The sequence below is a fragment of the Cotesia glomerata genome, linkage group LG3, assembly GCF_020080835.1.
Source record: "Cotesia glomerata isolate CgM1 linkage group LG3, MPM_Cglom_v2.3, whole genome shotgun sequence".
In the NCBI taxonomy this organism is placed as follows: Eukaryota; Metazoa; Arthropoda; class Insecta; order Hymenoptera; family Braconidae; genus Cotesia; species Cotesia glomerata.
Window position 1 is genome coordinate 21,370,174 of NC_058160.1, and position 72,089 is coordinate 21,442,262.

The following is a 72,089-nucleotide window of genomic DNA, read 5'->3' on the forward strand; positions in this document are numbered from 1 at the left end:
TTTGAGGCCAGACTTACTATGGGAACTCCCCTAGACCCATTTTAAAGCCGAACTAGATGCTTACTTTGATCACTTATTCATTTGAATTCCTATTCATTTAAGTAATCACAGTGAAAAAAATATATACTCACATATGTATGTTTTCGGTGAGGGAATAATTAAATATTTTTCCCAAAGGGAAATTATGCGTTGAATAAATAGTATATTACGTCCCTAAGCCAGAAAGTTGAATTTCCTGGCGAAGCCTCGGCTATCATATCACATACGCCAGGGCATCCAACTTTTTGGCTGTGGGTCGTATACTATTTTTCCTGATCCTCCGCCGAAATTACGTTCAATAATGAGGTTAATGCATAAAAAAAAGTATTACTATTATCATTTGTCTCAATTGTATTATAAAAACTAGGTTATAGTCATTAATTATAATACAGTACCTGCGTATTTTGCAAAATCGAGGACTTTGCAAACGTCGGGGAGGGAGGGGGGGCACCCGACTTTTGTGAAACCGAGGTTTTGCTGGTCGGGGCGTGCATCAAAAACTGATGAAAATTGTACTTTACGAAGGACGGTAATATAATTTAAAGTAAAAAATTTTTTTAATTCACAGTTCAAACAAAACTTTATTATTGTATTTATAATACTCATAATATAAATTGTTCCTAACTTTGGCACAATATTGCAAATTCTTTATCAATAATATTATAATGAAACTTTTTTAATAACATAATTTTTAAATTATATAATTTATATAATATAAATAATAACATAATATAACAATATATTTTAATTAGCTTATTGTTTCACATTGAAATTAATCTCATCTCACTTTAAGGAATATTTTCCTTATCACAATCACATTTGACGACGTTTAAAATGCAATTATTGAAAGTGCAATTATCGAACGTTAAATCTTGTTTTTTTTTTTTTTATGTCAAGTCTAGTTTGTTAGGGTTTGAAGTATTTAAACAGTCATTCTTTTTTTTCTTAGCTGGTAGAGGCTGAACACGTGGTTGGTTTGGAAAAGTTAATTTTACCCTTGGTTTGTCCATGAATGGTGTTTTATCATTGTTATTTTCTAAATTCTTCTGAGTCTTAATTGGTACAGAAGTTGGTTTTTTACTTGCTGTGGTGAAACCACTGTTTACAACGATTTCAGCTAAAAAAGACAATATGAATTAGAGATGGGATGTAAATGTGTTTCGGTAAATAAGTGAGTATTATTGCTTTACTTACTTGAAATCGGTTCAACGGCATTAACATCGAAGTCGTCTTCAAAGTCTAACCAATTTAAATCATTAATTTCTGTTTTGATGTCATTGATTTCTTGTTGAGGGTTGATAGTTACTGTTTGAGGGTTGATAGCTACTGGTTGAGGATTAATAATTACTCCTTCACTGGTTAATAGTTGTGGTTGAGTATCTATTGCAATCTCGTTGTGAATTAGTCCATTAAAAATCATCTGCATGTTATGTAATGAATTTTCTACATAACCCTGGGCAATTATATCTGAACGCCATCTCCCTAGCTGCTTAATCATCTGCATGTTAGCGCCAAACTTAGAGAGAAGCGTCGTAGATGATCTTCTAAAGCAACACTTTGAACTCTTTAAAGAATATTTTAGATCTCATCGCTATGATATAATTGCTGTCTTTGAAACATGGCTTAATCATCTGGTATCGGATACTCTAGTTTCATTACCATTGCTTTATTGAATAGTGAAATAGAAAAAATTGTTAAATGGTGTGATTTAAATTGCTTGAAGTTAAATGCTTCAAAAACCAAAGCAATCATCTTTGGCAGTAGACTAAAAGTTAGCAATGATTATTGTATAAATGCAGAGAATATTTTAGTTGATAATTGCGTTATTCCTTATGTTAATACTGTCAAATATCTAGGGGTCATTTTAGATAATAATCTCTCTTGGGAACACCAAGTATTAAAGACTTGTAATCAAGCTATGAAAACGTTAGCTCAACTTAAAATTAACAATGAAATATTTAATGAACAATTGCGAGTAAAATTAATGACTACACTTATATTCCCGATTTTTGATTATTGTTGTGCTGCGTTTACCAACATGTCGAAAAAGCTACTGCTTAGGTTGCAAAGAAAAATGAATTCTTGCGTAAGATTTGTTTTCAAATCATCCAGATATGAACATGTAACCCCGTATTATAATAAATTAGGGTAGCTAAAATTAAGTAAGAGAAGAGATTATTTCATAGCATGTTTGTTTTTTAAAGAAATAAGGCTAAATTATCGGCAGTTGTTTGGCCCAGGACTTCAATATCTTAATGTATCAATGCGTAGAGGTGACATTAGACAAGATTACTTGCGTTTGCCAAGAGCAAATAGTAATATGTATGAACAATCTTTTATAATCAATGGTATACGTATCTGGAACTCGTTGCCACCTGGGCTGACAACTGTAGATAATCTTCCTGAATTTCAAAATGCATCTTTTTCATTTTTTCTGGCTAATGACAATTAAAATCATTATTATATTTTTTTAAGTAATTATAATTTCTGTTTCAAAGTGTCTCAAAGTGTTTATAAATTTACTAACTAACTACTGTAAATTTATTAAGTAACTTTATTGTATTTAGGTAACTTTGAAACCTTGCTGTTGTTATATTATCAAACTTACAGTATGATTGTAATTGTATTTTTATACTGTATACTTATATATATATATATATATATATATATATATATATATATATATATATATATATATATATATATATATATAAATAAAAAATGTAATGCTTATTGATGGCCTTGAGGGAGCTTCGGCTCTAAGGACAAATAAATATATATCTATCTATCTATCTAAAGCAATGATCGGTGTATCTTTTAATATTAGGCAAATTTATATAAGTAGCAATTTTTTTAGGCATTGTTCCTATAGTATGACGTCCAATAGGTGATTGAGTGCATTTACCCTATGAATAGTGAATAAAAAATTCGTCGGAAAATTTACCAGATCGTCTTAATGCAATGTACTTTTTAACTATAGGGTAAAAGAGATTCCCAATAAGGAATTGTCCGAGATAATCATTCTTGTTATCATTGATTGTTACTAAGTATCTTCCATTTAAATCTTCTACGTCTTCAACTTTCATCTCCGTTATTTCTATACTTCGCAAACAGCCACATATTCTAAATATTATCACAACCTGTAAAAATTGTAATTAAATATGATACATACAATTAAATAGTGAAAATTAAGACCTTTAATTTAAAAGCGAGTATGTAAATATTTTTTTATTACCTTTGTTGCTAGATGTTGATCGCCAGGAGCTTCATTCCTATATTTTTTAATTTGTTCCCATGTTAAAATAAAAGATTTTTAGGCTTATGTCTTTTAGCATTTATTTTGATAATACTTTTTAATTTTAAGAAATTGTTTATCTGAATGTCATCATTTGAATTTAATGTACTTTTTAACATGCTCCACACACTCCATAGAATTAACGGACTTAACTTTTTTTTTTAAGCCTTTAAAATAAACAATTAAGTTCTTCTCTTCTGATGCCGAGAGACAATTTTTATTTTTTTCTTTCCAGTTTTTATTGATATTCACACATATCATCATTGATATTCACACAATTTTGCGCTAACAATTTCACTGTATCGAACTTTCCGATTTTAATTGCAGAATCAAGTAAATTATCATTTAATTTTTTTCTCTGTAGATCTAGAAAGCATAATAATTTTTTTTTTTTTTCAGTTACGAGTCGACAATTTGTTTATGATTATTTAAATACTGCACTTTTAAAATTTTAATTTAGTAAATATTTCAATTATTGTGAAAAAAATATCTTAAAAATATTTTTATAGCACTGCGTGTCCTAAATTCGTATTTAAGACTCGCTCAACTGTTGACTTAAATAAACAATTATGAAACGAGTAGAGAGGAACTTTTTAGGCTACGGGCTCATATTTACGATCAAATCATACATTTCTGCTCTAAAAATTTGACTTTCACCGCAAAAAAAAACAAAAAAATATATTTAAAAACATTCAAAGCCCCGAAAAAATACAAAATAATAAATAATTAATGATTAAAATTACATCTTTTTGTCGGTTATGATTCAGTCTGAAGTATGCTAAAACCTCTATTAATGATTCTCAAATGTTTTTTATTAACGATTTCGCTCAGTCGTAAACATTATTCTGGTGTGAAATATTTTCTGAACATTATTTAATTTAACAACAATCTTATTCCGTAATAAATATGGACAGTGATTACAGTAATTTAGACGATGATTATAATGATTTTATTCCTGACGAGATAAAAGAAAAGGCGAAGAATATAGCTTTACAATCAATGCCAATAAAATCTAGACGAATGTATGTGGCAACTTATAATGCTTTTAAAGCATGGTGTAAAGAAAATGTTAAATCAAATTCTTTTGCTGAAGATGTAATTGTAGTCTACTTTGATAATCTTTCTCAAAAATATGCCTCTCCCAGTTTATAAGCTTTTCATTCGATGTTGAAAACTACTATCAAAGCATTTGATGATGTTGATATTGGTAATTACAAAAAAGTAACGTTTTTTTTTGAAGAAACAAATGTGTAAATACGTTGCTAAAAAATCTGAAGTTTTTACAAAAGAAAATATCGAAAAATTTCTAAATGAAGCCCCTGATAATAAATATCTTGCTACAAAGGTAATTAAATATTTATTGATATGTTTAGTATGAAAATGTCTGTATAGTCTAAACATTTGTTTATTTTATTCTTACTGTTGCAGGTTTGTTTAATATTTAGAATTTTTGGTGCTTTAAGAAGAAGTGAATTCATGAACATGAAACTGGAAGATGTCAAAAAAATTGATGAGAACACTTTATTTATTAAAGTTCCGATAACAAAAAATAATCAGCCAAGATCATTTACCATTAATGGTATATATTACGACTACGCAAAAGAATATATGGATGCTAGGCTCCAAACCTGTAAAACAGATAGATTTTTTTTTAATTACCAAAATGGTCGCTGTACTTGTCAGCCCATAGGAATTAACAAGTTTGGTTCAATGCCTAGAACCATTGCTGAATTTTTAAAATTAGAAAATGCAAAGAAATACACAGGACATAGTTTCCGTCGAACATCTGCCACATTTTTAGCTGATGCTGGAGGTGATATGACAGTGATGAAGAGACATGGTGGTTGGAAGTCATCAACAGTAGTTGAAGGTTATATTGCCGATTCCGTTAACAACAAAAAACGTACTCATTCTATGATCACCGATGGAATTGTTTTGAATAAAAAAACAAATACTGTTGGATCCACTCCTCCATCTACTAAACCATCTCTTGTAATTAAAAACATTACCGTTTTGAATAAATCAACCGATTCAGATGTTTCGACGAAAAAAAATTTTACAAAAATTTCAAATGTTTCACCAGTATTAAATGAAAAATTAATTAAACCAGCAGTCTCAATGTCCAAACCCAAAGATAATGTTTCATCAAACTTTGACCAACCTTGTTCATCAGCATCAAATGAAGTTAAAGTTGATACATTACGCCATCAAAAAAAATTTTAATCTACTTTGCAAGAAAATACTGTTGCAAGAAAGAAAAATTCAACTTCTCAATTCGACGATTCTGAAACTCCTCATTCATTTATCTGTTCTACAGTATTTTATGATCAAGACTTAGGTTTGTGCGTGAAAAAATTTGAAGAGTCTCAATGTATGGTATTCCAAAACTGCAATTTCACCATTGAAGTTCAATCAGAAGAAAGATAAATATTCGTTAAGATTTTAATAATAAATAGAAAGTGGAAATTAACATTTTTAAGAAAATTAAAAAATTATAAAGTGACAGCTAAATTTAATGTTATTTAATTTTATGTATTGATTGTTTCAATATGTGAATTTATTTTTTGTTAATTAATATTAATCACTTTGGATTTATTATTTGATATATATTTGTTTCTTTTTTTTTAACTTTTCATTTGTTTTTTGGGAATGGGGGGGGGCTCCGCCCCCCAACCCCCCACCGGGGCTTCGCCCCTGGACCCCGACTTTGGGCCCACATATATCGCCGCATTTGTAATAAAAAATAGTATGTGCAACTCGTGCGACGTTGTCGATTACTACAATTAGATTATACTATTAGACTATTTTTAAGCAATTATTTATTTTAGCATTCTAAACTTTATTTATTTGGAATGCTTGCGGTCCTGCTATGCATGATATACTAATTTTGCTTTTCCTTAATTAATTTTTATATTTAAATTTGAATAAAACTGAAGACGAATTTAGGACACTGGTGCTACAAAATAGTGTAAGATACTCGTGGCTTAAATGAGCGATCATTCACGGCGTGTTAGTGCACTGACTTCGCTCGTGCGCTAACTTTACGCCGTGTCATGATCGTTCATTTAAGCCACTCGTATCTTAATGTACTATATTAAAGCAAAACGCTGAGGTATTCTCTATTGAGGCCTCAAAATAAAAAATCGTTGATTTTTACTAATCAATCTAGTTGAACTAATTAATCTTTTTAAATGAATTATCTCATAAAAACCATGACAAAATGCATACCGTATGTAATATATTTTTGGAAACAAAATTTATTGTAGAGTTGACGTACGGATGCATTTCTGTCATTTGTAATGAAACTGTCATAACGGGTGAAATTGTTTAACCCCTAAAAGTTTTACTTCTATTTACGTGAAAATTTAAACAAATTTAAAAAAAAAAAATAAATGGTCAAGGAAATTAATTTTGTAAGATGATTTCATCAATAATCGTATTAGATTTTTTTTCTCAATATTTTTATTCTGTGATATGTAGAGTAAGCATATGTAATTTAATATATAATTGTCATTTGATTTAACATGACTAAAGATTCGTAAATAATATCCAAATAAAAATTTGTAATAAAAAGTTTTATATATGAGCGTTAATTCAAATATTCGATTATGATATGAGCCTCTAGGGCATGCACATTTGGATCTACAAGCATTTTATAAATATTGTACTTTTTTTTTGCCCTTACAAGTGACTATCTAAAATTGTTATTGTAGATTAAAAATGAAAGTTATTTAAAAGTTTTATATTAGCATGATACTACTAGTCAATGTTCGAAACAATCGGCTGTAACGTTAATTCTCAAAATTCAATGTTTATTATTATATATTTTATAAAAAAAAAAGTACTATAGTTTGTTAGTTGAAACAAAAAAAAACAAATTTCCAAATAATTTACTTTTATTCATTTTATCTGAGCTAGTTAATTTTTAGCTGCATTCTACAGTTAAATCTAAATAAATTATAAAGTAAAAAAATTTCAAGCAATTAGTTAATAAGCAAAAACTTAAAACAAAAAATATCTTTTGCTTTTCCATAAAAGTAAATAAGTACAAAAAAATTCATAATTAATATACATACAATAAAATTCGTTATTTAAAAAGTTTCGTCAAACTTTTGCAAAATTATCAAACTGATAAAATGTATGTCTTATGTTTAAGTTTGAAACGAAGATCCAAAGTTTAAGAAGGCCATTGTTAGCCCGAGGCAATTAACGAAATTCCAAGTCGATAACTAAAAAAAATCAACACGACATTAATTACATTCAGTTAAAAAAAAAAAAAAAAAAAAAAAAAAAGAAATTTTAATAATAGCTTTGTGTATTATTTAATTGTATTTTTAATGCAGTTGGAAATTATAATTGGATAAAATTATTGCGGTGACAGAACAATGAAATATTCATAATATATATTACGGCGTAATCTTGCACGGAATTATATACTAGATACTATATAATATACAATGTATTATATAACAAGCATAAATTTAATAGGGTCTTTAGTGGTATACAACACAAAAACAATAATATGAATACATATATATGCATATAAATTCCAAGGGTTGTGGTGTTACAGAGTTGAGTTTAAGCCAATGTCTTTATGCTGATAAAAGAGAAACAATGGAGCACAGAATCCTGGCATGAAATTTTCTTTAGTTTTCCTATAAGTTTCTTTCTTTCTTGTATTATAGTTGCTCCGTTTTATTCCTTTCTCTCTTCATTTAGCATTTTTATTGTAATTAGATTCACTTTTATTTTGACTTATGTGGACGTATTCTAAACAACTAAGAAAATAAATCTGGATCATTTAAAAGTTGCCATTAAAAATAATATAGACACTCATTTGGACACATAAATAAGGCACGAAGCTAGAACCAAAATTGAAACTCTGCAAAACAAACAAAAATTTTTATTTGCCCACAAATCTTTCATCCAATTACAATAGATGCTTCAGAAATTTTTTCCTTAAAATCGATTTCTTAATGTATTTTTAATTCAAAAAAGCCCCATTCGGCCACGCCCGACTTGGATAGGAAGATTTCTAGGATGAATATTGAAAAACAAATATGTTACCTAAAGAATAATAATTGTAATATGTGAAAGTTATTTGACGATAAAAGCCAAAAGTTAATTTATTTTTAATTTATCGAACTACGAAATAAATTGAAAAAAGAATCAAAAGTCGACGAATTACAGCTTAAATTAAAGATGATTGAGTGAATTTTAACATAATTATTTTCAACAATTGACGAAATTGAAAATTAAAAAAAAATGAAAACACTCACAATTCGTTATTTAACCGGTCGATTCTGCTCATCTTCGAACTTGATCTTGGTATTGATCATAGAATAAGTCAACAAAATTTCATCAAGATCGGTTAAGAACTTTGGACGCAATCCTGCTGACATATCATATACAAAACTGCGTTATATCATATATATATATATATATATATATATATATATATATATATATATATATATATATATATATATATATATATATATATATATATTAGGGTGTGCCAAACAAAGATTATATTATTTTTTCTTGTTCTCCGCTCAAAATATCATAGAATATGTCCAAACAAAAATCCTGTTGGAAGCGGAATAAGACATAATTTCAATTCTAAGAGCTCCTCCATCGAACCTAAAATTTTTCTATGTAAATAACCCAGGAAAGTAATTTTTTTACAGTTTTTATCTCTGCAATCTATGAAGAAATTTTTATCTCTTAAAATCAATGAATATCCCTTATCAAGCATTAAATTTTGAATAAAAAATCTTAACAAGTTAAATTATGATTTTTAAAACTTGAATTTTTACGGATCCTTGAAATTTAAAATTTTTTTAATTTTCTTTTTTTTGCATTTTTTAACCAATTTATTGAAGTTAGGATTGTTTAAACAAGTAGACAGATGAAAAATTGTTTTGTGCAATACTTGTTAAAAATTTTATGCACTTCAATTTTCAATCAATAAAATTTTCTATTTTTTGAATATATTTTAAGCTATTTTGGAAAAACTGAAAAAACTTCAATGTTTAGCGATATTTTTTATATTTTCCGGCTATTTATTTCCTATCGAAGGACATGTTTTTCCGTTTACTTCAAATACTAGCTCACTCCAAATTTCATGTTTGCTTAAAAGTTACGTATTCTAAAAAAATCGAGACGATTCTAAACAATATGAAATTTGCTAAATACAAATCACTTGAAATTATTGTTATGGTCAAAAATCTTCTTTAATTTTTATTGCTCTAAATATATTAGTATAAATTAAGAAGTTTGAAACACTAAATTTTTGCTTAATTTAAAAATTTAATTATTTAGGCCATTAGATCTCGCGGATAAGAAAATAATCGCCTAAACTTCTAAAAATTGGGATTCGCTGCTCGGGGATATTCCGCTCCCGTGAACCAATGAACGTCTTTGTCTTTGAATGATTTTATTAATTTAGATAGAAGTTCTCACGCGTGCCAGTTAACTTGTCTTAGTTACTTACAAATTTTAACTGCAACGATGACCCTTCGTCCTTGATTGACCCTTTGGCTGGTTGAATATAGATAGTCGTAGTAAATAGATAGGTGAATAGTGGTAGGTGAGACTATAACAAATTTTTGGCAGTCTGATTAATAATTTTTTTTACGATTTAGCATTGATAATTTAATAAATACATGCGGTAGAATGAATTTATATTTCCAACAATAATTGTATATGACAAATAAGAATAGTATTATAATAGAAATAAAATAAAAATAGAACTTATATTACAAATAAAAATTATTTGTAAAATAAAAATATGGTCGTCACAAAATTATATTATTTTCTTGATTATATTAATAAATATTGGACATAAAATCACTACCGTATATGCACAAGAAAAGATAAATAAATGAAAACAAATTTTATTTTGTGTTAAATGTATTAAATGTATTCTTTTGAATGTATTCCAATAACTTATTACTTAATATCACAATATATTCAACTAATAAATTAAATTAACAGTCACTGCGAATGAACCTTGAAAAACCATAAATACAAAACTGTTCTAACGAAATTCAATTTGACAAAAAAAAAACCTATTTCCTTAAATAAATAAATAAACTGGAAACTTAATTGTCCTCATATATTTTTAATAATATGGATGAGTAACAAAATAATTCTGTTTATCATTTTAGAAGGTTATAAAATATGTCAGCGCACTCCACTACTGCGCAACGTAGAGCGCTCCCAACTATACCATTTGGCTCTGAGAACAATCCCGTAGAGCTCTGAGAGCTCAACAACATTGAGTTATCAGAACTAAATAACATTTTGTTACTGTAACTCTACAACAAACAGTAAACTGTGTATAGTTGTGGTAACTCTACAGTTAGGTTACCAGAACGAAATTTTTTTTTCCGTGCGTGTTTAATAACGATAATTAGAAAACTCTAGATTTAGATCCATAATCGAACGATGAGAACTATTTTATATACGTATGTTAATACAAATTTATTAGTTATCACTGCAACTAATATTCGCAGTTACAAAACTTTTATAATCCATGAAATGTTAAACTATGACAAATAAATATGACAGATGTAAGGTTATAATCGACGTTCGGTTCATAAAACAAGAGAGCGTATGAATATATTATAAATTAATTTATTTTTTCAAATAAATACGACTTATAATTTTTAATGAGATACTTTTGAGTCCAAAAAATTATAAGTCACCATCTTAGTCGACTTTTGGCCTTCGAACATTTAGAGTGAAAATTGTAGAACAAAATTCATATTGAATTTGAAAACAATACATAAAGTCCATCTATAAATTAACCAGACTAAAAACCGATCAAACTTTTAAAACTTTTTAGTCTCATTAGATTAGAAACAGCATAAAATATTCATAGCTGCTCAATTATTTTACTAAAAAGTTATTTAGACTTAAAACAGATCAAAAATAATTTTAATAGTAGATCAAATACAGATGAAAATGTTTTTAAAAGTTCAAATACAGATCAATAAGTTCAAATGCAGATCATTTAGCTTAAAATCAGTATAAATTTTTCGACCCAGAAGTTAGAGCAAGGAGACCGTCGTTCTCGCCGTTTAGCGCTGTGATAAAAATATCGAATCCGCTAAAAAACGAATTGAAACAGTCAACAAAAAAATTAAACAAATCAAAATAAAAAAATTTGGCTACGTGCAACAATAACCACATTCATACAGATTATAACGTAACTAACTTTTTTTTCGGATAACCTGTTTTCGAGATAATAGTGATACCACACCATAAAGGAGGATTTTTTTTGGCGCTGAACAAAAATGTTAATAATTTTGTAACGATTTGATATTTCTTAATGAAAATTTAAGATATTAATCTTTAATTTACATTTAATAGAACAAAAAAAAACCTGATTCCCAAATTTCTTTACTTTCCCGGTCAAAAAAATTTCCAAAAATCACCTATTTTTCGGTCGTCACAGTGGCTATCCCCCTTAAGCACAGACTATTTTTTTAACAAAAAAAAGCTCTGTTGTATCTATTAAAAAATGGCAAGTGAATTAATCAATATAAACCATCTATTTGTTTTTACAAGCATATAAACGTAACCGCAGCAAAGAAAAAAATAAACAGAGAATAGTTTGTTATTTTTATTGCCGGTACGATTGACCAGTTTGAATAGCTAGTTTTTTTTTTCACCGCTGCTGATATTTTTGAAAAGTGCTTATTTGCGGTTTCAACGATCAGCATCAGCACATCAATTTATGGGTGTTACTCCAGGGTAAAAGTCTGCACAGAGCTTTCACCCAGAAGCTCTTGGCCGGAAATTCACTCGATCAGGCTGCCACCTGCTGAATCCTGGTTTTCTCCTGCGACACGTCAATATTTAGCAACCCCTCTAAACGCCTCTGTTCTGCTTGTGTCAATGCTTTCTCTTATATTGCGTAGGCTGAATATGTATACGCAAGCGCAGAATTTTCCTGTCACATGTTTATAATATAGTTTGATATATATGTTGCGATGAATATGATCATTTAGTTGTTATTCATAATTTCCGGTTATTGTGGATAATCCTCAATTATTGTCTTCGAAGAAAATGATTTTTTGCACTCAATTATAGATAAATTGGTTGACAATAGCACCTGATAGCGATTATTGACTTTTAAAGAAGTGTACACAAAAAAAAAAATTAACGAATCAAGAAAATAATTTTGAGGAACTTTTTCGTCTTGATTTAAGTACAAAAATTTTTAAACTAAAAAATTTTTCTTGGTTCAAGTAAATTTTACTTCATTCAATAATTTTTCGTCTTCATTTAAGACAATGAAACTCTTGAAAATTATTTTCTTGGTTCAATAATTTTACTTTTGATTCAAGTTCATTTTTTTTTCCAGTGTAAGATTTCCTGTAATTTAAAAAAAAAAACAATACGATAAGTTTCCGACTTTGTCGATTTTTTTCTGTTATACAACTTATTATGGATTAACTTCTTATTTCATGATTTTTGATTAATGCCAAAAATTATCAGTTAATTTAAGTACTTCTTTTATCAAATTTTCTAATTCTAAATTTCAATAATTAGAATCGTTGGTAAGGATAAGTGATACGTGGATATTTATATCAGTAATTTTTGGCATTTATTTATAAATGAAAAAACGGAAGTATTTATTTTTTTATAAAATTTTTTTTTATTGTGATTTATTTCGGCTATACAATAACTATTTGGTTTAAAAGCTTTTTCTGTTTTATTATTGAAGAGTACTTCATATTTCTCGTTGAAAAACTTTTTAACGGACATTCAAAATGTATTCAATATACCTCAATTCAAAGTTAAAAAAAAAATATGTATTGCGATTCTATTATTATTTAGTGTGAAAAATAAGCTCAAAATCACGCCTATAAATTAAAATATTCTCTTAAGCCCTATGTTACTTAAAGTGAACAAAGAACTCACATTTACGATGTCAAATATAAATTCATTAGGTCCCCAAACTTTTTTATAGAATCTTTTGCGCCCAAGAATAAGTAAGCTTTATTGTTACTGTTTATTTAACCATAAGATCTCGGATACTATGACACTTAATCATCATTCTATTGTATGTAACTTTTTAAAGAACAAAGGAGAAAAATATATTTTGTTGATTTATATCACGCTAATTCCTCCACTCCGCACTTTAGTTAAATGGCACAGATAAATATGCAAAAGTACAGTCATTTTTAAAGACCATGTAACAGGGTAATTTACCCTGTATCGGTAAAACCGATCACGCATGATAATTATTCGACACAGCACTGGCGCGTCTCCGTCTTCGGGACCCATTAGCGTTAAGTGGGGGTAAGTATGAGGTTTCTTGGCTGATCGCGTAGCTGCAGTGAGTTAGAAGTAGTGCAGTGCTCAGTTCAACAACATCAGCAGCCAAAAAGTCCAAGAAGGAAGCCAGTTTTGAACAAAGAGTTTCCTCAGCACAAATTTAACCAGGTATTGAGACTTTCACATTTTTGATGAGCCAAGGGGGTCGTATACCCGGCTCATCAATTTTACTACTTCTCATTATTAATTAAATTTTGATAATTTAATTGTTTATAATAATTTGCTCAATAATAATTAATTATTTTAATTGATTTGATTCGTTAGCATTGTGAGTACTCCTCTTGGGGGATTTTATACCCGAGGAATGTTCTAGACCTCTTGGGTTTAGGAGTCGTGAGAAATTAAATTATTGATTCGGCCAGTTAATAATCATTAACATCCTAGATTGGCTTAAATAAATTCATTTTTTATTAATAAAATATTAATTAATTTCTGAACACCGAGAATAATTCCAATCGGCAGCTCACGATCGGGCAAGCGCCGCTCGTATACCCGAGGTCAAGGCTTGCTACGAACTAACGAACATCGGCGTCCATTTTGAGCGCGCAAATTCCTGGCAATTATTTCACGCGATAATTTATTAGTAAGAACAATTGAATTATTATTATTTAATATTAATTGTTACAAGAAAGTATTATTTATTTAATATAATTTATTGAGAATTGACTACTGAACTTCGACGCAATTAAGATTGGATACCCGTGGATAATTTTTCGTGAATTTATTTTACATTGAGATAATTTGTTTTATTAATTATTTATAAATCGAAAAATTCCACGTGGTAATTTATACATTGAACTATTGAAGACTAAAATTATTATTTTATTGGAATTATTTATAAAAATATTTAACGGCGTGGATTAACTCCCAGAAAATTAGTCAGAATTTTATTAAGAAATATTCTTAAGAATTTATTCAAGATTTAAGAAATAAAATTACGAGTTGAAATTGAAATAAAATTTGGCGTCGATATTGTTCCTAAAAATTTATTTAATGTTGAGTATTAAACTCGTGGATAATTTGGAATAAATTCAAGCATCGGTTTTTAGTGTAGATTTTTTGAGAATTAAATTATTAGTTGTGAAAACGGTTTACGATTTATTTGCGAGCTAATAACGGAAAATTTTAATAAAAATTAATGTTGTAATTTTTGGAGTTTAATTTTATAAGTCAAAAATAAAAGTTAAGTAGAGCCAGTGTGTGTGTGTGTGTGTGTGAGCGGGTTATGTGTGTAAAGATCGTGCGGAATATGTGTGTGTGAGTGCGTACATTCTCTACTTGTTGATGTTTTGCCGAGTAGAGTAGTTCAGACAGTCTAAGAGCGTGAGGGTCCGGTGGACAGCGCGACTTAGTTAGAAACTGCGGTATAGACGCTCCATAAGAGGGTACCGTCAGGATTAAGAATTTTGATAGAGCGTGAGGGTCCGGTGGAGAGCGCGACTTAGTTAGAAACTGCGGTATAGACGCTCCATAAGAGGGTACCGTCAGGGTTAAGAATTTTGATAGAGCGTGAGGGTCCGGTGGACAGCGCGACTTAGTTAGAAACTGCGGTATAGACGCTCCATAAGAGGGTACCGTCAGGACTAAGAATTTTGATAGAGCGTGAGGGTCCGTTGGACAGCGCGATTTAGTTAGAAACTGCAGTATAGACGCTCCATATGAGGGTACTGTGGGATTAAGAATTTTTGTTAGTTATAAGGAATTTACACATCACCCTCGTATACGATAGCCTCTGTACGAGGTGCTTTGCTGGCTACCTAGGTTAAGTTTAGGCGTCGGTTTTAGCCCGGAATCCTCGGTAGTAATAAGTCGTAGTGTTAAGTTAGTCTTAAGTGAGTCAGTGTACGTGTGAGTGAAAAAGTTGTTATTTTATTTTGTTGTTAATAAATTTTTGGTACCGTTGTTAATTAAAAATTTATTTATTTCAGATCACCTTCCTCCATTCTCTCTCCCTGTAGATAAGCTCAGCTCTGGTTCCGGTTCCGGGAACCGCGATTAAAAATCCCGGTGGCGCCCTTTTATTAATTAATTTAGATTCATTAGTTAGTTTTATTATTTCATCTAATTAATTTAAGGCGCTAATTGAGCGGAATAAACACCCGTTACAACCTGGTGATTCTCTGTAAGGATGTTTTTTGCTGTCCCAGGCATTTTTTTATTAGAAAAATTGTTATTTTGTTACTAAAAAAAATTTATTACGAAAGTAAAAAAACATTTCTATTTGGAGCATTGAAAACTAAAATGGAATAAATTTTGGTTTTTTTGCTATAAATTCGTAAACCACCGAAATGTCAGTCCCCTGGGCTGTCCCAGTCCCAAAATTAAAACTTTAAGATTAAATTTTTTCGTCAATAATATATAATTTGATCCATAATGTTTATAATAGTATATTACACTATTACACGAAAAGAACAATAACTCACTGTACATCCTCGTATAGTATACTCCGTGGTATTTATAGTGAAAAAAAATTTCAAACTATAGTCAATGTCCTTCAAAGTATACTAAATTATTTTTGGATTGTACTCAGTGAAGTTTCCTATTTAACCGATTAATTTTTCTGGTTATATCGCGCAAGACTTCACGGGATATAATGTGAAAAATAATTTCGTGTAAATTGAATTATACTCGAATGAAATTTGGATTATGCCCACGGTGACTCCGCCATTTTTTTTTCTAGTTCCTGCGCGTAAAGTGCTATTTATCATTTGTGAGTTATAGTCAATAAGCATATTGTACATCAATTAAAATATAATCAGTGAATTATATGAGTGAGTGACTATTTATATATTTTGATATATAAAAATATTCTTTTGCTGTTATAAATATTAAAATTACGAGGTATGTAAAAATAGTGTACAAGACGTATGTTTTTCCGTTTATACTTGTGTCAATAAGATCTAACCTGTTCATAGTCACGCTTGAGTTTTATATTGCTAATATTTTATTTTTTAATTTTTATCTTGCACAATACCGATTATTAAGTTAAATTTTTATTAAATTTTTTTGCATAAAATTAATTTAATGAATTGGTTCATTAAATGAAAAGGTACGGTCTTACGGTATGCATGCATGTACCAATTTTTTGTGGTTCCTGGTTTTGATTTGCGTTATAATTTTATACTTTGTAGGAATGAATGATTCTAACGCGGCTTCATCAACTGCAGTATCTAAAGAGCAAAGTTTTAATACTAATTTGAATGCTTTAACACAGATTTCCTGTTCACAAGAAAATGTTAATCCACAACTACCTAACCGTATTTTACCAGTGAAAAACACATTTCAAAGTTTGTGTACCAAGTGTTTCTCGACATTAGATTCTAATTCTATCAATTATGTGCCAGATCGCCAGGATTTGAAGACATTTTTGAATCAAAGCTACAAAGGTCAATTGATTCTTAATTATTACAAGCTTCATAATAATCTCACTGATACTTTGAGCAATTATTTGGCGGAAATCACTTTTGGCCGGGAGATTAATATTATTCTTAAACAAGGAAAAGTCACCTTAGATAATCCTTTGAAAAAATTAGAGTAAGCAAACTTTTTTTAATATGGAATTATAACATGAACATCATATGATTCAGTTGATTGCTTCGTATGGTTTTGTGTATAATACCAAAAATTTAGCACTGTTAAACTATAATTCTTTCATTTTTCTGCTTGCAGAGTTCCACCGGCTATACTTAAAAATCTCGCCACAGAAATAAGTGAATTATTTGATGACAAATCAGGCATTTACTACAGTCCTGGGTTTACAGATGGCACAAATAGAATTAACCCAACTGGTAAATTACAAAGCCAGTTAAACTATGCTCGAAGACAATTAATAGACTCAGGTTTATTAGTTATCACTAGTCGCCGTAGCTCAGTTGTAGTTGATAGTACTGGTAAGTTTTTGAGTTATTAACAATTTTTCCATTTTATGAATAGTATAATGACATACACGGAGAAAAAAATTTTGCTATAGGAACTCTATAATAGTTAGTTAGTTGTAAAAAGTTCCAGTAGGTTAACGTTTTCTTATGGTAACAATACCGTTTGGCTCCTGCAACTACATCGTTGAGCTCTGAGAGCTAAACGTTATTTACCTCTCACAACTCTACAGGATCGTTCTGAGACTATAACAAATTTTTGACAATCTGTTTAATAATTTTTTTTACGATTTAGCATTGATAATTTAATAAATAAATGCGGCAGAATGAATTTATATTGCCAACAATAATTGTATATGACACATAAGAATAGTATTATAATAGAAATAAAATAATAATAGAACTGATATTACAAATAAAAATTATTTGAAAATAAAAATATGGTCGTCACAAAATTATCTTATTTTCTTAATTATATCAATAAATATTGGATATAAAATCACTACCGTATATGCACAAGAAAAGATAAATAAACGAAAACAAATTTTATTTTGTGTTAAATGGGGTCTTTTAAATGTATTCCGATAACTTATTACTTAATATCACAATATATTTAACTAATAAATTAAATTAACAGTCACTGCAAATGAACCTTGAAAAACCATAAATACAAAACTGTTCTAACGAAATTCAATTTGACAAAAAAAAAAACCTATTTCCTTAAATAAATAAATAAACTGGAAACTTAATTGTCCTCATATATTTTTAATAATATGGATGAGTAACAAAATAATTCTGTTTGTCATTTTAGAAGGTTATAAAATATGTCAGCGCACTCCACTACTACGCAACGTAGAGCGCTCCCAACTATACCGTTTGGCTCTGAGAACAATCCCGTAGAGCTCTGAGAGCTCAACAACATTGATTTATCAGAACTAAATAACATTTTGTTACTGTAACTCTACAACGAACAGTAAACTGTGTATAGTTGTGGTAACTCTACAGTTAGGTTACCAGAACGAAATTTTTTTTTCCGTGTAGTAAAATTATGTAGATTCAACTTCAACCATAAGTCTATTAAATTTACTGAAACAGAACTCTGACGATTTGGAAAAAATTGAGAAAGCTTGGATTGATACGTTCTCAGCTCGAAAACAGTTGATAGCAGACAATTGTTTATCAGGTGAAAAAGGAGTTGATTTTGTAAGTATTAGTTTCAATAAACACATTAATATTTTATTTTTAATAAAACTTTACAAAAAAGTATTTAATTTTAACTAAAATTTTTTTTTCTTCAGATAACGTCGGATTTTGAGAAAAAATGTGAAAGTGCTCAATCATTCAAGACATCTTGGCCAAATCTTCGAGCAACATTTGAAGATTTTATTTTATCAAAAAGGATAGATGATGTTGATGCTGCAACTCAGGTTGTTAAATTAGCCGAGTTAGTCGATGGTTCGTAACAATATTATACTTAAAATTTTTTTAATCTACGCAATAGCTATATTCTTAATATGTTTTAGATGATGAAGATGCTGTCATTTTTTCATTATTACCTTTGGCCATTAAATCGTCAATTGCCAGTACTGTTAAACGGAGGAAAGTAGAAAATCATCCAGTACTTGATGAAAAAACAACAGAATTTAAAAATTCTTATATTCTCACTGTTGAAGTAGGACTTTATTTGAAAATTACTAATTTAATTTTTAAGATTCATGTGATAATTAATTAACATTTTTATATTTTTGCAGAAATCTGATGAGCTGGAAGCTAAGATTAAAGCTCGGCGGCAGACATTTATTACTAATAAAGAAGCATTTTACCCCTTTATGGTTATTGTCGGACCTGTCTTCAAACCTGTCGACTTTTATGTCATAATTGATGGTACAAAACTGAAGGTTAATATCGCACTTGAAGCTATAGACGTAACTTTTAAAATATTTCTTCTAACATTTTGCCCATTTCCAAAATTTGTGAGCCCGACATACATACTCTTAAAAAAAGTTATTTATCAAATTACTTCACCATCGAAATCATCAATTCAGTTACAAAAAGCTCTATTATTTTTTGAAAAAAAATTACAAACTAAGTTTGATTAATATATTAAAATAACATATATAAACAATATTTATTTTATACTGATAAATCTATACGATGGATCCTCAAATATTTGCTCAGAGCTTGAAAAGAGAAGCTGCTTTATATATTGCCAAATTGTTTGATTTATCCGATTTACCTCGAAGCAGAGTTAATGACATTACCAATAGTTTCACACAATTTTTAAATAATAGTCCTATCACGATTCTTTTTATGCACCTATTAAACAGATTAGAATTTTTAAATGAATCACCTAATAATTTATTAGCGATGAAAACAATGCTCGCATTAATTTTAAATCCTTTCGAAGAATTACGTACAGAGCATCAATGTTTACAACATTTTAAAGACACTGATACATATATACCGCCAATTAAAGTTGTTGTTGGAACCAAAAAACGTTACAAAAATATTAAAGATGAAATTATTTCAACAAATGAAAATATCACCGTTCAAGTTATTCCACTACAACAAGTTTTACAAAAATTTTTTGAATTGCCGAATATTTTTGAACTTACTTTAACATATATTAGAAATCTAGAAAATGAAAAAATTCTTTATAGTAATGTAATACAAGGTTTAAAGTGGAGAGAAAAAAAAATTTCGGTGAAAAAATTGTTTTTCCTATATTATTTTATCAGGATGATTATGAGACTAATAATCCTCTGGGCAGCCGAAAAGGGTTAGGCAAACTAGGTACAGTCTATATTATTATTCCTTGCTTGCCGCCATCTCTACGATCTAAAGTTGAAAATATTTTCTTATTATCATTATATAAGTGTGAAGATTTACAATATGTTACTTTGAAAACAATGTTATCTAGGGCTATTATAGAATTGAAAAGCTTGGAATCTACTGGTATAACAATAAGAACATCGTCGGGGCAACATAAAATTTATTTTTCATTGGCTGGAGTGATGGGAGATAATCTTGCTGTCCACTCGATGCTAGGATTTGTAGGTAGTTTCTCATCACATTATCCTTGTCGATTTTGTTTGATTAATAGAGCTGATATAAACAGTACATTTGATGAGTCTGATTGTATACTCCGTACAGATGAAAATTACAAAATGATTTGTTGAAAAATAACCCTGCTGAAACTGGCATTACCAGACCGTCAGTCTTGAACGATATCAAATCGTCTAGTACAATAGACCTTTTAACAGTGGATGTTATGCACGACATCTTGGAAGGGATTTTAGAGTACGATTTAGGTTTGATTTTGAACTATTTCATCAAAGAAGCAAAATTTTTTTCTTTAGATAATTTTAACGACAGGATAGAAAGTTTATATTATGGACCAGATGAAATAAGAAAAAAGCCCCGAGACATAAAAAAAATCAGATAACTGAAAAATACTTGAAAGTTTCTGCTGCTGAAGCATTATGTGTTATTCGCAATCTTGGTGTTCTGATAGGTCATTTCATTCCGGTTGATGATCTACATTGGAAAGTATGTATTTATCTGAAAGTCATAATAGATATTGTCACATCGCCAATAATCCATGATGACTTATGTGATTACTTACAACGACAAATAAGTGAATATTTGAGGTTGTTAACTTCCTTGTTTCCGAATTGTCTGAAGCCCAAGCACCACTTTCTGCTTCATTATTCACGTGTTATGAAGCTTATGGGTCCACTTTGGAATTTGAACACCATGAAAGCCGAAAGTAAAAATAAAGAAGCTAAAGTAGATGCACGTACCGCCATAAGCAGAAGAAATGTTTGTAAGACTATAGCGATCAAACATCAACTTCATTTGAGTTACAGATTTACATTAAATCATCAAAATGTATGTAAATATGACTATGAAGTAAATTATGTGACACTGCTTAAAGACTTACCTCAACATTCATGTTACTGTCAGTATTTATCTAAAAGTACTATAGAACATATATATGAAATTAAATTATTAAAATTCAAAGCACGGTTAATTAAAATAGATACAATCTTAATGATTCCAACCAGCTCTGGACCAAATTTCTTTGCAGTTTTTATTATAATTCACGATTTTAACGATCAATTATTCATCGTTACTAAAAATTTTACTGATTACTGTTATTACGATGAACATTATCAAGCCTATGAAATTCACCCGTCTGCTTTAAATGATACTCCAAATTGGAGAATTATAGGATCAGATGATTTAGAATCATGCTGTATTACACATATTACTAAAGCCAGAAATAACAAAAAATATATTGTAAAACGATGGGTATAATAATTTATGTTGCTCTGATTTGGAAAATATTTTTATTGCTGTTGTTATGCAAGCTTTATTATTACTATTATTTTTGTTATAATTATTATTAAGATTAAGATTAGAATTAGAATTGATGTTATTACAGTAATGATTGTTCTTTTAATAATTGTTTAAATTTTGAAATATAATTTTAGAAAAAAATATTAATTTGTTTTAAATAATTTGTTTTATAACCTTTCTCATACCTGATATTTTCTTTAAGTTGGATAACTAATTGTAGACTTTACTTTAAGATTAAAATTTTGCAACTTGTTGCTAAAAAAATCGAATTAAAGAAATATTTAAACTATTTCTTCATGTCTTGAATAATGTCATTCACTGCGGTGTTAATTTAGAAATTTGAATTGCAATTTTATTATTGAAATTCTTAGCCTAACATTTTTAAGTTCAAAGAGTCTAAGAAAAGAAAAAAAAATTTTTAACCCCAAATTATCGGAAAAATTGTGCTTTAATGCTCCTTAAATGTTTTTAATGTATGTAATAATTATTTAAAACAATATTTGACCAACCTAATATTTAAAATATATCATAGATATGATAATGCTAAGTGCGCAGGCGCTAGAAAAAAAAATGGCGGAGTCACCGTGGGCATAATCCAAGTTTCATTCGAGTATAATTCGTATATTATACGTAATATATTCGTATATTATACGTAAAATATTTCATGTACTGTATCGAAAAAAAATTGATGCCTGCCCCCGACAATTGCGGCACGAGCGAAGCGAGTGCTGCTGGTCGGTGGGGGGGGGGGGGCAGGCATCAAATAAAAAAAAATTAATGTAAAATCAAATAAAAAATAATTAAAAAACATTTTTTTTTTCAATTTTTAGATTAAATAAAACTGAAATTTCTTGAATTCAACAAAGTCTTAAGTTAATATTATTTTAATCAATGTAAACATTCATTGAGAACTTAAAAAGTTGAATGCATTGAAATAGTTTGCTTGATTTTTCTCAATTTGATAAAAAAAATCAGTTTCCTGGCAGTCAGTCCCCTGTCATGTTATATGGCAAAAGATACACAAATATCGATAAAGCAAAAATTAATTCGGCTGTTTATTTATTATAATTAAGCTGATAGTTTTGTAGCCCTTGTTAATTTTTTTTTCTAATAAAATCAAAAACAATTTGGTCGGACAATTTTGTACAGATTTAAGACGTCCTTACAGAGAATCACCCATATGTGTATGTATATACAGCGACAGTATGGCTCTATCAACGAGCTTTATGGCGTTTTAAATTCAATCGTATTTTAAGCCGTTAATTATGAATTTAAAATGATTTATGAAGAAAATTTTTTACTTACATTTTTAATACAAGAAAACTTTGCTCTTAATGAGTTGAAAATTCTCTGATTGCTCATGATTTTTAAATTAACTTTTTTTTTTTTTTTTTTTGTAAGGGATCATTCTAGTTCCGGAGCTCGAGAAAAAGCAAATATTCATTATTTTTTTTTTACATAGAAACTACTACAGATAATAATATAAAATTTATTCAACTCATATATATTCTCTTGAATAACACAAAAAATATCTAAATTACTTTCGAAAAATGTAAAAAAAAACTTTTTCAAAAGTTACAAACTAGAATGATCCCTCAAATACACTTTTATTGGATAGAAGGAACGAAAAATTAACTAAAGATTATGTAACCATTTCACACAAGATTTCTCTGTTGTTGAACATAAAAAGCGAGTTTAATTTTACAAGTTTCCTTTGACATTGACAAATAAAGTTTTTTCCTCAAATACATTTTTTATTTTAACTCCCGTCTTATTGTATTCAATCTTTTCGAATTTATACAGTACAAAGTTAATATTCTTAGTGTTATTCATATTCGTATTAGTGTACTTTATTTTGAGGTACTGTGAATAGGGTTTATTTCCATTATTAATAGACAATATTAATTTAATACTCTGTAAAATATTCAGCGGGCTTTAAACACAAAAGCATCAATGATAAAAATGACTTTTTACTGCGTTCTAGATTTAATTATTACTTCCACAATACAACCAACTATTATAATTATTTCGATATTGAGAATAATAAAACTGACCATGATATACACTAAGAAATAATCGGTTTACAGAACCCATTAAGATTCCGTAGCAGTTACTTAAATTTAAATTTGAACTGGTAATTCGTGATTTTATAAATTATAAAAATTGTTCATGACAAACAAATTGTGAAAGTAAAAAATGTAAAATGAAAAAGTGATTCTAGTAGAACAGATGTACAATTTATTTAAGCCAAATTCGGGATCACAATATTGTGAAAACAGTAAAAAATAATTTCTAAACTAATAAAAATTCTAATAATTTAAAATGTATTTAATATGTTTTACATAAAATAAATATTAATTGATACGCTAAAAGTACAGCTGTACAAAGAGCTTTTTTTTTTAACTTTCCACTAAGAAAATCAAAGATTTTCGAAAAATCGGGAAGTTATCGTTGTCGAAAAAAATCGAAAAAAGTATTTTTTTGTAGTAACTCCGAAATTTTTAATCAGATCAATTCTTTTGTTTATAATTATTTATAGAACTTAAAAAACTACATCGATTGCCGCTAACCACGTGCAAATCGGTTGATTCATTCAAAAGTTCTAGAAGTTTGAAAATTAAAAAAACCGTGTTTTATCGAACTTCGATAAGATTTTTGAGCTCGAAGAGCTCAAAAGCATAGGAAAGCCATCTCTTTGAGCTCGGAGGGCTCAAAATAACACATATACTGTATTTTTGAGCTCGAAGAGCTCAAAAAAGTCATAAGTGCAATTTTAAGCGCCTTGGTATGGAATTAGCGGGAAGTTGCAGGGATAGTCTTCAGGGTCAACCGTTTTCCTAATTTTTAACTTCCCGCTACGAAAATCGAAGATTTTCAAAAATCGGGAAGTTATTGTTTTCACCCCGTTTTGCAAAAACCGAGTTTTCATCAGATCTCGACGTTTGAAGGTCACAGAAAGCTTCCCTGACTATCCCCGCGAAGTTGTCACGGTGTCTGTATGTGTGTGTGTGTGTGTGTGTGTGTGTGTGTGTGTGTGTGTGTGTGTGTGTGTGTGTGTGTGTGTGTGTGTGTATGAAAGTATGTGAACCCCTTATAACTTTTGAACGGCTTGACCGACTTCATCGCGGTTGGTGCCATTCGAAAGGGCTTGACCAAACTTAGATTTTGAAAACTATTTGGACCGATTCAGATCAATAGATTTTGAGAAATCTTCAAAAAACTGAAAAAAAAATTTTTTTCAAATGTGGTTTTTTTGGAATAACTTTTAGACGGCTTGATGGTTCAATTCCAAAAACTAATCAGCTCTTAACCTCAAAAAACCACGTCGATCGCCACCAGTCCGATCAAAATCGGTTGATTCGTTCGAGAGATATCGTGAACGAAAGAAAACCGAAAAAAGTGTTATTTCGGAATAACTCCAAAATTCCTAGCACGATCAATTCAAAATTTGAGATTCTTTGTGAGGCTTGAAAAACTACGTTGAATGTTGCCAACCGCGTGAAAATCGGTTTATTCATTCAAAAGTTATTGCGGTTTAAAAATTCAAAAAATAGTGTCATCAAATCCCTATCAGACTTTTGAGCTCGAAGAGCTCAAAAGCATAGGAAAGCAATCTCTTTGAGCTTGGAGAGCTCAAAATAACCCATAAATTGTATATTTTGAGCTCGAAGAGCTCAAAAACGTCATTGGTGCAATTTTAAGCGCCTAAGTATGGAATTAGCGGGAAGTTGCAGGGATGGCCTTCAGGGTCAACCGTTTTCTAATTTTTTTAATAGTTTTAATTCACGTAATAACATTCCAAGACGGTATTTATTGAAAAATCAATGATAATTATTAAAATAAAATTTCCTCCGTGTAGAAATTAATTTCTCTTTATCAAATGGGAATTTTGAAAAAATTGCTCTATTAAGAGGGAGATTTATAAATTATTCTTTAGAAAAGACTTTTTAAAGACATCTATCAATGATTTATAATTTATGATTCACGTCCAAATGCAATTACAATATACCATCCTGGAATCATAGTTGACAGTACACTGTAAAAAATTTTTTGGACTCGGTGTGGTGCAAATGATTCGGTGTTAAAATTTTTAACACGGACGGTGTGAAAATCACACTAAGGGTAATGTTAAATTTGAATGGTGTGAATCCTAAATTTCACACCACCAAGCGTGTAAATGTATTTCCTGAAAATTTCTCATTAATTAATTTGATTGTTTAGTTTCAGACTTGTACGATATTAAATTATAAATATAAACATGTAGAAATAAATATTTAAAAGTATGTTTTTTTTTTATATTATGTTATTTTACGCAGTAAAATCATTCCAACGTAAATCTTAATATCATTGGAAAGTCTGCAACAAGAATGTTAATATTCAAGTTGTTAAAAATTTATCTAATTATACGGTGGATTCTATATTAGAGTCTATTGATAAAAATGCGAATGTTTATAGTGCTAAATATATGTTTATATATTTTTAAAGATATAAGCTCATCCGATGTTACACTCATCAAGAATCTTCATTTAAGTACCCACATCATTTTTTCATATATTTATATATATTACATATATGTATATATGAAAAATATATCAAAATGCATGTGAGTATTCAAATGAACGCTCTTGATGAGTGTAACATCGGGATAAGCTTATATCTTTAAAAATATCAATGATTAAGAAATGACCTTGTATCTTGTGAACTATTGACATTTTTAAAGATATAAGCTCATCCGGATGTTACACCCATCAAGACCTTTTATTTGAGTACCCACATGCATTTTGATATATTTTTCATATATACATATATACAGGGTGTCCCAAAAGTCACGGACGCCATTGTAGCATCTGATGAAAAAAATAATTCTGAGTTTTTTCAATTAACCGCATATATAATAAATTATTAATTAAAAATAACGTCTCTTTATTTGTTAGAGAGAGAGCGCCAGTGTCCAGTAAAATATGTGCCAAACAAAGACACAACTAACTGTATGACTAACTAGTTTCTATAGCTAACGTAGTCACACATATTTACTTACACATTCACACGTGCAAGCATCTTCGTTGGAACGCACTTGACTTGACACTAGTGCTCTCTCTCTAACGCATAAAAGGACGTTATTTTAATTAATAATTAATTATCTATGCGTCTGATTAAAAAATGGCTAAGGACTTTTCGTCTCAGAATTATTTTGTTTATCAGATGCTACAATGGCGTCCGTTACTTCTGGGACACTCTGTATAATATATATAAATATATGAAAAATTGATGTGGGTACTCAAATGAAAGGCCTTGATGAGTGTAACATCGGGATGAGCTTATATCTTTAAAAATGTCAATCGTTCACAAGATACAAGGTCATTTCGTAATTATTGATATTTTTAAAGATATAAGCTCATCCCGATTTTATACTCATTAAGACCTTTCATTTGAGTACCCACATGCATTTTGCTATATTTTTCATATATACCTATATATAATATATATAAATATATGAAAAAATGATGTGGGTACTTAAATGAAGATTCTTGATGAGTGTAACATCGGAATGAGCTTATATCTTTAGAAACGTCAATAGTTAAAAAAGTACAGTGCAATTCAACAAAAGTCATCATTTAAGAAACCAAAATTTTATTTATTTATAGTTCACAAGTCACGGCAGTCACATAGAGACTGCAAAGCTGCTAGTAATAGTTATTAAATTTTCAAAGTTATAAATAATAACACGGAATAGTGTAAAACAGTAAATTACACCGTGTTAAATTTACACAAGTGAAAATTTCACACGGAGGAAATTTTACACCGACATTTCACACTTACACGGCGGTGTAAAAGTCCCTGGGTCCAACTTTACACCGAAATTTTTTACAGTGTAGATTGGCTGTAGTATCGACAAAACAGGATGTCTTTTAATATTTTATAGAGTTTCACTGTTACAGTGTTCAATAATGGAAATTATAATAAAGTGAAATTGAAAAATAATCCCGAATCCATGAATGTTTCCTCTCATTTTAATTAACTAATGGAAAGTTGTAGTAAAAATTCATTTTTTTTTAATTAAAAAAATAAGAGAAAGGATAAATAGTTTCATGTCGTACATTGAATAGTGAATTTCAAATAAAGCTCTGCAAAATATATCTGACGGTCCGAAAATCAACAATAATAAATAATAAAGTTAGTATAATGGATATTGAACTACTAACACTGTGTTATATAACAATGTTTAACAAGGTTTATCAGTATATAAATATACACGCTAATATTCGAGGTAATATTTATCATAGTTGAATATTAAACTCATATTTAGTTGATTTTGTATAAAAACTTTATAACTGTTTAATACATCATTGATAAATTTACCAATTTATAAATACTCAGAATTTAATATTAAATTATTTGTTAATGTTTTAATTTGAATTATAAACTTTGTTACTTCAATTTATTTTTATTATTTTTTTTGTTTTCTGTGAAATTTTATATATCTATTAAAAAATTTTTCGATACTGATCTTAATCATCTCGTTTGATTTTAATTTTTTGTAAGAGCTCACGCATAAGCATAGGATTTATTTAATATTTGTAATAAAGCTCATGGGTTTTTCCTCAAAGCAGAGTTACCAAAAAATATATCAAAAAAAATTTTCTTCTTTAAAAACAAACAAATTTTTTACCTCAATTTATTCTGAAATATATTCCAGACTAATGATCCTCTGAAAGAAAATACATAAAAATATAGAATTTAGTCATCAGCCGAAACTTGCAAGAAACGGGACACGTTTCATCAATAGTTAAAATTAAGTTACACGCGTATACGTGCTATTTAAATTTTGAGTATAAAAAAAAACAGTATCCAAGTCGAAAAAATAAACTTAGATGAGCTTAAATAAATTGTTTTTCTCACCTCCGGGCGGAAAGCGTCAATTTTCCTCCCGCTGCGCTAAACGAAAATGCCGCTTTCCGCCTCCGTCGAGGAGAAAAATAGTATACACACCACGGGCAGTAAATAAGAAAGCCTCAGATCACATGTTTATTGACCTCGGCTTCGCCTCGGACAACAATTACATGTGATCTGAGACATTTCTTATTTTACTGCCCTAGATGTGTAATATACTATTTCATATAACCTGCATTGAAAATGCGAGTTTCAATGCCTGTTGAACCAACCGAAACTAGACAATTTCAGACCAATGCGACTGTGCCGGGCAGGAATCAATTATTTCTTCCCGGCGGACAGAAAATGACGATTTTCTGTCCGCGAGGTGAAGTTGCAGCTTTATTTTCAATCCTATCAATTGTTTGTTTATTTTATACCTTTATAATTGTCATTCTAACCGTTAACTGTACTCACATATTATAATTCTGTTATTAACTTAAGCATAAATAAGAATGACAAAAGAAAACTATTCAATTTACGAATAATGTTCGATAAAAAATAAACTATTACTTTCTATTTTATTTTAAGTTTTATAATAAAATGGTATTTTCGCTATTCATCTGAAACTGTCTAGTTCTGGTTGGCTCCAGACATAAAAACTAGCATTTTTAATGCAACTTATATGAAAAATATAATGTGTGACGCGGGATGAAACACGATTTCAGACCGAGTGATGCCAGCCCTCGCTTCGCTCGGGCAGGCAACTTCACTCTGGTCTGAAATCGTTTTGTTTCATCCCTAGTCACACAATATACTATTCAATAGCAGTTAAGTTCATTTAAGATAATTTTTTCAAATCGGGATAATCCGAGATTTGTTGATATTTTTAATAGAAAGTTAGATTTATTTTGAATCAATGTTTCCTTAGATCTAAACCAAAAAGAGAAAAAATTTCTTTGGTAAAAGAAAAGACTATCTTGTTGAAAACAGTAAAGAGCTTCGACGAATTCTTAAAATTCTTAAATAAAGAACTCATTTTGTCTAAAATTTTAATTTTCTTGATTCAAGAATAAATTCTTTAGATTTATTCGAAATATCTTGAAGCAAGAGTGAAATTTTAAAGAGAATTTATTTTTTGAATCATGTAATTTTTTTTCAATATAAAATCTTTTAGTAATTTTTCATTTCATAGAATTTTAAATTTCGATCATATAACCAAATGAATACAACTAACTGAAAAATATTTTTCAAATACAGCATGATATTGTGACTATAAAATGAAATAAAAAATGTTGGCTATAAAAGTAATAAATAATAACGATTTCTCACACACGAAAACAAACCGTAAAAACTATTTTTTAAACTTGTAAACGTTATCAATAAAATATTAATCTCGCTTGATAGTGATTTAAATAAATAAATAAAAAAAAAAAAAAAAAAAAAAAAAAAACATTAAATTGGTAATAAATACACACGACATACAAACATTAATTATAAATTCTCGTGGGAATCGATCGCTCCAAATTGAAAAACCGACTAAACCTCTCTTATTACACTCTATATAACCGCTTACAAGTCGTAATATGTAATAAGTATAATGAATTTTTTAGCAATTATACTATCAGATTAAATTAAGCGCAATACTAGCTATAAATATACTATGTATATAAGTATGTAGCGTGCATAGGATCCTGCGCTGTCGGTTATTTCCTTATTTCTCGTCCTCTTTCATCTCACCACCCACACCAACGTAGATTCTCCGGTATTCGCGTTAGTGCCTCTCTCTCTGTTTCCTATTGCGACCGCGACGACCGACGTCGCGACGCCGCACGGACTGTCAGAACGACGTCGCACGCGACGCGATTACTGTTCCCGCGCTCTATTACTATACGAATTATAATCAAGTACATATATAAATATCCATATGCATACAATGCTCATACGCATATAATATATATACGTATACATTTCAATACGCAGCATTGTTTCGTCATAAATGTGTTGACACTATCATCGCGTTAAATATTATAACCACGATTATACTAACTAATTATTAATATTTATTAATTATCATATCATTCTCATCAACGAATTTAAAATATATTGTTGGTTTTAATGATCATTGTTTTTATTATTGATTATTAATTTGTTATGAATAACACATCGAATTTAAGTTGTGACTCGTTTAGTAAAGTTTTAAAAAATTAGTGGACATTGTTTTATAATTAATATTAATTATAGTTAAAAATTTTATTAGATGTTCGAATGAATATAACTCAATAAAAATCGAATTTAACTTTTTAAAAAATTATTTGGTGTGGTAAATATTATCATTGTAGTAAAAAATGTTAATGCATTTTTAATGAGCATGAAAGTTTTTCTTTGATCCTGATTAAAATAAATAAATGTATTACAAGGATGTAGAATACTGAACGGTGAAACAATTTATAAAATAAGAAAGTGAATAAGGCGTGGATACAAGAAAAGCGAGTTTACTGTAAAGATAATCCCCGGTAATAACGCTCGGAAGCTTTCCTAAAGAGGAATTCACGTCAAGTTTAGTCGTCGCTCATGTCGTGGAAAATAATTGAAAACTGGTACTCAAAGACCTTTGTGAACGCCGTTAGTACATGAGGGATTGTATACTTAAAGGTGATTAAACTGTGTACGTTTTGTTGTAAGCTGGAAAAGTTTTTAAACAGTTATTGTTATAATTATTTTCAAGAAAAATAACAAAGTTAATGTAACTGGATCTATTTATTAATTATTACTAATTCTTAATTACTTAAACTGTTAAGCTTACTACTTTATTGTTGATAAATTGTTCTGATGTATGTTTGAAAAATAAACTGAGAAAATAAATAAACCAACAATTAGTTATGTAATATGAATGCGTAATAACAGCGTGACAAAACAAGCCAAGTGTGAGACACGTGGGTAAACATCGTGAGTGTAACAACAGATCGACGCATGGCTGGTGTAAGGTAATTTAAGTTCAAGGTTACTTTTTTTCATTTATATTTTTACGCGCTTATTTTTTGATTAGTCATCAGCTTTGTTTTATGTTTTTTCTTTTTGGAATATGACAGAACATTTTAGTTTATAAAAAGTCAGTTTCATTTTTAATAAAAGTTACATAGCTTTTAAATGCTTTTCAATTCTAGCAAAGCTCAAATTTCTTTTTATCTGAATCAAAATCTATTACGAATGAAAAAAGTTTTGGATAAAATTTTTCATTCGATATAAAATTGAATCCAGGATTATTTATTACTAAATTTTATCGCGGAAATTGAAGATTCAAATTTCAGAATGTGATTTTAGAAATTTTGATATTGCTATCAAAAATGAGTTGCTTTAAAAATGTAAAAATTTTACTATTTACGTTGTAAGATATAGTATAGTATTGTAGAATTTTTACAGCATTAAATTTTTGGGGAATTTTTTAAAAAAAGTTTGAAGAAAAAAAAATTCTAAAATAAAGTAAGTAAAGCTTAAATTTACGACGAGGATTGACTTTTTTCGTAAACATGATGAACATTTTTATTTTTTTTAGTTAAACAATCTGTTTTCATTGAATAAAAGGAGAGATTTGGTGACAAGAGATGAAACTAGACGCCTTTAGACAAGAATGAAGTTAACTTCTCTCGCTGAAAACGAATTAAAGATCACGTGAAGTCTAAAATTGTTTTTCATCTTTTATGTCACATAAAACTTTTCGTATCACTTGAAGATTTAATACTTGGAGCTAATAAAACGAGAAAGTTTAAAACAGATAGCAGATCTTCGAATTCAACTACCTACTCGTATTAAGGTTCTTTTCTTGTCTCTTTTTCTCTCTCTAAACTACGATTAAAAATTAAAAATTCTATCATTTACCTACTTTAATTTTTAATTTTTTTTTTTTTTACCTTGTGTTGAAAAACTTTCCACCGAAAGTTTAAATTATTGTTCTATATAGCAAAAAAAAATTTCTTTTATCTCATTAAAAACAGATAAAATTATAGGTAACAATCTTTTTGTGAAAAAATGGCAAAAATTTGCTATGAAAATACAAGAACGGTTTTAGTCACTAGCTTAGCATCCTCGCCTGCGGTTCGAGTAAGTATTTTACTCACAAGTTATTTGTTATAAAATATATTCTCTGTCCTTTATACGGCGTCCATCCATAAATATTTTATTGTCATGCTTCATGATTAAAATAAAAATTATTCGTAAAATTCATAGCAGAGGAAGTTAGCATTGGTCGGAAATTTTTTAACACAAGCGATATACAAAAATTTTTCACTTCAATCAGCTCTAAACTTTTTAAAATTAATTAAGTCTTTAAGTATCTGATATTCAGAGGAAAATTAGTCAGAGGTATTTAAAGCTTGATATAATATAAAATTAACTATTTACATTTCTGAAACTTAACTTGACGAAAAGGTGAATCGACTTTAAAATAAAATTTATAGTAAAACTATAACTTGAAAACAAACACTTGCAAAAGTTAATTAACTACTAAATGTTTAAATTCATTATCATACTTTCAGTTATAATAAAACTTTAAGAACAAACACTCAAAAAGTTCATTCAAAAGTAGTAAAATTTATTTCTTACTCCAAGTTATATAATTACATCGAAGTATCTAGCTGTCTGTAAAATTTTACACCTTGCTGTAAAGTGCTTACATAAATTCCGCTCTAATTTTATCTACAATAAAATTCTAGTCCGATTAAATAAATACCTTAAGGAAAGGTAAATCAGCGGTCAAGGATACAATTCTAATGTTATCTATAAATACGAATTCTATAAATAACCATACATACAAATGTACAAACATCTAAACACTGAAATAGAAAATATTAATAGAAATAATCTGACAACACGTGAGTAATGACAAGTTTTGCTCAACTGAATGTGTTAATTTATGGTTTCGATTTTGCACGAGGCATTATTAATTACACAAATGGTGTTAGCTCGCGCCACTAATACTAATCATGCTTGTCAGTATTTATACATCCATTTATAATGTACAATGTCTTCTCTACAGTACGTACTATTATTATTCAACAGCTGCTCATATTAGTAGACTATTTAAATAAATTCTCACAGTATTGTGAGATAGTGATAGTTAGACATAGACACCTTCACTTGAGACATTAAGATTCATTTATTCTTCATATTCTGTCAATCATGCCTCCTTACCTAACAGATAAATCGTTTCTCCCTACCACTTTGAGTGTTTATTCAATTATCATGTAGGTTAAAGTTATTCCTCAAAGGTAATTTTCTGTGGCAGAGCTATGCCTTTTTTAATTTTTTACCAAACTTAAAAATTCAAATAAAATATTAAGGCTTATGTTTCTTGCTTGACGAAAAATATTCAGAAATTTAAAAGATTGTTTATATTGTCAAAATTAATAAGAAAATTTTTTTCTAAAAAGTGCAACGCCACTATTTAATAATATGATTACGTAGCTAAGTGGATAAGACTTTAAACAATAGGAGTATTGGCACAACAAGCGAAGTGAGTGTGCCAACACACGAGTGTCAAAAGTCTAAAAAACAAATATATAATGTGGAAATAAGAAAATACAAATATTTCTGAACTAACAAGCTGCAGTTTCTATTTCACTGTTAAGGATTGCAAATTATGATTTAAAAAACTTTGGATTACTAATATTTGAATATATATGAAATTTTCAGATACAACATACAGGATCGATTGCCAACTGTTTCATGAAAAATATGATGGAACAAACTTATAAAAAAAAAAATTATTTGAAATTACTCCGAAAATATATCATAAAAAATTGACCTTCACAAAAAAATATATAAAATCCCAAAAAGCACAAATTTCATCAAGATCTTTTTGCTGATACCAAATTTAACCCTACACGGAAAAAAGAAAACTGGAATAATTACAGTATAAAATGTAAAATCGGTCCCGTCATAATCAAAACTAGAAAAATTACAGTTCGAAATAATATTTTTCTAAATTCAATTTTTGAATTTAATTTTTACAGCTTTTAATGTAAATATTTCACTCTACAATGTAATTCTTATAAAATCTGTAATAATTACAATCTGAAACTGTAATTTTTCTAGTTTTCATCACGAAGCGCCACGTTGCGTTAAATACTGTAATTTTTCTAGCTTTCTTTTTTCCATGATAAAAACCCCTTTTTAAATAAACAAATTCTTGCATAAAAAAATATTAAACCATGAAAAGATATAAATACGTTCGGTTTACGTAAACAATAAACAAATTGTATATAGCGTGAAATTTAAATTCATTCAGAAGAACTAATCCAAAACGTATCATAACAAATTAACTATCGTTGAAATTATATATGAATCCTTATATATGAATCCTTGAAAAAGCACACATTGAGGTCAAAGCACTTTTAATGATATTGAATTTAGCTCAAAAAATTTATTTTATCTTATAAATACACCAAATATAAAATTTATTTTTTCTTCAATCATATAGATTATTAATAAGAGAAAAACTAAAGATAAGTTTGATATTACTTAATTATTTATGAAATAAGACGAAAAGTCTTACTTATTATTTAAACACCGGATAAGCAGTCGGGTCTTGGATGTACGATAAATAGATTTAAATCATAAATATGTAGGATAAAGTTGACTAAGTAACTAAGTAAGAGAGTAAGAGATGAAAGTATGGTGTATAATTTTCTCTCGCGACTTACGACACTTGGCTACTCACGCAAGTGAATCACCTCGGCTTCCGTTAACTGGTGAGTCTTTCGCTCGAGCTTGAGCTTGTAAACACTGTGGGTGCCAGGAATATCTTTTATTAATAGTCTATCCGCGCCTCCATCTGGAGATTGTAGAGTTGCTTTAACTTTAAAATTTAGTTTTCCTTGGTATGGGGAGAGGACAGAAAGGAGGTTTAAGCTTCATTTCTGTCCTTGCTTGTTTATCCTGTTTCTTCATCTCTTTCTTCGTTTACTGTTTCTCTATCTTGTTTTCTTACATACCCTTCACCCTTCGCCATTTCATGCTCGGTTCCGTGAAAATACCAACTCGTGCCAAAAATTAAATACTCTGCCGTACGTCAGTTTGTCGCCACTTAGACCGCAGTTATTTTCTGTTATATTATGTTGTTTTTTTTTTTTTTTAATTGAACTGTACCAAAGCTAAAAAGTTAGTAAGCCGTAAAAAATAAATCCATTATTGCAGAAAAAAAAATTAAAAATTGGATAACTGATTTATGAACCAAAAAAAAATGGATAGCAGAAATGGCTCTGCTATAAAAACAGCGAAACAAATTCACAATCATGTGCGTGAATTTATTTTGACATCAGTGTCCTCTATCGGTTTCAGCCCGCGGGCAAATTCATCGGATTTGTTGATGAAATAACTTGTGTAATATTATATAACGTCCATTGCTTTGAATTTGAAACAAACGAATGGAGACTTTTTTTTGTTAGGATGGGTATTACTCATTTATTTTAATAAAAGTTTAATTAACGATAACGTATGAAGAAATACGAAAAATTACTTAACTTTGAATCAAATTTGTAGATAATTGAACTTTTACAATAAGTAATTTTAGATTGTAGCAATATAAAAAATATGTTAGAGCGTTCTACGATGAATCGACTACTTCAAAACTCGAGCCTCTTTAATTTGGATGAAATTTTTTTCTCATTTTCTACACTCCTAAAATATTACTCAAGAAATCTTAAAACTCTTTTACTTCACCAGAAAAAGTTATGAATTAAACAAAATAGATTTTTTTTTCAACGAACTATAATTTATTTAAAAACTGACTACACTGATAGAAGGATTTATTTGTATCAAAAAATATTTGTTAATAGTTAACAAATCATTTATTAGAGACCATTTTTTAGTATTAAACAAATATTTCTTAGTATTTAAAATCATTCGTTTGTATTTAATAAATCTGATATTCATTTATTAAATATTAATAAATCTTTTTAAATACTAAAAAATATTTGTTAAGGACTAAAAAGTGGTCTCTAATAAATGATTTGTTAAATATTAACAAATATTTTTAACTATAAAAAAATCCTTCTATCAGTGTAATCAAAACATTTATTTGTGCAGAATTTTTGTTTTTCGATGTACTTTTAGAAAAAAAAAAAAAAAAAAAAAAGAAGAAAAAAGTATTCAAAGTTATTCTCACCGCTTTTGTTTTTTTCAAAAATGAATAATTCATATGTTACATTAATTATTTATTTTTCACAAGAAAAACATTAATTAAATTCATCAAATATAATTAATTATCGACCAAAGAGCGTAGTTCAATTTTTAATAAAAATTATCTGGAAGATATAGAAATTAATTCATTAGAAATTTTATCTATCAAAAAATACAACAGTACATTTTAAAAAACGCTAGCTGTTTAGAAAATGCAACAATTAATTTATGAAAATGATTAATTATTCAAATAATGTATCAATTTGGTTTTCTGAACTATGTGAAAGAAATAATTTAGTCAATCGACGTATACCTATACAATTAAGAAATAAATATCTGATAAATCTTTAATTTTTAAATTGTTACAAGTAATAAGGCCAATACTTTCAATAAATCTGAAACATTATTAACCATACAGGCAATGGTGTAGTTTTGTAGTCAAGCTCAAAGTATTAGAAATACACTTATTCTTTGTACTATATAGTTCAACTAAACACTATATACTTCAAATCACCAAAGTTTACACTGCAACAGTTCAATCTTTTAAAGTTCAAATTGATAAAGATTCGAAATGTCAAAGTTTAAGCTTCCAAGTTCAGTGAAGATACTTTGATTTTTTTAAAGTTTTTTTATATCGATCACTTTAATCCTATGAAGTTTATTTTACTATATGTTGGGCATACAATGAATAATATTTTCAGCTTAAAGTCTTCTGATAAAGTTCATTTATATTCTTCCCCTAAAACAATATTCGTATCGACACTTCTTATAACTTTAAAAATTAAATTATACTCACTAATAATGAAAAAAAATATATTTAATGAATAATAAATCATATGATTGTCTCTAAGAAAAAATGTATTTCTTACAAAAATTTATTGTCTATTTTTTATTAATTAAATAAATTGGGTGTTCTAAAAATTGAAGAAGACGAAATTTAGTTTTTTCAGCCGCAAGACATCTCAATATTATCTTTTTAAAGAAATTTAAATAAAAAAATTTAAACTATTGAATTCATATTAAGTTTCAAATGATGATTAAATTTTGTTGCTATAAACCCATCCGAACATTTAATTAAATAATTTATAGGCTAATACTTGCAAGATAATATAAATGCGATTCAGGTTCGTAAAATTTATAATAACTGCCGACGTAAAAAAATGATTAATAATTCATGAATAAAATTATGATTTCTAGTAACCGTATAAATATTTTACGAGTTAGCGTTGTTATGAATATCTCATGAGAATATTATGCGTTCATTTTATATCAACACCAAATCTGTCACATATTGGTTCGCTAGAACTATCTTTTCGAAACAAAAAACATAAAATTTTTATTGAAATACTATAGACTCTTATTAACAATTATAATAATACACGTGGGAAAAGAAATAATAAATCATATGTAATAGTAATTATACACTGTAAAAAATTTGCGGAGTAAACGCGGAGTGAATGAAGAGTGAATGATTTTTAATTGATTCACTCCCAGCGGGAGTGATATTTACTCCGAGAAGGAGTTAATTTTTATTAATAATAAAATTCACTCCGCATTCACTCCCAAAATAAATGAATTTAGAAATAAATAAATTTTGTAAAGAAAATATTTTTATAAACCCTTCTTATATTTAATTATTAAAAATTTAATTTATTATTTTTAATAATATTTCATATTAATTATTATTATAATGTTTTTTATTTATTTTTTTTTTTAATTAATTATAATTAAAAATTGTCAAAAAAAATATGTAGATATGTGTATATATATATATAATATACTAGCGGACCCGACAGACGTTTTCATGTACACACGTCTTAAATTTAGAAATCCGAACAAAAACAGTTTCACTGTAAAAAAATCGCGCCAAGTCCACGTTCATAAGACTATTAAGAAAAAAAAAATTTTTTTTTTTCTTTACAAAAAGATATAAAATAGAAAAATTAAAAAATCCAAGTAACCGATATGATTGTATATGATTTTCGGAAATTAAAAAAAATTTTGTTGTAAATTTAAAAATTAAGAAAAAAATTTTGGAACGTACTTGGTGTGCGTTATTGTGTATTTCAATTTTTTTAAAGTCCTAGTAAATAGATTTTACGAATTTCATGAAAAGTAAAATATTTTGCAACCACGCACACTAAATACGTTCCAAAATTTTTTTCTTAATTTTTAAATTTACAACAAAATTTTTTTAATTTCCGAAAATCAAATACAATCATATCGGTTACTTGGATTTTTTAATTTTTTTATTTTATATCTTTTTGTAAAGAAAAAGAAAAATTTTTTTTTTCTTAATAGTCTTATGAACGTGGACTTGGCGCGATTTTTTTACAGTGAAATTGTTTTTGTTCGGATTTCAGTATTTTTTGTAATTATAATAAAAATTTGCATCTGGTACCAACTTAAATCTCAAGTTGGCTGCATTTTTTATAGCAAACTATCCCCTTAAAGCTACAGTTTATGTAAAAATAATTGCAGGTGTAGATGCAAACTGTGAAATTTACTTTTTTAACTGTAGTTTCCCATCTATTGGAGGATTACCATGCATTGTCGAATTACTTAGTCTGTGGCATGTCACTTTTTACATCGAAAAAAAGTCAGGATCGAAATTTTTGAGCTTGCTATAGTTTGTGCTGATAAAATTTAATAATTTCAAGTAGATTAATTGTTATAATTGAATATAATTAATTAATATCAGTAAAATAAAGTATGAATTACTGTTATAATATAAAATTTAGGAACAAGAAGTACCGTAGAATTAAATAAAATTTTGCAACCTCGAAATACCGTTCTGCTTACAGTAAACACACTCGGTAGTCTGGCGCTCCGTTTACAACGGATTTGAACGGAACTTGGCGCCAGATTCTACCGAATCTGTGGATTTTAGGAATGAGCTTGTATAGTTAAAAACATCATTAGTTAACAATATGCAATGGGCATTCTTCAATAATTAACATTTTCGTAAATATAAGCCCATTCTGATTTTATACTCATCGAGACCTTTCATTTGAATAACCACATGAATTTTTTCATATATCTTATATATATGATATTTATAAAATATATGAAAAGTGTATGTGGGTAGTCAAAATCAACAAGAATTTATACATAAAAATCTATTAAATAAGCATTTTCTCGTGGACTGAATTGTGAATCTAAACCATTTTGGAATCCACCGGAAGACACACAAAAAATTTCATTAAAATCGGTCCAGCCGTTTAGGAGGAGTTCAGTGACAAACACACGCACAGAAGAAATATATATTTAAAGATTAATTGTGAGATTTTTTTTGTAGAACGAAAATTCATCCTTATTTTGTTTATTTTAAAAACTCCGAACGCGGATGTTTTTCGGAGTGAAATTCGAAATCGATTGCGACAATGAACAAAATTTAAAATTTTATAGCTTTACATGCATTCATTTTCTTCGCAATAATAATGATTTGGTCGAAGATGAAAAAAAAAATCTAAAGAAATTGAATTCATCAAAAAATCATGAGAGACCCATTCTTTCAAGCGTTCATCTTTAAAAATTTAATGCGTACCTCTCTCTCCTTGGTATGTTGTTTGTCGGACGAGATATAAAATTCCAAAGCATAAAATAATTTTTTTCCATGTTATAAAAACAAAAAATATCAAAAATTTCGATTCGTAGCTGCCAAATATTAATATCAAATGTTCAAATTTTAACAGGGTCTTTATTTTGATATTCCCTAGAAATTTTAATATATTTAAAAAAAAACATGTCCCTTTTTTCCCATTTTGTAAGTGCACAGCCCCTTTAAGGTGTACAATTAAGTGGTACGAAGTACTCTTTTTAATATTAGGATATTGCATAGGACTGCTCATCATAAGGTTACATTACAAAATCGATTATAGAGAAGTATCAAATTTTGAATTGACAAGAGTGACGTATGCTAATAAAATTTCGTGACATTGACTGGCGTTTCCATCAGCTTGGGATCTTTTATGAGCTTATGTACTCTACCTGTGAGAAGCGAAATTAAATGAAGTAAGTTAGTCATAAATCGTAGGTAAAGTTACTTTTTGAAACTAAAATAATAAAGTTTTTCAGTGAATTTATAATTGAATTTAATATTTATACAAATTCTATAAAAAAAAACAATAATTCAATTATACTTAATGAGCTGATTTATAATAGTAGATTATTGTACAAGAGCAGTTTCAATTACCTATCAGAACTTAAGTAATATAATTTGTTCCATTATATAAAACGAAAAAACCAAATCTTGAGTAAAATTGACTCTGATGAATCAAAAAGTTGATTCCGTCAATTGATCAATTTTTTTGGAACAAATTTTATTATTTAAAACATTTTTTTTCAACTGCATCAATCCGTTAATAATGTCTCAAATTTAAGTATAAAATTTTGATTAATTTTACTGAAAAAATTTTGAAGAGAATTTGTACTTACATATTAAAGTTTATAAAATAAAGTTTAGAGCTATTAGAGCACAGTGCAAAGCATTTTGTTGTTAACATGAACCATAATAAATTTTAATCTATCATGCCTAAATTTTGTTTGTTTTACACAAAGTGGCAGAGTTCTATTCAGTACATACTCATGTACAAGTATTAACTTAGCAATCCATACAAAGTAATCGTTTTCAACTGTGAAAAATAAAACAATAAAACTGTGTTTGCAAAAGTTAATGAAGTGGAGATTAAAATTATAAACAAAAAAAAAACAATTACCATAATAACAAGTTAAATTTATCCGGACGAATTTACTGGAGATCACGCAATTCTCGCACAAGAGAAAGTCTAGCCTTAAGGGGGTAAACGCTCTGTGCACACTACTGTACTGAGTAAATCTCCGGAATATACCAACCATCCTCGTCTCTCTCAGCCTCAATGACTGCCCGTAACTGCTGGTAAATGTTACGCAAGCCAACTGTGTGAGGATTTCCACCAGATGATCATCAAACTAGAACATCCACTGTCTCCAATCTCGCACGAGCTCGCAATCAGCTCTTTTTAACTTCCCGCTAAGAAAAATTGAAAATTTAAAAAAATTCGAGGAGTTATTGGTTTTACGCCGTTTTGCGAAAATCGAGTTTTCATCAGCGTGTGTGTGTGTGTGTGTGTGTGTGTGTGTGTGTGTGTGTGTGTGTGTGTGTGTGTGTGTGTGTGTGTGTGTGTAAACCGTTGATAACTTCTGAACGGCTCGACTGATTTAGACCAAACTTTGACATTCCGAAGAGTATCGTTGCCATTAAATTTCCTGAAAATTTGAACCAATTCGGTTCGCTGGAATTTGAAAAACTTTTGAAAAATCGTCTTTTTGTAATAATTTTTGAATGACTTTTTTGACCAATCCTAAAAACTAATCAGCTCTTAACCTTTAAAAACCACGTCTATCGCATAGAAAAAAAGAATTATTTGTCTCAAATAAATCAATTTATTTGAGTCGTTTTTTTAAATATTTCTTTATGACAACCATATATATTTGGTACAAGTAAATATAACAGTTGACTCGAATTATTTTATTATTTGTCAGAAATATATCATTTATTTGTGGTAAAGATGCTAAGTTTGTCCGAAACAACGACATCTTTGGAATTAAAACTCTCAACTACTGCTCTCATGACGTCACTTGAACGTTGAAAACAAAACTTGAATGTTTTGATTGCAACTTAAGCTACAGCGACGTTTCAAAAAATTGTTTATTTGCATACATAATAGTGTTTGCATAAATAATATTAATTAATAACTATTCATTAATTGGAGATTAAAAAAAGTCATACCTAACCTATATGGTAAGGTGTTTAAAATATTATATTTTACGAAAACAAATCTAAATTATCCTTAACCTACAATTAACACTTTCATTCAATAGAAGCCACGAAAAATATTTCATTATTCAACTAAAAGAATAAAAAATAATTTTTTTTTTCATTTTAAAGCCATTATAATTTCTGAAAATTGATAAAAATAATTTAGCAGATATTTAATAATTTGTAAAACTTTTGTTAACAAATAAATTATGGCAAAAAAAATGAGAGGAAAAAATTGACATGTAGAAATTTTAAAAAATTAAAAATGCAATTTTTAAAAAATAATTTTTTAGAATTAATTTATTTGTTAAATAAAATTAAAAGTTGGTCAAGTGACAGCTAACTTTAATGTTACAATAAATTTTAAAAGTTCATTATTGTTGTCAACTATGATTTATTTACCACAATAAACCATATCTTTACCATGAATAAACTATTTATTTTACGCAACTAAATCACTCAAATATATTATATATTTACCAGAAATAAATATTTATTTGGCCATATCCAAATTATCTTATATATTTGGCTCAAATAAATCTTATTTCGATCAAATATTTCTTTTTTTCTGTGCGCCGATAGGCCGGTTAAAATCGGTTGACTCGTTCGTAAGTTATCGAAAACGAAAAATTTCAAAAAAAAGCGTTTTTTCTACATAACTTCAACATTTCTTTTTGGATCATTTTTGATGAAACAAAATAATTATATGAGCTCAAAAAACCACCTCGATTGTCGCCAAAGAACGTTAAAATTGGTTAATTGGTAAAATTGGTTAATTGGTTCGAGAGATATTGTTGACGAAAAATTTGGGAACAAGTGTTTTTTTAACATACCTGCGATATTTCTTTTTGGATCATTTTTGATGTAATGATATAACTATACATGCTCAAAAAACCACGTCGATCCTCTTCAAGAACGTCAAAATCGGTTGATTGGTTTGTGAGTTATCGTTGTCGAAAAAATTAGGAAAAAGTGAATTTTTCAAATTTCTCCAAAATTTTTGGTCTGATCACTTTGTGTTTTAAAGTAAGTTTTAGGATTTAAATAACTGCGTCGAAAAAACGTCTTAAGTACGATTTTAAGCGCTTAGGTATGAAATTAGCGGGAAGTTGCAGGGATGTCCTTTAGGGTCAACCGTTTTCCTAATTTTTTTTATTATTATTTTCCTTTGAATTATGTTTTTTTTAAACTCGAGCAAAATTTCGTACTTATCTATATTGTGATATTTCTTCCCACAACTTATCTTTATTAGACTCAACTTTTTATGAATTTCAATAGATTTCCCAGTCGATAATTTTAATTGGAGGGTTTTCAAAGGCTAATTGTATTGCTGACGTACAACACCAGGGTTATTTCTATGATTAGAGCTACTTATTTACCATATAATCAGTATTTGTTCGCTCAATAGTCAATAGTCAATAGCTTTCCTTTTGTATATGGTGAAAAAATCTTTTGATTTATTTTATTGGAATAAAAATATACACACGTACTTATCTTTGTGGGTAATAAATCCAATTATTTCCGCTTTAACTCAATTTATTAAAAATAATAAAAAATTCCATAAATTTTCATTCTATGAATTTATATAAATATGAGGAAGAAATATTATTATATCAAGTAGATCACTGACCGGCCTTTTAAATAAACTGTTATCTCTTTTTCCACTTTATCATAAGTGGAACAAATTTGTAGTCATATTAAATATTATAATAACTTTAAATATAATGTTATTCGTTTTTTTCCACCCTTCCCTTATTTTTTTCAACAAACGTGCTTAACATTTAGTAGTAGAAAAAAATTATGATTAAAATATGAATGATCTTTATTACGGAGTTTAGAATTTTGAAAAATACAAAATCTCTTATTCTAAATTATTAAAATAATTACATACGACAAATCAATTTTGACTTCACATTACATTCATGATGTATTTACTGATCACTTTTCATTTTTGCACTTTTTAATACAAATTTGTTTACAAATATGATCGAAATAATATTGGTTTGTTAGAATAATATTTAAGCTCTACTTTATTAAACGTATGGAATAACATTTATTTTTATGTTAATATAACACCCAATTAGTGCCGCAATTACATATTTGCAAACAAAATATTTGCATGAAAAAAATTTGAATGAAAAATTGCTTTTTGTGTACACGGAAAGAAAAATATGGGAACTATTCCCATAATTTTATGGGAACAGTTCCCAGGCAATTATGGGAACTGTTCCTAATTATAGGAATGATTCCTACACAATTATAGGAACCATTCCCATAATGATATAGTAATGGTTCCTATATCATTATGGGAACTATTCCCATAATGGTATAGGAAGGATTCCTAGAATATTATAGGAATCATTCCTATACCATTATGGGAATCATTTTCAAAATAAAATAAAGATAAAATCTTCGTGCGGAGTGAGTTCGAAATGATTCCTATTATATATACACAGAAAAAAAAAATTGGGGCAGCCACATGATTTTCATGTTGTAGGCAATAATAGTTGAAACAACAATAATAATTAAATAATAATAATCATCATAATAATAATAATCTATATTATTAAGAGAATAAGGAAAATTTTGTGGCCAGTGTATTTATGTGATAAAATGGATTTTTGCTTGGAATTGTGCCTTTTCAAGGTTTCATATCATTCTCACCAATAGTCAATTTATTATAATAAAAATTTAGGCTGTATTCGAAAGTGCTCTGTCCCTTGTAGGAAAAAAATTATATACGATGGGGCCTGTCTTGGCACAATACTGGGTTGCCCAGACTCGGCCAAACAATACTGGCCCACTACTCAACTGACAAGTCTTGGTTGATCAGTCTTGAGCCAAGATCCACCCAATATCTATCTATCAAGTCTTGGTTTGTCAGTCTTGAGCCAAGACCCAACCAATATTCAACTGACAAGTCTTGTTTTGCTACTCTTGGACCAAGATCTAGCCAATGTCTATGTAACAAGTCTTGGTTTGCCAGTCTTGAACCAAGACCCAGCTAATATTCAACTGACAAGTCTTGTTTTGCTACTCTTGGACCAAGATCTAGCCAATGTCTATGTAACAAGTCTTGGTTTGCCAGTCTTGAACCAAGGCTCAGCCAATATTCAACTGACAAGTCTTGGTTTGCTACTCCTGGACCAAGATATAGCCAGTGTCTATGTAACAAGTCTTGGTTTGCCAGTCTTGAACCAAGACCCAGACAATATCCAATTAACAAGTCTTGGTTTACTACTCTTGGACCAAGATATAGCCAATGTCTATGTAACAAGTCTTGGTTTGCCAGTCTTGAACCAAGACCCAGCTAATATTTAACTGCCAAGTCTGGGTTTGCTACTCCTGAACCAAGATCTAACTAATGTCAATGTAACAAGTCTTGGTTTGCTAGTTTTGAACCAAGACCTAGCCAATGTCTATGTAACGAGTCTGGGTTTGCCAGCCTTGGTTCAAGAGTTACCCAATATTTAATTAACAAGGCTTCACAGAAAAAAAAAAGTTAACTAGAATCAAGTAAAAAATTTTTTTACTTAAATCAAGGAGATGAAGTTCTTTAACAATATTTACTTGATTCACGTTAATTGTTTTTTCTGTGTTGGCTTATTATCCTTGGCCCAAGACCCAGCCAATATTCAACTGATGTCTTGGTTTGCTACTCCTAGATCAAGATTTAACCAGTGTCTATGTAACAAGTCTTGGTTTGCCAGTGTTGAACCAAGACCCAGCCAATATCCAATTAACAAGTTTTGGTTGATCAGTCTTTATCCAAGATCTAGCCAATATCTTTGTAACAAGTCTTGCTTGCCAGACTTGGGACAAGCGCCAGCCACTATTGACATTGTTAAAACTGTAAATTTGACAGTTTTTCTGTCATTTTATTGTTGTTTTTTTTTTTTTTCAAATGCTTAAATTGAAAATTTATTATTTAACAAAAATAATTACATATCGTCAAGATTAGTACGGTCTTAAAAAAATTGAAATATAATAATTTACAGTGGAATTTTTAGTATTGATAATTTTAAACATTAAAATTTATAACAAAATATTAAAAGTATACAGAACGATGTACAAATTCTAAAGTAATATAAGGACATGACCTTTGTATTTTTTTAAATTAATAAACATTTCTAAAAAATCGTTAATTTTCATCAAAACACATTATTAAATAACATAGATTATGAAAATAATAAACCGTCACACTCTGTCACCATATAGATTTAGCTTATAAGAATGATGATATGTAGGTCGACTTATCGGTCGTACGGCGTAGGGGTTAGTTATCAGTCTAGCAAGCGCGCAGCTCGGGTTCGAATCTCGGTTAGGGTAAATGCAATTTTCACTTTATTTCCATAATTAATAAACGTTAGATCTAAATAAAAAGTCAAATGGTCTAAACTTGCGTTAGCCCTGCATAAAAATTAAAATAAAAAAAAAATTACAATTAAAAAATTCCTTTTCATCACTTTTTATCAAATGGCATGGGCCAGACTTAAATAGTGACCGTGGCCCAGTCCTGGTAACCAGGCATGGGTCAGACTTGAAAATCGGTATTGACTCAATACTAAAATTCAGTCTTGGCACAATACTTATTTTCAGTCTTGGCGCAATACTTATTTTCAGTCTTGGCACAGTACTGATATTCAGTCCTGGCAGGAAGTTATCATTTGTATGCTTAGACGGACTTGGGCCAAGCTTGGATTTCCAGCTTGCCCCAGAGTTAATGAGCATTGCGCCAAGCCTTGGCCAAGCTCGGGCCGGTTGTCATTTCCTATAAGGGGTGTCTAGATACATAATGAAGAAATGACCTTGAATCTGGTAAACTATTGACATTTTTGAAGGTATAAGCTCATCCCGATGTTACACTCATCAAGAGCTTTCATTTGAGTACCCACATGCATTTTTCATATATTTTTCATATATCTATACATATATATATATATATATATAATATATATATATATATATATATACAGTGTCCCAGAAGTAACGGACGCCATTGTAGCATTTGATAAAAAAAATAATTCTGAGACGAAAAGTCCTTAGCCATTTTTTAATCAGACGCATAGATAATTAATTATTAATTAAAATAATGTCCTTTCATGCATTAGAGAGAGAACACCAGTGTCCAGTCAAGTGAGTTCCAAACGAAGACGCTTGCACGTGTGAATGTGTCAGTAAATGTGTGTGACTACGTTAGCTATAGTAGCTAGTTAGTCATACAGTTAGTTGTGTCTTTGTTTGCCACATACTTTACTGGACACTGACGCTCTCTCTCTAACACATAAAGCGACGTTACTTTAATTAATAATTAATTATCTATGCGTCTAATTAAAAAATGGCTAAGGACTTTTCGTCTCAGAATTATTTTTTTCATCAGATGGTACAATGGCGTCCGTTACTTCTGGGACACCCTGTATATATATAGGAGACTTTCTATAGATATAGTCACTCATCACGATATCTCTGGAACTATAAGACCTAGAGACGAAATTTAGTAGGAATATTCCTTTCGCCCAGTAGAGGTCAGCTAAGAACGGAATTTACGAAATTCCACCCACAAGGGGGGTTGCGGGGGCGCTAACAATGAAAAATTCCCGTTTTTAAACTATAGCTCCTATCGACTCCAAATTTGGTAGGAATCTTCTGTAAGTAGTATAAAAATAATTCATAAATGAATTTTACGATATTTCACCTCACAGGGGGTTGCGGGGGTGGGTATTAACAATGAAAATTTTTAATTTTTAAGCTATAGCTCCTACAGACTCCAATTGGGTAGGAATTTTCTGTAAGAGATGTAGAAATAATATATGAACGAATTTTAAGATAGCTCATAGGAGTTTGCGGGGGTTGGTGTTAACAATTAAAATTTTTAATTTCCAAGCTATAGCTCCAATAAACTCCAATTTTAATAGAAGTCTTCTATATGTAATATATAAATGATCTAAGAATAGATTTTACAACGAATCAACTCCAACAATGATCGTGGGGGTGGGTGTTAACAATAAAAAATCTTAATTTCCACAATATAGCTTCTAAAAACTCTAAATTTGGTAGGAATCTTTTATTTCTCAATGTAGAGATCACCTCAAAATGGATTTCAATAAAGTCTACTTCTGATAGGAATTGCGGAGGTGAGTTTTAAAATCTAAAATTTTCATTTTTAAACTGTACCTTCTACAGACTTAAAATTCGGTGAGAATCTTTATGTATGATGTTCAGTTCAACTAAGAATGAATTTTATCAAATTCCAACCCCAAAAGAGATTGCGGGGGCGTTGATAATGAAAATTTCCCGTTTGCAAAATACAGCACTGATAGACTCCAAATTCGGTAAGAATCTTCTATGTGTGATGTATAAATAATCTAAGAGCGGATTTTACGACGAATCACCTCCAATAAGGATTGCGGGGGTAGGTGTTGACAAAAAAATCTTAATTTCTAAAATATAGCTTCTAAAAGCTGTAAATTTTGTAGGAATCTTTTATTTGTCATGTAGAGATCATCTCAAAACGGATTGCAATAAATTCTACTTCTGACAGGGATTGCGGGGGTGGGTGTTAGAATTTCAAATTTTAATTTCCAAACTGTAACTTCTACAAACTCGAAATTATGTAGGAATCTTTTATTTGTCATAGGGAGATCATCTCAAAAAGGATTCCAAAAAATTCTACTTCCGATAGGGATTGCGGGGGTAGGTGTTAAAATCTAAAATTTTAATTTCCAAAGTATAACTTCTGCAGATTCTAAATTTGGTAGGAATCTTCGTCTACTATGTCAAGTTTAGCTGAGAATGGATTTTCTCGAATTCTAACCCCAAAAGGGATTGTGGGGGCGTTAACAATGAAAATTTATCATTTCCAAACAAAAGTTTCTATGGATTCGAAGTTTTGTTGAAACATTTTGTTTATAATGTAGAAATTTTCTTGAATAGGATCTTACGAAATTCTTCCCCCTCATAGGAGTTTTAATTAACGGCGAAATTCGTTGCAATTTAAGCTAGGCAGATTTTAACTTCACTTATGAGACCTGCAATTACTTTAACTAAAACTATCAATGCTCATTTCAAATTTTTTTTCTTCGTGTCAATTATTATTCATTTTTGGAAGAAAGCCACGGGAATGTGATCGTGGTTGCACATTAAAAGTTACAATGAATTTTAGCTAGAATATTCACATGGATAAAAGATACAGGCCAATTTGATGGAATTTGGAATCTGTGCAAGTCAAAACAATACTCCAATTAAATTTTAAGTCTAGATCTAGAAATACAATTCTATAAAGCGCCCAGCTGAGCAGGCGAGTAACAGCTAGTACATATATATATAATATATATAAATATATAAAATATATGAAAAATTGATGTGGGTACTCAAATGAAAGGTCTCGATGAGTGTAACATCAATATGAGCTTATATTTTTAAAAATGTCAATAGTTCACAAGATACAAGGTCATTTCTTAATTATATGTTTAGCGATATAGAGCATTTTCGAATGCAACCTAAATATCTATTATAAGTTGACTATCATCATAAATTGACTACCGACGAGAATGATATGAAACCTTAAAAAAGCACAAATTCATGTCAAGTCCTTTGCAATGACACTAAATTTCACTAAAAAATCGATTTCATCATGTGACTATCCAGGAGACAAAATTGTTCTTATTCTCTTAATAATATAAATTATTATTATGATTATGATTTAATCATTATTGTTGTTTTAACTATTATTGCCTGCCACATGAAAATCATGTTGCTGCCATATAAAAGTCATGTATCTTCCACAGGAATGTATCATGTGGAAGTCCCAATTTTTTTTTTTTCATGTAGGATTTAAACCTATATGTTGTGGGAACCATCCCTATTCTATTATGGGAATGGTTCCCATAAATTATGGAAACCATTCCTATAATAATATAGGAATGATTCCTATAGCATTATGGGAACCATTCCCATAATATTATAGGAATAGTTCCCATAATATTATGGGATTAGTTCCCATAACGATATAGGAATAGTTTCTATAATAGTATAGGAATTATTCCTATAGCAATATGGGAACCATTCCCATAATGGTATAGGAATAGTTCCCATAATTTTCTTTCCGTGTAGACAAAAAATATATCCATACATAGATACATAGATACATGTATTTATGTCATAAAGCCGTGAAGTGGCGGTATTCTGACAGCGACGATATTTCGATATGAGTTAAAGATTTGTGGCAGGAAGGTCCAAAACAGGTGTAATTTTAACGTCCGAAGCGAAGCCGCGGAAAGAAATTTACGCTCGTTTTCGAACATTCGCATCACAAACATTAAAGCGAATATCGAAAAAAATCATTGTCAAAATTGCCACTAAACGGCCAAATAACACACAATAACAAAAATTATCTCTTCATAAGTTTAACTTTTGAGGAATAGGAGGCAAATAATTACATATTTAAATTTTATGAAGTTTCAAAATGGCAAAAAAACTTAATTTTGTATTAATTATTTTTTTATTAATATTTATTTGTTGTTAAGTACATTGGTTATTAAAAAATACTATATTTTTTATTATTATAGATGAAAACATTTTTCATTATATTAATCGTAAAACAGTTACACACAGTAAAACTGACAAAGATAATTGAAGCAAAAAATTAATTAAATGTTACTATTTTCTATTAAAGTTGAAGGTTACATTAGAGTTATTTATTGTTAAATTAAATTGTCCATTCGGAAATTTTAACAACGAAGGCTGAGATTGGTGCACTTGGTTAGTATTGCTTTCGACATCATTATCAGTAACTTGTAACTGTGAACTTATACACAGTAAAAAATTTTTCGTCATTGTGTAAAGTGTAAAAATGTTTGTGTAGAATTTAACATTTTAGTGTGTAGAATTTAACATTTTTGTATGTTGATTCAAAACAATAGAGTGTTGATTCAACATATATTTTGTAAAAAAAGTCATCAACACGAATTTTTGTGTTAAATTTGACGAAAAATTTTTTACTGTGTATTGACTGTAGCGGGTGGTTCATTTTTTTTTTTGACGTTGCCGATGCCTCAGAATTTTACTCATTGTGTAAGTTTATAAATTGTCCAATTTTGTTACAAACGCGGTTTTTATTGTTAATAGAATCTTCAACATAACCCTCCGCGACCCGATCCGATAAGTCCGATTTCCGTGACGTTTCAATGTAATATCCGCTCCAGATTCAATAAGCAACGTCACTGAAATGTGACGAAAAGCATGTCCAGTGTATGATTCAGCATCAGGTAATCCTAAATATTTAGCTATAAGGCTCGACATGTTTCCAAATTTGTGAATTCCAATTGGCTGTTGTACGCATTTTCCTTTTTGATGATTTAAAAAAAAATCGGTTGATTTTACAGTTTTTAGGTCGTAACAGCATATATTTTTTTGTTATTGAGTAAAATTTATCAGTTATCGTGAATGATCTTGGCACATTGGTTTTAGTATCAATTAATTTAACAAGAAGTAAATTTTTATCATATTCAGTGACATCGTGGATTGTCAATTTTGTAAGATCCGCTCGACGATACGCTCTAGTTATTCCTATAATTAAAGTTACCTGTAAACAAATTTCAGTTATAAATCGATCTTCATTAATTATTTTTTTAATAATTTATGTATTGAAATGTTCGATTTCTTACTTTAGTATCTAAATGAGTTTCATCTGGTGCTTCTTTTAGGAATTTTTCAACATCACTCGCAAATAAAATTTTTGATTTTTTAGGTTAATGACCAACATTTTGGTTTTTAATAAATGCTTTTAATTTAGAATAATTTTTTATATCAACATTGTCATTTACAAGCAGCGTATTTTTTAGCATTGAATACTTAGACCATAATGTTGAAGGACAGTAAGCGGTTGACAATTGATTGAAATATGCCAACAACACATTTTCAGAATACGATAATGTCGTGTTTTTTAATTTTTTCCAAGCTGTAAATTTGTTGTAATCTTTTAAATACATTTTCTTCGATGCTGGAAGTGTACACTGATTAAAAAATTAACTTGACTCAAGAGCCAAACTCTTGAACCAAGAATACCATTTTGAAGAAAATGATTTTCTTGAGTTAAAAGAATAAATTCTTGAGCTAAGAAATTATTCTTGGTCTGAGAAAATTTTCTTGTTTCAAGAATTTATTCTCTTGACTCAAAAAAATCATTTTCTTCAATATGGAATTCTTGGTTCAAGAGTTTGGCTCTTGAGTTAAGTCAATTTTTTTATCAGTGTATTTATTGTCGCATTACGAGCTTAACCCAATCTGGTGGTGTCGCAAATCAAGTCAAATCTCTCATCATTAAAATCACGTACTTAGGTATAAATTTTTTTTTTTTTTTTTTCGATCAATCACTTGTAGGTAAATAGAGATATTTCTTAAACAAATAATTCACTATGTTGTATTAATTTTTTTAAAAAACACGCTCATTATTCACTTGTATTGTGTATTTATTGTTAATAAAATGGCGTAGTTGTTATTTTATTAACATTAGGTCCGCTTCGTAATAAACTGCCAGCAAAGAAATAATTAGCACCACTCAATAGTAACTAAGTTTAAAATTTACTCAAAATCATCGGTCGGTACACTAGAATGGAACTTTTTTTTTACAATCTCTCTCAATTTCGTCTGGATGACCACGAAATGTCCGTAAAAAAGGGGGGAGGTAAACTTCACGGCCTAGGCTGTAAATAAAAGACAGTATAGATGAGTCTCTAGAAAAGAGTCCCTTTATGGACGGCAGCCAGCGCTCAAAAATTGAACTTTTGGAGCGAGTATAACAAAAAATTCTTTTAAAATTTACCATCAAATTCTTGAGAAAAATTATCGGTGTGCTATATTAGCCGTGGGACATCATGATATGACTTTACTATTTCTTGGTAATTGAAATAGCTTTTAAAGTTTTTTCAACAAATTTTACCGCAGTCTATCATAAAATTTTACGATAACCGTAGCTCGGTGGTCATTAAAGAAAAAAATAACTTCCCAAGTAGACTTTTAAGTTGTTATGATTTTTATAATTTCTTGGATCTTTTCTCTGTAATTCAATATCTTTAAAACTATCCAAAAAAAAATTTTTTTTTCAAAAAAATAATAAACAAACAGTAAATCTATAGCTATCAAATTATTTATAATTAACAGCAGAGGACATTGAACCAAAAAACGATGATTTCAGTTTATGAAAAAAAATGTAAAACTTTAGAATAAATACGTTTTTTCTATAAAAGTCTTTCTTTTTCATCAGAAAGTGTTGAAAGGGTCTGTGATAAAACGGCAAAGTGGTCTTAGGGACTTTAAAAGTTTTCTTATATCAGAGTCTCTGAATTTTCTGAGAAACGTCGTTGGGTCAACTGAACCGAACCATCAGAGCACAGTAGTTTTTAGTGAGAAATGGAAAATGGGAGCTGGGTAGTGCGGAGTATTAGTAGTATAGAGGGCATAACTGAGCTTGGAATGCTCGTTACTTAGTGGAACGTCGAGATGACGTAATCATGGGCTAACACGAGAGGAAAAGAAATGGAGTGAGGAGGAAAGAGTAGCAGTGTGGTGGTAAGTAGTCGTGTATATGTAATAGAGAAGATAGAAGATAGAAGAGTGGAGAGATATTTTATTACAGTATGATGAGATTCCGTGGCGTCGACAGATCCGTCGTATTCGTTGTCCGTTTCACTCACCCGGTGTTGCAGTTCTCGTTTCACGGTGGTTCCTCGTCATGACGTGCTGTCGGTTTGCTGACACGAATATCGTCCGACAGATCTCACCGGCTAGGTTCTCTGCTTACTCTGCTTGCTGACGTTCTCATTCATTTAACCTGGCTGTTATTTCCACACTATTTTTACACTTATCGTTGTATACAACAAATCTCTCGTTAGTCACTTCAATTCAAGAGATTATTTTTTATTCACTAAATTTTATATTAATTACACCCTCTACATTTTATTTTATTTTGTATATCTAGACCGGAAAAGCAGTTTTATGCAAATGACTTCATCAGCACTAACAAAATTATAAGTATAAATTTAAATTTCACAAAATAAAATCTGTAAATTTATACAAAGAAATAAAAATTAACTTGAATCAAGTAAATAATTTTAAAGAACTTTATTTTCTGGGTTTGAGTATAAAAATTCTTAAACTAAGAAATTTTTCTTGATTTGAGTAAATTTTTTTTGGTTCAAGAATTTTTCTCTTGATTAAAGATAATTTTTTTTTCTCACCATATTCATGTTTTATAATTACACTAGATAATGGCTTAAGATCGTAATTACACTAAGGTGTTTAAAAAAAATGAAAATTTTGTTCTTAATTCAAACTCTTAATATTACACGGAAAAAAAAATTTCGTTCTGGTAACCTAACTGTAGAGTTACCACAACTATACAAAGTTTACTGTTCGTTGTAGAGTTACAGTAACAAAATATTATTTAGTTCTGATAACTCAATGTTGTTGAGCTCTCAGAGCTCTACGGGATTGTTCTCAGAGCCAAACGGTATAGTTGGGAGCACTCTACGTTGCGCAGTAGTGGAGTGCGCTGACATATTTCATAACCTTCTAAAATGACAAACAGAATTATTTTGTTACTCATCCATATTATTAAAAATATATGAGGACAATTAAGTTTCCAGTTAATTTATTTAAGGAAATAGGTTTTTTTTTTTTTGTCAAATTGAATTTCGTTAGAACAGTTTTGTATTTATGGTTTTTCAAGATTCATTTGCAGTGACTGTTAATTTAATTTATTAGTTGAATATATTGTGATAAGTAATAACTTATTACTTATAAGTTATCGGAATACATTAAAAAGACCCCATTTAACACAAAATAAAATTTGTTTTCGTTTATTTATCTTTTCTTGTGCATATACGGTAGTGAATTAGTGATTTTATGTCCAATATTTATTGATATAATTAAGAAAATAAGATAATTTTGTGACGACCATATTTTTATTTTACAAATAGTTTTTATTTGTAATATAAGTTCTATTATTATTTTATTTCTATTATAATACTATTCTTATTTGTCATATACAATTATTGTTGGCAATATAAATTCGTTCTGCCGCATTTATTTATTAAATTATCAATGCTAAATCGTAAAAAAAATTATTAAACAGACTGCCAAAAATTTGTTATAGTCTCAGAACGATCCTGTAGAGTTGTGAGAGGTAAATAACGTTTAGCTCTCAGAGCTCACCGATGTAGAGTTGCAGGAGCCAAACGGTATTGTTACCATAAGAATACCTTAACCTATTGGAACTTTTTACAACTAACTAACTACTATAGAGTTCCTATAGCAAAGTTTTTTTCTCCGTGTACGCAGTAAAAAATTTTTCGTCATTGTGTAGAGTGTTAAAATTTTTGTGTAGAATATTACACTATAATGTGTAGAATTTAACATTCTTGTGTGTTAAATCATTAAATCAACACATGAGAATGTTAAAATTTATACACTAGAGTGTAATATTCTACACACAAATTTCAACACTCTACATAATGACGAAAAATTTTTTACTGTGTACTATTACGGTGTTCCTCAATCAGTTTTTCTATTTTTCATTTAAATGACACGGGAAGAAATCTTTTGTGTTTTTAAAATTCTTCAACTTAAGAACGATCGATTGCAAGAAAATTTTAAATCATTATAATCATTAATAATTATCAAATTATATTTTTGATTATTCAAATTTATTTTTTTGAAGAATCGGTTTTTGATTTTTAAGAAATTATTTCATGAATTATAAGCCTATTTCCTCATCCAATGATTGACGTCGCTATAGCGACGTGGTATACACCACTTTTCTAAGCGAACTGTTTCATCATTAGGTGAGATTTGCACAACTTATGATGCAAAACATCAGAGTGTGCTTTGCGATCGAAAAATTCTGTTTGCTTCTTTTTTGTTACCGTTTTCATTGTTACATTCTTGTTAATCCACGAAGTTTGAATAAGTTGCAGATAGAGAATTTACTAAGGAATAATTCTGTTACTTTTGATGACTGATTTTATCTATTAAGAATCAAAAAAAAAATCAAAATATAAAAAAAATCCGGAAAATGGTTGACTCTGCAGGCCATCCGTGGAACTTCCCGCTATGTACGAGTTTAAAACGCTAGAAATTGTCTACCAATTTCACCCCGGGTGTGTGTGTGTGTGTGTGAACCTACTCTCATAATTTTTAAACGACTCAACCGATTTAAACGAGGTTAGCGCCATTTATTAGGGTTCATCGAAACTTAGACTTCCATCTAGGTTGAAGACAATTCGGTGCCATAGATTTCAAAAATTCTATAAAAACCGAAAAAATAATTTTCGGTCTGCTTTAACAGTCAACTCTATAACTTAATCAGATTTTGAGTTCAAAAATTGGCGTCGAATGTCATTTAAAAAATTAAAATTGATTCATTCGTTCATGAGATATCGTTAACGAAAAATTTCCAAAAAAGAGTTTTTTTTCAAATAACTTCGAAATTTCATTTCGAATCGTATTTAATGAAATGAAATAACTATTAATGCTTAAAAAACTGCGTCTAACGCCGCCAATGTCGTTAAAATCGGTCTATTCGTTCATGAGATATTCAACTTTTAAAAATTCCAAAAAAATGTTTTTTTAACATAACTTCAAAATTTTACGTTGAATCGTTTAGCAGGTAGTAAATAATCTTTTTGCGCTTGAAAAACTACGTCGAATGCTACAAGTTCCATTGAAAACAATTGATTCAACCGAAAGATATCGCAATTAAAAATTTTTTAAAAAGTATGCTGTCAATAGCAACTAGATTTTCGAGCTCATAACTTCAGAATAGACAATTTCTCGAGCCTTTGAAACTTGTACATAGCGGGAAATTCCAAGGATGGCCTTCAGGATCGACCGTCTTCCAAATTTTTTAAAGATTAATAAAATAATAAAGTTTTCTATTTTTTTACAATTCATGGAGCATTATGAGTCGTGCACTTTTGGGTTTTTCAAACTTCTAATGTAAATTATTGTCGTGTAATTACTTAATCACTGAAAGTTACAAACCGAATTCACCCAAAATTTAAGAACTACTTTCAGAGAACTTCATTTTCAGAGAATGATAGAAAAAAATATTTTTTCCATTGCAAAAAAGTTAACAAAAGTAGTTAAACTATCTCGAATTTTAAAAATGAACTATATCACAGTTTGTATTTTTAATTCTCTTTGTTAACTGCTCCTGATCGAGTGTACTTTACTCGGTGATCTAGCAATATTTTTAAACCAGAAAAATAACGTTCGTCATAACCAGTATTTTAGCCGAAATGGTGGAGTAATATTTACTCTAAAACTCTTCTAAAATGAAATGCTCAATTGAATTAGTCATAAAAATTTTTTATTTTACATTAAACTGTTTTATATGTAAGTCTAAATGCAGTATTATCCAGATATTGCTCCACAAAAAATCAACATTTGAAAACACTACAATATAACTATAAGCAATTTTTTCTACCCAAAACGGAAAGAGACTGAATGCACATTACGAGATAAAAGAGGACATTCCAGCTTATAACATAGCCTACTGAAGCCGCAGGCGATTTCATTTCTTCACATCCTGGACCAAAAGTTTAAACTTTGCGGGAAGGTCATTACATTAAATTCATTTTATTTGTTTCTTCATGAATGAAAAGCGGCATTTCCTTTCCACTAAACAGGGCGAGAATTAAAACTTTGGACGTACACGTGGTAGAGAATGAAAATTAAAGTTCGACGCTTACATTATTGAAGCAAAAAAGAAAATCAAGAGTTAAAATCATCAAAAGGATCCAACAAAGAGAAAAAATGCATTGTGAGAAAAAAAGATTATATGATACTGATGAAAAGGGTCAGTTTTTTAATTTTCTAATGAAGCCTTTTGTCTTGAAGGTATCTATTTGGAACAGAAAGTCCGGTTTGTGTGAAATTATGTTCCGAGTTGATCATTAGTTGGGCTTTCAGAAGTACAGCAGTAGCTACAATCTACAAGTATAAAGATACACTATGCATGTATGTAGTAATGTATACGTAGTAATGTTTGCAGTAGTGTGTAGTGGTAGGAGGATGAAATTCATAAACCGGTGGACCAAGTGCTTATGATGGGGCGTCACCCGGACTCGATTATTTATAGGAACTGGTCACGATGCCACTACTACTGATGCTCTGGAAACTCTGGTGCTTCTCATCCACCAGCGCTGCTTCCGCATTCTTCCAATTTCGCAGAGCTTCCTGCGGGTCACGGCGGGTCACGTTAAATTTTATAAACTCGTTTGTGTATACGTAACATATACTCGCGGGATACATCAACCACCAACAGCTCATAAATAAATAAATTTTAAATCATATAAATATAAGAAAAAGTTCACGGAAGAAGGAAAATTTTTAGAGTTTTATAGGTCAGAAAATGGTGATAAATGCTACTAAACAACCAACCAGAAATTTATCTCTTTATTCTACGCTGCTGGAATTACATTAACTAGTTGAAGCTTTTTTTAGATTAAATTTTTTTAACGAAATAATTTTTAAATAATTAATGATTTTGTGCTGATAAATTTTTTGGTATTGTTTTAGGAGTGTTTATGTTAAATACAAATAAAAAAAAAGGCATTGTATGTGATATAAAGTCATAATGCAATCATTTAACAACGAAGTACAACGTAATTGGTCTTTTTGAGGATGCGCCATAATCGAGGACACGTGATGTCACTTTAAATCTATTTTGGAATCTCTACACAGCAAAAAAAATTCTACGAAAATTTCCAATACAACAACTATCGTAATACTAGACTATACTTATTTAATTGGTATAGCATTACGATAGTTGTATTGGAAATTTTCATAGAATTTTTTTGCTGTGTATATAGAATTCTTCACATAAATGTTTTTTGTCAGACATGTTTATTTTCTAAAGACCATGCAAAAAAAAATTATTTCTATTTTTGATATTTTTTGCTGTTTGATGATAACTCTCAAAAATCAACTGAGTTAACGATGTCAATATCTAGAAGAGATCGAATTTGTATACAAGTAATATTTTTGAGCTCGACAAGCTCAAATATTTTGTAAAAAACTTTTCAAGTATTTTGAAATTGATTATAGCGGGAAGTTATCGCGATGGACTGTAAGGTCAACTATTTTTCAGATTTTTTTTTGTTTGTTGAAATTTTGCCGCAAATAAGAATGATTTTGCGAGTTGAACGCCCTCACGTGATGCGAACTTTGTTTAGAATAATATACTACATGCATCAGAATTTTTTATATAGTTTATGAAATTTAAAGTGTAAGTAAAAGAATCACTTGTTCAGTCATTGTCGCAGCCGCTTGTGTATCTTCGGTAATTTAAAGTGAAGTTGGCTAAACTATACTCAAGTACTAGTATGGAGCATGAGCAAATCGTAAAGTAATTAAATCATTGATGTAAGTGTTAAAACGTAGTTAAAGAAAAATTATACCATAAAAGTCTTCTAAAGATTCCTTAAGAAAATTAAAAATATTTATATATTTAAAAATTAAAAAATTTTTATAATCATTAAAATATTTATTTAATTAAAATTTTAAAGCTGCAGTGGTGAAATACTAGTGTAAAAAATTTTGAGTCATAACCAACAAAAAAATTAGGAAAACGGTTGACCCTAAAGGCCATCCCTGCAACTTCCCGCTCATTTCGTACTTAAGCGCACAAACCTACATTTATTACGTTTTTGACGAGCTCAAAAAAATAGTTTTCGTATCATTTTGAGCTCTTCGAGCTCAAAAATCTGCTAGAAGTTGAATAAAACACTATTTTCGATTTTTAAACCGCAATAACTTTTGAATGAATGAACCGATTTTTACGTGGTTGGTGGCATTTAACACAGTTTTTGAAGCCTTATAAAGAACTTTTAAGTTTAAATTGATCGAACAAGAAATTTCAAAGTAATTCCCAAAAAACGATTTTTTCGATTTTTTTCGTTAACGATAACTCACGAACAAATTAACCGATTTCGATCGGACTAGCAGCAATCGGCGTGTTTTTTTTATGTTAAAAGCTGATTAGTTTTTGGAATTGATCGGTCAAGTCGTTTAAAAGTGATTCCAAAAAAACCACATTTGAAAAAATTTTTTTTTTTAAGTTTTTTTCAGATTTCTCAAAATCTACTGGTTCGAATCGATCCAAATTATGGTAAAAATCTAAGTTTAATCAAGCCCTTTCGAATGGTGTCAACCGCGATAAAATCGGTCAAGCCGTTCAAAAGTTATGAGAGGTTTACATACGGCCGTACACACACACACACACACACTCGGGGCAGAAGAGATACCTCGGGGCAGAAGAGATACTGCTACCGGGCGCGTCTCCCCGAGCGGATGGGAGAACGCTCGCTGTCCTTGGATGACACTTAATCTCTTAGTTGATGAGGTACAGCGGGTAGGAGCCAAGCAAAATAACCAAACAAAATACGCTCCCGTGGACAAAACTCCCCTTTAATGGGTTGGTCGCACTAACTGACCTAACAAGACGATCGTTCTCTGCTGTGACCCACTGGGAGTGACCGGAACCTCGTGTCGTAGTTTCCGACGATGCAGGCCACGGCTGATGTGAGCTTGCTCTGCCGAGGTGTAAGTTGCAGCAGTGGATCAGGAGCCAGCCACTTCGGGCCTTGATCAGGAAGTACGCAGTGAGTGTTAGAGATCGGAATCTTCACCGCTCCGAGCGAGTCTAGTCCGTCCGTGTATTCCGGGGCTGGCTAAGTGTCGGCTAGGCCTCAGGGAACTGGGGTAGGAGTACTATCTCCGAGGGTACACCCGTTCCTAGTTATGACAACCCGCTCCACTCCGTACGATGCGCTGGTGAATTTAAAAGTATGAGTAAAATTCAGGAAAACAACAATAGTGCAAACGGGCCTCATGCCCAACAAGCAGCGATTGAAGCAAGCGCTGAAATGAAGCGGTCGCAAGCGTTTGAACGCCTTGAAAAGCTGACCAGTGAGCTAAATGACTTCATCCAATCTAAGGTCAATATCCACAAGGAGATTAAGACCAAGACGACCAGCGTAGCCAATGCCCTCCAGAGATTCAAGAAACTTGATGAAGAATGGTGTTTAACAGTACGACGCACTTCTCGCACTACACCGGAGAGAAGCATTCAAGCAACTATCGTCAATGAAGAAGCAATGGACACTGGAGCCGAAGGTGACGGTGAATCAGTCGCGGAAGACAGAATCAGAACTAGCAGCAAGTCAACTAAGAGAAAAGATCGATCTTCTCCCGACCCAACGATCTGCCAAGTTGTGAAGAAAAAGGACCTGAAACCAAGCCCTCCGAAAACACGGCAGTGCAGAACGCCGGAAAAAAGAGGTGACTGAATGGCAGAAGGTCCAATCCAAGAAGGAGAAGAAGGAGCAAGCGAGAGAGCGGTTACCAAAACAACCGGAGAACAAATCTCGGCCGGAGCCTAAGCGGGAAAACCGCGAAAATTCACCAAACCAGATGCCTTGATTATTCGAGAGGTTGAGTAGGCAAAATATGCCGAGATACTGCGTCGGATTAAAAAGGATGTCCCACCAGATCAGACCCGTGACGTCGTTGACAAGGTTCAAAAGACGAATGATGGGAATATGCTCATTACGCTTTCCAGAAAGACCGCAGACAAAGGACAAGCTTTGCTGAAGACCATCAAGAGCATCCTTAAAGAAGAAGCGCAAGTCATCTGTAAAGGCCCAGAGGAACAGCTTGAAATCCGGGACATTGACGACGAAACAACTAAAGACGATGTCCGGAAGGCCTTACAAGAGGCAGCTGGAAATGACTACGAAATACCTGAAGATGTCATTAAAATTCGTCCGGCCTACAGAGGTACTCAAACTGCTTCGGTACGATTGCCAGCAGCAATAGTGCAGAAGATACTTGGAAAGACAGGCAAAATAAGGATTGGCTGGGTAAATTGCCGTGTCAGAGCAATTAAGACACCATTACGATGCTATAAGTGCTGGCACTTTGGGCACACTACTGCTCAATGTAAAAGCGAAGTCGACCGATCTGGGCTTTGCATCAAATGTGGGCAAACAGGTCATCAAGCTGCTCAATGCCAAAATAAAGTGAAATGTGCGTTATGTGCGGAAAAACCTGGCTCTCAGGACACTGCTCACCGTTCTGGTTCTGGCCGATGTCCAGTCTTCCAAGAAGCACTCCAGAAGCTGACAAATAAACGAACATGAGGATACTGCAGCTTAACATCAATCACTGCGAAGCTGCGCATGACCTGCTTATGCAGACAGTACGGGAATTAAAGCTCGACGTTGTGCTTTTATCGTAGCCATATAAACATTTAGCTGGACAACCTTGGGAGACGGATATCACCACGAAAGCTGTGATCTGGGCTTGTGGTAAGCTCCCTTTCCAGAGTGTAGCTACCAATGGCAGCGCTGGCTTTGTAGCAGCATCAGTAGATGGCATCCGTTTTTACAGCTGCTACGCACCACCTAGCCTCTCAATTGCTGAGTTTACTGACTTCTTGGATCGACTGACCGAGGACGCGAAGCAACATCATCCAGTGGCGATAGCCGGGGACTTTAACGCCTGGGCAGTGGACTGGGGCAGTAAGCAGACTAATGCACGAGGAAGAGAGCTGCTAGAAGCTCTTTCTACACTAGATGTAGTCTTGCTCAACAGTGGTGACACGCCGACCTACACCAAAGGTGACGCAAGCTCGATTGTAGACGTCACTTTTGTCAGTACCAGCCTTGCTAAAGGTAACACTAACTGGAAGGTACTGGACATCTACACTGCCAGTGACCATCATGCGATACTCTGGGAAACGTCAAACGACCAGAACCTCCGGGTGCCTATCAAGCAATTTAACACCGTCGGTTGGAAGGTGAAATCTCTTGACCCAGAAGTATTGCTAATAGCCCTCGATAGTGATCCGATAGAGACTGGATGTGCAGAAGAACATACTAAGGCTCTGATGATGCGAGTAACACAAGCTTGTGATGCCAGTATGCCTCGCAAACGTGTTATGAATTCAAGACCTGCGGTACACTGGTGGAATGATCATATCAGCAACCTCCGTAAAGAGTGTCATCGAAAGAGAAGAATATCACAGCGTGGCTATCAACGACCTTACTCTGCAGTGCTGATCGCAGAGTACAAAAAGCTCGTCGTGAACTTAATAAGGCCATAAAAGAGAGCAAAAGAAGATGCTGGAAAGAGCTCATATACGAGGTCGACAAAGACGTGTGGGGTCGGCCGTATAAGGTGGTCATGACGCACCTGAAGAAACAACAAATGCCGTCACCTACGTGTCCCCAACTCCTTCAGAAAATCGTCACTGCGCTGTTTCCACAGCAACACAGTCTCAATTATCAGTCAACGCAAGATGAACTGGACGACATTCCACCTGTCACTGAAGAAGAATTGTTGGAGGCCTGTAATCGGGTAGGAAATAATAAAGCGCCGGGATTGGACGGAATCCCTAATATAGCCTTGAAAACCATCATAAAGGCAGCACCAACATTATTTCTAGACGCTTACAACGCATGCCTCAAGGAGGGAACTTTTCCTCGTAAGTGGAAACAGCAACGGTTAGTACTTTTACCTAAAGGAAAGAAACCGCCAGAAGAACCGTCATCTTACCGACCACTCTGCATGCTAGATACGGCGGGTAAGATATTTGAGCGTATCATCCATCAGCGAATAGATGCAGTAGTCGACCCACTCTTGGCAGACAACCAGTATGGATTCCGGAAAGGACGATCAACCCTGGACGCGATCAACCTGGTTGTTAATACGGCCAAAGAGGCAATCGCAGGAACTAGATGGAAGGGTGGAACGAAGAAGTACTGCCTGGTGGCTGCCTTGGACATCAAAAATGCTTTCAATTCCGCTAATTGGGACTGCATCATGCAAGCTCTCGACGAGAAGAACGTGCCAACATATCTTCGCAGACTAGTGATTAGCTATTTTACAGATAGAGTGCTGAAATACGATACAAAGAATGGTCCAAAAGAGTATGATATAACCGGTGGTGTGCCACAGGGCTCTGTTCTTGGTCCACTTCTGTGGAATATCATGTATGACGGGCTCCTGAGACTGAAGCTTCCAAGATGTGTCAAACTGGTAGCGTATGCGGATGATGTTGCCGCAGTGATCGTCGCCAAACACCTCGACGAGATTCAACATCTGTTTGACATCACTTTTGAGAAGATCAACCAGTGGATGGATACAGTGAACCTACAACTGGCCAAGCAGAAGACCGAAGCAGTGCTTATTACCAGCCGAAAAGAAGTTGAAACAATTAAGATTAATGTCGGTGACCGAGAAATCACATCACAAACCATTTATCCGTTATCTGGGAGTGATGCTGGATGCACGACTCAACTTCAAACAGCAGGTGGAACATGTCAGTGCCAAAGCGTCAGTAGTGAGGGCTAGTCTCGCACGGCTGATGCCTAACATCGGAGGCCCAATGCAGAGCAGGAGGCTACTATTGTCATCAGTAGTCACATCAGTGCTCACTTACGGAATATCCATTTGGGCTGATGCACTGGAAACCCAAGAATCATGGAGAAAAGCTGGACCAATATACCGACAGAGTGCCCTACGAGTAGCTAGTGCCTTCCGCACTCTATCAGAAGAAGCAGTGTGCGTCATTGCTGGAACCCTACCTCTTAGAGTTCTAGCAGAGGAAAGACGGGCCCTTTACCAACGAAAAAGGTCAACTGCACTGAGCCCGGAAGAACTTAGAATTGAAGAACGGCAAAGAGCATAGGCCGATGGCAACTACAATGGGATGCTGCAGAGAAGGGTAGGTGGACGCACCGTCTCATACCTCGGGTCGACATTTGGCTTAACCGGAATCACGGTGAGGTCAATTACTATCTTACGCAGATGTTGTCGGGACATGGGTGTTTTCGAGAGTATCTACACCGCTTTAAGCACGATGACTCTTCGGAGTGCCCGTCCTGCCCAGGAGCTGCTGAAGACGCGGAGCACGTCTTCTTTGTATGTCCTCGTTTCGATCCACAGCGTGAAGAACTGGAGAGGATCCTGAACCAGAGAATGCAACCAGATTCACTAGTAGAAGCAATGTTGTCATCAGAAGCTGCCTGGAACGCTACCAACACGTTTGCAACAGAAGTCCTTAAAGACTTGCGTTCCACCGAAAGAAAAAGAGCAAATAGCAGAAGATAGAAGGAAGATAGTTAACACCTTAGCCACCAGAAGGAAGAGCAGTAGCTAGATCCTCCCTTCACGAAGTAATGCCTGACGGCGGTTTCCATGAGGGATTAGAGGAAAGAAGGAAAAGGGGTTTAGGGTTTAGTGGGTAGGGGCGTTAGTGTCGAATTAGTATGACGCTGCGTCGAGTCGCCACATATCCAGGCCAAACAGCTATGCCTAGAATCCGTAAAAAGGATTCCCCTACAAAAACACACACACACACACACACACACACACACACACACACACACACACACACACACACAGACGTACGGACATCATCGCGGAGACATTCGGGGAGGCTTTCTAGGACCTCAAAACGTCAACATCCGTTGAAAACTCGATTTTCGAAAAACGGGGTGAAACCAATAACTTCCCGATTTTTGAAAATTTTCAATTTTCTTAGCGGGAAGTTAAAAATAAAATGACTACTAGTTCTATAGTGAACAACATCATTAATAATGATTTACTCAATTCTGCAATTAAAATTGAAAATAATGATACTGTGAAATTGTTGGTTCAAAATTGTGTGAACATAAATATACCGGTCCAAAGCATGTTAACTCCTCTCCACGTTGCTGCAACGCATGGTAACTACAAGAGCATGAAGTTACTGATTAAAAATGGCGCTTTTTTGGATTGTACTTTGGATGGATCAAAAGAAAAAAGATTTACACCACTTCATTTGGCAGTTGAGAACAATCATTTAAAGTTTGCAGAGCTTTCTCCAAAAATAGAAGATGTGTTCATCCAATTCATCTCGCTGTGTTCAACAATAACGTGAAAATGGTGACTTTTCTTTTAGACCATGGTGCGGACGTCAATCTCCAATTCAACAATAATTTTTTCAAGGTATTTGAATGTAAAATGCATCGTAGCTTATGGCTGGACCATAACCTTACATTGTTACACTACTCGATTCTTCTGAAATCACAAAATTTGACAGACTTGTTATTAGATCGTGGTGCAAATGTTAATTTGAAAACTAGCTTGGAAAAAACAACGCTGATGCAAGCTGTTGAAGTAAATAATTTTGATTTGGTGAAATTTTTAGTAGAAAGAAGAAATACCAACTTTAACGATTGTGATATTTTCGGGCAATCTGTGTTACATTTTACAATGGTTAATGCTAACAGAAAAGTATCAATGTATAATAGCAAAGAAGAATACGCTTGGAGATTGGAAAAGGAAGATATAGTATTCTTTTTGTTGAGTAACGAGGCTGATGTCAATTCTCGATTTCCGGCGGACAAAGATCACTCTTCTGTCATCCACTACATGATTAAGTACGGGTTTAGTTATGGAGTGTACAAATTGTTGGAACATAGGAACTTTAATTTTAATGATATCGATTTGAAGAGTGTTTACTCTGGGCAACTTGTCAGTCAAGAGATAACATCCGATATAGCTAACGATTTTGAGTACCTCTCTACTCTCAGAATACAATTTCGATTAATTACGGAAAAAATAATCAAGAAGGCAATTACCTTCAAATGCTTGTGTTTTCGGTTAATACAGATTTAATATTAAAGTATCCAATCCATAAAGAGCTAAGTATGGAATCATATACGAGGAACATGCATGCATACAGAGATAGGATCTCGAAGGAGATAGATTACATGAAAAAATCTAAAATAAATAATACTAACATCACTTTTTGGCACTTATTGAAATGTGAAATGAACAAGTTAGTTAAATTAGTTTCTAAGAAAGTTGTTAGAAATTATAACGTATTTGAGAATTACGACTCTTCCCAGATGTGTTACTCTTATAGTATATTATCCCAACGATTATCTGATGCTGAGCAACGAAAAATGTTATTAGATAAATCAACAGAATATATTTCTAATTTATTCATTAATCTTCTACCATATGATTGCTGTGAGATAGTTGTTAATTATTTAAAAAACCAAGAATTGAATTTTAATTCATTTATTGTCTCTCTAAGAATGAATTATAAATTTTTGTCAGCGAATGAATAAAAAATGTAAGTATAACTTTTAAATTGTTCTTTATCATTAAATTAAATAATTCTACAATTTTTATTATTTATTGTAACAGATTTTCAAATAAATTAAAAAAATTGTTTACAATAATTAAGCAAAATTGAAATTTATTTTATTTGATTTTAAAATCTTAAAAGTAGAAATAGATTTTTAAATTTCAGTGAAAAAATTCTCGGGAATTGTCGAAGTTTTATAAAAAGATAAGAAATGGAAAAGGTAAAAAAAAAGTAAATATAATTGATAATCATTTTAAAATATCCGTTTTTTTTAAATTACAAAAAAAAACTTTGAAAACAAATTTGTATGATTTTTTTTCATCTCTTACAGTAAATTTCAAAGGAAAAATTTTGAAAAAAAAAATCGTTCTGATAAAACAATATTTGACAAAATTATCAATATTTAAAAATAAAAAAAATTAAAAATTTTTTTATAAAAATCATTAATTTCTTTTATTTTTGATTTGTTGAAAAAAATTTTAAAATTCAGAGAAATGCCTTCAGTGAGATTGAAAATAAAAAAGAATATTCAGCGATATCGAAAGAAGTCGGGTTCAAAAGTGGTCGATTAAGAGCGGAATAACCTAAATATAAATAAGTAGAAACTACGTTAATTTGAACGAAAAATTAAAAACTTTAAAGGTTAATTTACTAATTACTATTTCAATATTTTTACAAAAAACTTGAACTTATTAAATATTATTTTAGTATCAAAGCTGTGTAACTTTGAAAAGTACTCTCTGAAAGTTGAGTAAAACTAAAACAAACTCAATATAATTTAAGCTTAAAAATAAAGTAAAAAATAAAGAGTACGTGTAATTTTATTTGTAAGCAAACTATTTAAAAAGTCCCTGAAACTTAAAAGTTTGAAGAATTAAAAGAGCGAGAGCGGATAAAAATAAACTAATTGAGAATAGTTTCGGATGGGATTGTAATACAATACAGTTGTAGTAACATTCGAGTGGAATTTCGTGATCAACATGAGTATGAGAAGGATGCTGGAAACTCTCGTTTCAGTTAAAATGTAATTAACTGGGTATTAAATCCTTATCACGTAAAGTATGAGTAGCTACATGCACTTGTGAAGGAGTTGAGTTCAGATTGAAGTAAATGAGAAGCAAGGAGTTTAGGCTTAACTGGAAGCACCCAAAGAGAAAGAGGTGCCTAACAAAAGTGTGTACGAGAACAAGGTAGAAAGGGAGCTCGGGAGCGAAGAGGATGTTATGCAGCATAAACCGACATACGGTCTCTTAGTCTTAACTCGGAAACTAGGAGCAGAGCTTCTAGTCGAGAGTTTAAGCGCGAGTTGGCTAAAAGATGTACCTTAACTCTCAGCAATGAGATGAGAGTGGATATGTGTGTATGGAAGGTAAGGCATGTGGCCCCTTTGTCGATCCTGGGCACCCTTCACGGTCTAATGCACTTAGAGGTGAAATCGATAACGTCAGGTTAGCTACTCTGGTGTACTCTGCAGAGCAGGCCTGAGCAATCTTGCACATGTATTGTCGGGTCGAGGAGTATGAAGCATGAAGCATGGTGTATGGAGTATGGTTGTAACGGTTCCAGAACCATCAGTAGCTGAGAGAAGGCTCATTCATCGTCGTTGAGATGAGAGCAAGTACATAACCCTAGACCCTAGACCTTCTAGTTGGTACTCAAACTATCCCACTCTCTCTTTCTTACTCACTTGTTTGCTTTCTCACTCTCTATAAATTCTCTTGAACCTCTGGAGGAAAACGAGAGTCCTTGGAGCGCTACTGACGTTCACTATTGTAGGATTATTGTGAAAACTAAAGAGTTCAGTTGGCCTCTTATCTTATATTCATATTTTTGAGCTTTTACCTCCACTCGTGATTCCATTTACACATTCATGCATTTATACTTGGATGTTTGTACTTTTTCGGACTTGCTTTTAAGTCCAGCTTCTATTATGACTTTTTTGCTGCCATTCCAGGAGAGAGCAATAAGTTATTATATTTTAACGTTATCTTTTGAAAATTAACTTAGTTATATTATATTGCTCCGAAAATTCATTATCTTAGTTTTAAAATTTTCGGATTAAAATCTTTTTATTTGAGATTGATAAATATTGTAACTAGATTCAAAAGTATGCAATCTTCGATTGATGTAATCAAATTTTTAGGCTGAGAAATTCTCTTCAACTAAAAGTAAGTTTATGTTTTCTTTTAAAAGTTTTAAATTTTTGTTTTAAAGTAGTATTTTCTTCGTTCAAAATGTTACCAGTAACAGTTAGAAAATTCAACTCTTCATTGAAAAAAAAAAACAAAATTTTTGCATCCAAACATAAAAAATATTCCAAATTTTTTCTTAATGATACAGGAAGTTACAGACATTTTGCAATCCTTTGGTTTTAGCAAAATTCTTCAAAAAGAAGTTTAATATTATTTTCATAAAATATAAAGGTATCTGGATTGAAAACAATTAAGTACTTTGGTGAAGAATAAAATTTTTAAAAGGAGAATTTTTCACTCATCTGAAAGTAATAATTTATTATTTCCAAAATTAATTTATGGACATAAAAGATATCGAAATATTTTGAAACAGAATTGCAATTACGAAAAAATTTATTTTTAAGCCCTATAATTCATCGTTTATTGTTGAAAATCTTTTTTTATATTTCCGTTAAGAATTACCTCAAAGGGATATTCTGGTTTAGCATTCTCTGAAAAAGACAATTTTTTTTTTCAAGGTGGTTAACATGATATAATCCGAAAAATTTTTAATTCTACTATTTTTTCAAAATATGAAAATTTAAAAAACAACAGATAAACAAATAAGTCCTTTTTTTAAAACCTCATCATCTTAAGAAAAAAAAAATTTTCTAGCCATTTTGTTGATGCCGGTTTTGCCAACCGATAACTTTGTGAATTTTTAATTTTTTGGTTTGAATACTTTTTTGCATATCCTTACATAAAATACTAATAAATATATAATAAAAAAGTAATTACTAAAAATTCTATTTCTTTTTTTTTTATTGCACCCCTTTAAAAAGACCCCTAAAATTTATGCCTCTGGACCAGATTCCTCTTAATTTAAAACTTTAATTAAAAAAAAATCATCAAGAAGTTTGAGGTTGAAATGACCCCTGTCGTTCTAACCACAAGAGTTGGGTTTTATTGTAAGACATTTGATATAAACCAGTCGGGCATATTCGTACAATTTGAATGTCAAAATCAGGCTAAAGAGGTGAGTGAAGGAAACTGGACTGGGGTTGTGAAAGATGAAGAAAAAGTTTAATAAGGGATATAAATGAAAATGAGACAAGGTAAATTTAAAACTGTCGTATTTATAAGGCACGGCTCAAGCACTGAGAAGAAAACAGTTGTGAAATAGTAGTCAGTAAAGTTTGTAATATTTTTTAGCTTTCAGATGAGAGAGAAAATTAGAGAGAAGGAATGGGACACTACTGGAGTGATGCTGTGCTGCTTGTAAGAGATAGTTTAATTTTTTTGTCGGTCGTCTTTTTTCACCGTGGAAATCGCTTGGAAAACTGTGGCTATTTTTCAAGACACTTCGAACTTTACTATTAAACAAATTGACGGCAGTTTTGTTTATTTGACTCCATTTTATTTTATTTTCTTTCTGTTGTTACGTTAATTTATTCACTGAACGTAGATTCAAACGTTTAGTTCTTAAAGATTAATTGGATTCATTTAGACTCATTCTGATTAGAATCTGAATGTATTCGTGAACATATATATTTCCGAAACCTGGCAGTGGCTCGTAAAGGTTTGAATTATTTAAAGCTACTCCAATGCTTTTAATGAGGATGGAAAGAAAAGTGTGAAAATACCGCTCTTTCATTTTGTTTTCACCGTTCAAATTTATGTTCGATCCCCGCGTAATTAATTATTCCAAGAAAATAGTAATTAATCGTAACTGTTTCGCGGGATAATTTTTTAATGAGCTTCTATAGAATATATTTACTTTTGAGCGAATGAATACATTTATGCAGATGTTATTTATTTCTACTTTTTATATTGACTCGACGAAAACATTACTCATGACAAGTACCTGAAAAGTACCTCTGGAATAGTAGTTCACAGAAATTACTCTAATAACAGAGTATTTTACTTACCAGTACGAATAATT

At 30.7% G+C, this 72,089-nt stretch overlaps 1 protein-coding gene across 1 annotated transcript; it reads left to right on the top strand.

The window, feature by feature from the left end:
- The first annotated feature begins 4,240 nt into the window (after nucleotides 1-4,240).
- Nucleotides 4,241-20,724, top strand: LOC123261448. Its single transcript, XM_044723041.1, has 9 exons — nucleotides 4,241-4,429; nucleotides 5,018-5,326; nucleotides 16,737-16,749; nucleotides 16,819-17,221; nucleotides 17,357-17,577; nucleotides 18,617-18,765; nucleotides 18,861-19,017; nucleotides 19,086-19,161; nucleotides 19,314-20,724. The coding sequence occupies exons 1-9, from the start codon at nucleotides 4,241-4,243 to the stop codon at nucleotides 19,438-19,440; spliced, it is 1,644 nt and encodes a 547-aa protein (XP_044578976.1). The 3' UTR covers nucleotides 19,441-20,724.
- The last annotated feature ends 51,365 nt before the right edge of the window (nucleotides 20,725-72,089 follow it).

Excerpts from the sequence above, each read along its gene's own strand:
- LOC123261448 (XM_044723041.1), top strand. The coding sequence starts at position 4,241 with ATGGACAGTGATTACAGTAATTTAGACGATGATTATAATGATTTTATT. Across the intron at positions 4,430-5,017 it reads CAAATTCTTTTGCTGAAGAT|CCCATAGGAATTAACAAGTT; the intron begins GTAATTGTAGTC and ends TGTACTTGTCAG. Across the intron at positions 17,578-18,616 it reads AGTTGTAGTTGATAGTACTG|ATTCAACTTCAACCATAAGT; the intron begins GTAAGTTTTTGA and ends AAAATTATGTAG.